The sequence below is a fragment of the Heloderma suspectum genome, chromosome 4 (genome assembly GCF_057233095.1).
Source record: "Heloderma suspectum isolate Gila_16-S chromosome 4, 16-S_ref, whole genome shotgun sequence".
Taxonomy (NCBI): domain Eukaryota; kingdom Metazoa; phylum Chordata; class Lepidosauria; order Squamata; family Helodermatidae; genus Heloderma; species Heloderma suspectum.
The window spans coordinates 276376993-276449081 of record NC_139461.1 but is presented as its reverse complement, the minus strand read 5'-3'; the positions used below and the strand labels follow the sequence as shown (position 1 = coordinate 276449081).

The 72089-nt window shown below is 44.0% G+C and overlaps 1 protein-coding gene across 1 annotated transcript; it reads left to right on the top strand.

Moving 5' to 3' along the window:
* The first annotated feature begins 29935 nt into the window (after positions 1-29935).
* SLC32A1 (solute carrier family 32 member 1) lies at positions 29936-33928 on the top strand. Its single transcript, XM_084848374.1, has 2 exons — positions 29936-30319; positions 32741-33928. The coding sequence occupies exons 1-2, from the start codon at positions 29936-29938 to the stop codon at positions 33926-33928; spliced, it is 1572 nt and encodes a 523-aa protein (XP_084704500.1).
* The last annotated feature ends 38161 nt before the right edge of the window (positions 33929-72089 follow it).

The window sequence follows — 72089 nt, the reverse complement described above, 5'->3', positions numbered from 1 at the left end:
GGGCAAATGAATGGATGTTCCAATAATCCTTATGAAAGCAAAATATCATTGATATTTTGCATATGTGCCTGCCCGGACCTTAAGATCATCGTCAGTGGCCCTTCTCCATGAGCCCCTGCCAAAGGAAGTGAGGCGGGTGGCTACTAGGAGGAGGGCTTTTTCTGCTGTGGCACCCCGGCTCTGGAATGAGCTCCCTAGTGAGGTTTGCCTGGCACCTACATTGTATTCCTTTCAGCGCCAGGTGAAGACCTTTTTATTTTCCCAGGCATTTTACCTTTCTAAATTTTTAGCTTTGCTCTTTTAAATCTGTATTTTAAACTCCTGCACTGCTGCTAGGTTTTATTGTGGTTGCATTGTTATATTGTGGTTTCAATGTTCTATATATTTTAAATTGTTTTATTGTGTGTTGTTTGGTTTTAATTTTTGTGAACTGCCCAGAAAGCTTCAGCTATTGGGCGGTATAGAAATGAAATAAATAAACAAACAAACAAATGTTTTTTCATAGTTAAATAAGAAAAGGTGGCATTGATTTTATGTTATCGCTTGCCCTTTCTGCCTCGATCTATCCAAGTTATCTCCCATTCTTTCTTACTCTGCAATAAGCTCTCTCCTGCTAATGATCAAGTTCCACCACCTCTCCTCAAAAATGTCTTATAAAAAGGATACAGTTTCACTAACCCTGTTGCCATCCCCAAGGATCTCCAAGGATCTCTCATCCTTTTGCAATCCCATCCTTCTTCAACCTCTGAAACAGCAATTCTTTTCCTCTTGTGTCATAGCTTGAACCCCCCCCCCCCATCTATGCAAGGCCAGCATCTAGGTAGCAGGGTTGGGCACCTCTCAAGGGCTCAGAACCCAGCCAGCACTGACAAGTCCCCCCTAGACTTGCTCCTCCTCTTCACCATTGCAACCAGTTTGTTCACTTGCCTTTTGCTCTGGCCCAGACAACGGATGTGGTGAGAAAGAACAGCAGTAGATTCTACTTACTCACAGGCTTTATGCCCGTCAAGCAAGCAAGGGGTAACAATGATGATACAGGTGCAGGAGCGATAGCAGCTGGCAATAATGGTAAGAAGGAAGACTCTCTGCGGGAGGGGGCCTACTGAGGGTACTTTGCCCAAGGGTCCTTAAAACCTGAAGCCTGTTTGTTCAGGTAGTTTTAAAAGGAAGGAAGAAATGTCAAGTGATTTGTCCCAAATCACATCAACTAACAAATGTTTTACACAAGCTGTTTGGCTCTAGACCTCAGCAGTGCAACCTGTCCTTGCACAAACATGCAAAAATATATCATGCAGATTGGGCAACTGCAGCTAAAACCTGCAACAATACCCTTGGTGGCAATGACATTTCCCTCAGCTGTCATGTGTTTCTGGTCATCTTGATTATATGTGATATCAACATGAGTGCATCCCATAGGATGCTTGGGACAGGTTGTGCATAGAGCTAAAAATGAGGGCCACAGAACAGTACCCAAACATCTGGGAAAAAAGAGAAGTAAATATGCAATATATATTTTATTGAGCTATTGAGGAAAACATGCATTTCCAAAATGACTAAAGTTGAATCTGATAATCCTGAATGTAATTGCACAAATTCAGTTCTTGCTCTGTTTCATTTCTGAATTCAAAGTCTTTAGGAATAAAATATTCAATTTCTGCTCTGTTGACAGGTTGTCAGTCTAGCTCCCATCACTTCCTATGCTGCATCCAGGAAGCTCCATGCAACAATGGGTAGGTCCTGTGCCAAGATGTTCATGAAGTGTAGGTGTGTGCATGTGTCTACTGCCTTGCCCCTGATTGCCTCATGTTCAAGATCCTATTTTCACATGAACCTATGCATATATACATCTCATGTGTGATCCATACTGTGAAAACATAGAGTTATGGATCATACATTGGCTATGGTGCAAATGGGAACTTGAGTGTGTAGAGGTCCAGGCCAGAACTAGTGGGCATGGTCCCAATTTCCTTGCTCCATGCATTCATTTACACTTCATGGTCATCTGTACATGACTCAGATCTCATCCACACAAGCTGAAACTGAAACAGATGATACTGTAATTGACAATGATTGTGTTCAGTTATCTTCCAGTGCAGCCTTCCTCAACCTGGGCCCTCCAGATGTTTTATACTACAACTCACAGCATCCCCAGCTGTAAGATGTAGTCCAACACATCTGGAGGGCACCAGGTTGGGGAAGGCTCTTCAAAGGAATGTTTAGGTGAATCTCAAGAGACAGAAAGACTGGATTCACAGAACACAAACCCACACTCAATGGTTGAGTGTGGGCTGTTTGTTGAACCATGGGTTAGTGCGCTGTCTGAAGCCAGGACATTTTACAAAGGGTGGCTTGTTAACTATGCAGTGTGGCTTATTTTTCTTGAACAAGCCACCTTGAGAATCCATGCTTTGTTGTTGGGCTGTTTAGGGTGGTTAACAAGCTACACTGCATGGTTAAAAGCCACCCTGCTGAAAATGTCCTGGTTTCAAACAGCATGCTAACCTATGGTTCAACAAACAACCCACCGTCAACCCCTGAGTGTGGGTAAATATTGCAGGGAAGCCGCTCCAGCAACTGCAACAAGCCATTTGCGAAGAATAGTTTTAGAAAACCATGTTAAGGAGCTCCTATGATCAGTTAGTCTCTACTGTGTTTGAGGTAGACGAAAATCCCCCAAACTCTTGGAGCATCTTCTCCTATAAGGACAACTGCCTTGCACATAGAGTTAAACATATTGTGTGAACTAACCATTACTTACTGGGAAAGCTGGGAATTGCTTCTAATTGTGTGTGTGTGTGAGAGAGAGAGAGAGGGGGGGGAGAGAGAGGGGGAGAGAGAGGGGGAGAGAGAGGGGGAGGGAGGGAGGGAGGGGCGGGGGGTAGGGGATCTATCTTCTTATCCCAGATAAAAGAATCATAAATAAAGCCAGCAATTGCTCCCATAAAACTTTCCAGCTGCAATCAGGCTCCCGCTCCTCGGAGAGGATGATCAAATGTGACTAAGCGAACGCCCACATCCAGCTCCAGCTTCACTGCAAGTTGTGCTATTTTCTTAACTAAGTCACAGCTACGAGTACTTCTAAATCTTCAAAGCACTTTTCATTGACTAATTAATCCAGACTACATCCCTCAGTTATAGAAACTAGTATTATTGTCTCCGCTGAGCAGATGCCTTAAGCAAAGACAAGATGAGGATTTAGCAAACGAATCGGGGAGTTGATTTTAGTATTCAGCGGTTAGTATTTTATACAGATGTCTCTCATGCTTTCTTAAAGTCAACTTTCAGAAGGTCCCAAACTATGGAGCTTTTAAAATCTAATTTCCAAACATGTGCATAATTAATTAATTAATTGATAATGTACAACCTCCCCCCTTTTCTATAGGGACCATATCCAAAGCAACTAACAAGGAATTCCAAAGCATACCATGAAACAAAACATAAAAAACATAAAAACAAAACCCACACATTAAACCCACACACACTTTAATCTCTCTCTCTCTCTCTCTCTCTCTCTCTCTCTCTCACACACACACACACACACACACACACACAATTAGATGCACATGGCCAGCCCTCGCAATTCCATTCTGCAAGCGGCCCCTACTGCTTGCAGAACAGTGATTTAACACTTCCAAGGGCAACCCAAAACAAACCCAAGTGCTCCTTTCTGGAAGGGGGCAGGTCAATGAGCTTGCATAAGGGAACACTGCCATTCTGCCCCTTCTAGAAATTAGCATTTCCACTCATTTCAGTGCTTGTCCCCAGAAGTGCTAAATCACCATTCTGCAAACGGTAGGGGCCACTTGCAGAATGGAATTGCCAGGGCTGGCTGCATGTGGGGCAGAATTGGCAGCCAGCTCTTCCAGCAAATGAGCAGCATTGGATTCTGCCCAGGGTTTCCTATCATGATGGGTTTCCTACCATATTCTTTGACTAGGGCTATTGGTGTAAATTGACTGAGGCAATATCTGGACTTGACCAAAGGAAGTTGATAGTCTGAAATATTCAGGTGATGGGTCTCCATGGGAGCTAAGATGGCCCAAGAAGGCTAGAGACTGCAATTTGAGACAGGGACTGAGAAAGACATAGAGGTCTAAATTTGGGCTCTGTAAATAACTAAATATCATTAGGTGCTGGCTGTCTCCCTGAAGATCTAATGTGGGAGCAGTAGACTTTGGCTATCTGTTGGAGTACCTTCCCCAATCTGGCACCACCAGATGTTTTGGATTACAACTCCCATCATCTCTGACCATTGGCCATGCTGGCTGGACTGATGTAATCCAAAACAGCTAGAAGAGACCAGGTTGGGGAAGGCTGTGTTAGGGAAGGTTGTGTTTAGCCTGTACTTAACCTATGCTCAACCTCTATACTTGTAAATGCACACAAATATTATAGAATGCCAAATATTACAGAATGCCAGTAAGCCTCCAGTGATTTCCTTCCAAAGGAAAGCAATCCTTGGTAAGTACCATGCCCCTGGTACATCTCAGCATTTGGACAAGTGAGGTGTGACTAACAACACCCATTACAAATTCATGGCAGCACAAGATCAAATAAAAACATAAAGCAGCCATCACCTACAAATAACAGGTGTGGTTTAATGCCTGTCTAAATGCAGGATGGGAGGTCCTCCTTACTCGTGGATGTAGGGAGAGCATTATATTATTTTGGCACTATGATAGAAGAGGCTCTGTCCCTTGTGCTTAGCCATCATATCTCTAACAGAAGCAGGACACTGAGCAGGGCCTCTGCAGCTAATCTTAATCAGGGTAACTATTTACACATCATCAAAAAAGAGAGGAAATATAAAGGGGAAAAAAGGACAAGAGAGGACGCTGATTTGCATAAAATGTGCATATGCTAATGTATAGGTATAGATGCAAATTTAAAAATAATTACTATAATTTCTACTGAAATACAATACATCTCACCTTGTGACCAGGTAACCTGTGTGCCTGCTAAGTCTGCTGTCCACAGGCTAACCCCTGATGGGCATCTTCAAAACCCTTTCTCTCCCTTCTGATGGTTCTTTGGGTTGTATCCAATGTTAGTCTAACTTATCTCAATTGGTCTACTGTAAGTAGGATTAACATTGGATAAAATCCAGTATCTTTAAACTACACTCAGACCGGACAGACCTTCAATCGGGAATGGTCCTCTGTAAAGTAGGACACCTGGCCTCCCTAAATTCTTAAACTATGGAACAGTTACAAAGGAACAGCTGGTTCTTAGGCAGTTTGGGGCTTTAAAGGTTTACACCAGTATTTCAAATTGACAACATATTGGCACCTTAAAGACTAATGAATACATACATAGTGGCATGAGCTTGAGTATGTGGATGACATTACTTGGAACACAAGAGGTTGCTTTATCGCTGGCCACATGAGATGTTGAAAAACAATTGGTAACTAGAAAGAATAAGATGGAGCCCATGTTTAATTTGATCTCAGTGTTCCTAGATTCTGTGAAAATTTTTGTGATGTAACATAGCGGGACAGTCCCTGTGGGCTGGTAATGTGTGGTTTGCAGCATGGTGAGCATTTGCCTTTTGACCTAGTCATTTCAGCTCCGTCATTTTTGTAGATTGCTTTTGCCCTGCACGAAAATGACTTGCCTGAGGGTACAGTACAGTAGCATGTTATTCCTGTCAGGGTTTTCTTCATACATTACACATATGATCATACTGCAGCTGTTTCTCAGCAAAGCTTAGCTCAGTTTTACAACAGCCATATCTAATGATGATATTATATTGAAACTGTGATCAGTTTACAAAGATTAAAATCAGTTTAACCCAGAGAGCTCCAGCTATGGGGCAGTACAGAAATGTAATTAACAACAACATTAATCCTAAGCACTCTTCCTAGGAAGTAAGTCTGGAGTAATTTAGTGGGATGTACTTTTGAGTAAACATGCCTATGATAGGGCTGAACTTGAACCACAAAATTTTATGAAAAGTTGAATTGGACAGATTATCAGCATGCATGTGGTGTTCTTTAGCCTTCCTCCAAAAGCAGAAAAAAATGGCTTCCTAGGAAATGCAGTGCACGCTACTCATAGCAGGCATACATTTATATTTCTGTTTATTTGAGTATTCGTTCCTCACCTTTCAAATATTTTTTCTAAGGCAGCTTACACCAACTGCCAATTACATCTTCAGTAATATAAAAGACAAGTACACATTATAACAGAAAAATCAAAAACAACAGAATATGAGCATAATAAAAATGATTTTTAAAATGTTTCCATTTAAGCTCCTCTTAGCATAAATCCATTCCAAGACACCAAAACATTTCTGCTATAAACTGTGACTCTTGTCTCACTGACACCAGTGACTATTGCTTTCATATTGGTCCATCAAGAAAGCATACATTACAATTACATTTAATGTCTACAAAACAAACCTTTTTCTGAAGTCGTCTCTTGGGTTTGGTTTTGTTTTAAAAACTTTGGTACTTTTGAAGATGTTAGCCTTTTTTTGAAGTTTTGCTCAATATTCTTTGCTTCTCTGTGTGTGTGTGCATGCATGTGTTTTACATGTCTTGCATCTCAGCGTTTTCATTTATGGAAACAAACAAGCATTGAAAATGTCTTTGAAGAAATACGAGATTACTTTGAAAAGTCCTTGTCAAGTTGTCCTGTGCTTATTCAGAGAAACTTCCTACCGGGGCAAACCTAAAACATGTGTTGATTTTTTTTTTCATTTATTGCTGTGACAATTGTAATGTGTTTAACAGGAATGGAATTCAGTTACAGAATAGTTATTCCATTCCTGTTAAACACATTAAAACTGTAAACTCTTTGTGCTTATGTTATTTTGTAAAATGCTATGTACAATTAAACACAGCACATATGCACTTGTGTAATATACTACTACTACTACTAATCATTTTAAATAATAATAATTCAGCTCTAATTATTGCTAAATTATTTGTTAATTATGGTGATGATTAGTAGACATTTTCAGAATAAAAGCACATCCACCTGGGCAGCCCTTGATGCTGTTGAATTATCTAGGACCATATGAAATATTGAGTGTGTCCACCTTCTTTCTTGAGCTAGGTTTCTTTATAATTCCCTGCAATCCAGAATATGGTGTCAGTTATCTCATCACATGGCACAAAGAAAGTGGTCTTGTTCCCAGATAGGGGAGCATTCAGAATATTGGGCACTCTGCACCGTGACCTGCTGTAGTGTTGTGGTTAACATATTGTGCTATGAATGAGTAAGTCCCTGATTTGAATCTCTGCTGTGAATTTACTAGGTGACCTGAGGTAAGCCACTCTGCCTCAGCAACCTCCATCTGCAATATTGGGATAATACTACTACTAATTTACCTGACAGAGCTGTTGTAAGCCAGGATTACAAGAAGATAATATATATGAAGTGCTTTAAACATTTGAAAATATAAATGCTAAGTGTTAATGCAGAAGGGATCAGACAAGGATAAGAAAGTGAGGGAAGCGTGTGTGTGTGTGTGTTGTTTTTGTCACTGTTGTTGTCATTGAGTGCATTTGCCTGTCCTTATCTTGGCATATCAATGCTAAGTGTTAATGCAGAAGGGATCAGACAAGGATAAGAAAGTGAGGGAAGCGTGTGTGTGTGTGTGTGTTGTTTTTGTCACTGTTGTTGTCATTGAGTGCATTTGCCTGTCCTTATCTTGGCATATCAATCCTTGAAGAACAGAAGGTGTAATCAAAGCAAATGAGGCATCAGAACAGGTCCAGTATACATCCCTAATCTGGATCTGTTTGGATTCATATAAATCACTAATAAATCATTTCCTCCAGAAATGGCCATTTAGGGTTCAGCAGGTACAGAATGTAACAAAAAAGAAAACTTTCATGTAACATAATAATGATTATGCTTTTACATCCATGGGATGCTGCAACTATGCCAATCATAAGGACATAAGGAGAGCCATGGTGGCTCAGACCAGGGACCCATCTAGTCTAGTATTCTGTTCACGTGATGGCCAACCAGCTGCCCATGGGAAACCCATCCACTTGTATTCCACAGCAACCTGTGTACAATGGCATACTGCCTCTGATACTGGAGGTAGCATATAGCCATCACGACTAGTGGCCATTGATGGCCTTATCCTCCATGAATTTGTCTAATCACCTTTTTAAGCTATCAAAATTGGTGGCCATCACTACATCTTTGGGTAGTGAATTCCATAGTTTAACTATGTGCTATGTGAAAAAGTACTTCCTTTTATCTGCCCTGAATCTCTCAACAATCAGCTTCCTGGGATGAACCCAGGTTCTATTATTATGAGAGAGGGAGAAAAACATATCCCTCTCCACTTTCTCCACAGCATGAATAATTTTGTACACCTCTATCATGTCTCCCCTCAGTTCCCTCTTCTCTAAGCCAAACAGTCCCAGATGTTGTAAAATTTCCTCATAGGGGAGTTGCCTGATCATTTTAGTTGCCCTTTTCTGCATTTTTTCCAATTCTGTGATATCCTTTTTAGGTGCAGTGAACAGAACTGTACACAGTATTCCAAGTGTGGTCACATCACATCACAGATTTGTATAAGGGCAGGATGATATTGCCGGGTTTTTTTTCAGTTCCTTTCCTAATTATGCCCCATATGGAATTTGCCTTTTTCACAGTAGCTGTATGTGAGACAGTTTGTAATGATTAACAAGCTGATGTAATGAAGACCCACCCAATTCCTTGAGTATGCACTGTGAGTAGTCCCAGGTCACTGTCCCTGTGTTGTGTAGGTCAACATTATACTGCCAGCAGCCACCATCACCAGAAATGGTGTTGCAGTCTGTTAAAAAGCAACTAAGGATGCAATCCTATTATATGTTTAGACAGAAACATGCACAGGGTTGCACCCTAAGGGAATAAAGATGAGGTGTGATGACAACATATTAAATGCTTTTCAGCCACCTTGGTACCAGCTGTGGCACTGCAGTGCAGGGAGCCTGGACACTATCAGAGCCAATGTATAAGATCCAGGTTCAGTTCTTGGCATTTCCTGCTGGCAGATCGTAGGTCAATTTTATATGAACAACAAATGCTATGGAAACCTCTGCCAACTATATCCATGTGGCAGCTGCTCCGCACACTGACCCATCTCACAAATTGATCATCTCACAAATTGGCTTCCAGCAAGCAGATGTCTAAATGGGTATAGAAAAGTGGCCAAAACATTGTGGCCACATGAAATCAAGTCCTCAGTTCAGATCCCACCACTGCTGTGAATGCCCTGGGTGGCCTTAGCCTTAGACAAAGCTATTGTCTTGCAGCCTTCTCCCAGCCGCCAACCCTGCTTCCATCTGAAATACTGGGATGATAATACTGACTTACCTAAGGGTCACGGTAAGAACTGCAACACGGTTATGTACGTGAAGCATTTTGAATGCTCTGATACTCTGTGTATTATACATGCTATATATTATTGTTGTTATTACTATTTTCATGCTGCCACACAATAATATTTTTTTCCAAATGGCCTCTGCTGCTTAGTGTTTATGCATGAAGTAGATCATGGGTCCAATCCCAACATTATCCAAGGCACATACCATACTGCTCTGACAGTGCATGATGTCTTGTTTGGGAGGGGCAGATCACAATGTAGGTTACACAAGGCTGTAGCTTGGAACCTTTGGTGCTGACATGGTAACTTCCCATTCCATGAGATCCACACCTCCCAAGGATGTTACCTTTTCATCTGTTCCCAGAGCAGCAGGGGATGTAGCCATATGGAAGCAGAAACGGTGGCAATGGGAAACCAGGTGAACTGGCCCTTTGTCTCCAGGGGAGAGAGAATACCATCATGGTGGAGAGCCATGGAGAAAGTCTCCTTACATATAGTTGAGACTGGTGGCTCCAAGTTCGGTGGGGCTGTAATTCTATTCTGGGTTTCAGTCAGAACCAGCCAGAACTCCAAAGAAGCTGTCCAAGGTTCTGAACCCTATCTTAAGAATGGTCTCAACACCTTGGATAGCATCTTTAGAGTTCTGGATAATTCTGACTGAAATCCAGAATGGAATGACAGCCCCACCAAAATTGGAGTGACTAACCTCCACTGCTTACATAATTCAAAGTTGGGAGTTAGTTGGTCATCCCTTTTTAACTGCCTATCTGTTGACCGATTCTCATGAAACACACTTGGAAAATTCTTGACATGCAGATTCCACGAATAACAACATTTTTCATTATAATTCAAAGTAGGGAGTTTATTTATGTCCATAAAGCTTTTTTTTTTTTTTTAAGAATTAGGCTATCTTCTTTAACAATATCAGTCAAGTATAATTAAACAAACATAATTAATTGCAAACTGGACCAAAATGAAGTAAGAACACAAAAATGTATCTGTACACTTTTATAAACAGAGGTGCAGGCCGAAGTACAATGATATGCCAGTAACATTTGTTCTGTAAAGAAATTACGTGGGAATAAGGGACACCTACAGTTAAAAGCAACCCAGTCAAAGTTTAGTTATTGCTCATAAAGGAAGTCTCTAGCTGTTAAATTTAACAAAATAACATTTAAAAGTCTCTGTACACCTTTATAAACACAAGTGCAGGCCAAAGTACAATGATATGCCAGTAACGTACAGCCTGTAAACGAATCATGAAGAGATCTACGTTGCCATGAATCATGTGCACTCATTGGTAAACCTCAATATTCAAGTTGTCAGTAGACCAGAACAAGGATGTTACAGTGGCTGCCCTGGATTTTACACCAAGAACATTGTATTTAAGGATGTTTTGTAAAGATAAAAGATGTAACACTTTGGATGTTTCAATAAATGCAGTTAGTTAAGTTAAACCTTCCATTAGATTTTATTTTTCTCCACAAACTGTGTTTGTGGGTAACCAACTGATTATACAGATGTGGCAGACTTTTGTATTGACAAAAGTATTTTTCTTGGTTGATCTTAGCTATGAGATTTAGATGCTAGAGAGTTATAACAATACACAAGGTTTCATACTCATGGCGAATGTTGCTAGCTTGGATTGAATGGCTTAAACACACACACACACACACACACACCTGTAAATTTGTTCTTTCTTTATTTAGTGCCATCTATGTACATCGTGTTTTACAAAGAACAAACAGGTCATTATCCCAAGGGGCTTACAATCTAAAGCAGACATAGGGGAAACAACAGAGAAAAACAGGGCAAACAAAGGTATGGGTAAGCAGGGGAAGAATAAGTGATTATTTCAAATACATGTTGTCATTGCAACAAGATATAGAGCAGGGAAGTTGAATGCCTGGTTCTTGGACCAAATCCAGCCCACCTGGGGTCCCAATCTGGCTCTCTGGGGTTCTCCAGATGCCCACACCCCCTTCCCCACATCACGTGCTAGCTTCTGCTTCCATCCTAACTGCTGATTGGTGGTTTTTGTGCGTTCCCTGCCCCCAATCTAAAAGGTGGAAATGCCTCTCCTAAGGCTTAGATATTGGGAGCCCTTAAGAGCTTCTTTGAGATTGAATGTGGCCCTTGGGCTGAAAGAAGTCTGACACCCCTGGTATAGGGACTAGGGAGATAATCCAAAGGTTTCCCAGAAAAGTGAGTTGACAGGAAACCAGTGAAAGGATTTAGAGGGGCATCGCATGACCAGAGTGAGTGGTTTTGGCAGCACAGTGCTGGATGGATATGAGTGGATGAAATATTTTTTTCAAGGCAATAAAAGTTTTGGCACAGTAAGGTAGCATGGCAAAGAATTTTGTGAAATATCATTCATTCATTCATTCATTCATTCATTCATTCATACATACATACATACATATATACATATAAATATCCTTCAATGTATATACATGATGCTACTTAGATTTTTCTGGCACTTTGTGAACCCAAGTTCCCAAACACACAAATCAGTCTTTTTCTATGTGCTCTTGAAATTCCCAGATCTCTTCAGAGTTATTAACCAGGTCACAAGCTTCTCCCAACCCAGCAGTTTACCTAATTGCCTTTTTATAGTGTTTCATGCAAGTCATCATTATTCTGTCAGAATTCTGCTTCAAGGCTCAGTCAAGGGGGAGGGAAGCGGGGACAAGCCAGAATGAATTTCCCACTAAGTATGCACACATGATAAAAAAAAGACATGATAGGAAATGTGCCCATTCTTCACTACCAACAGGAGAGGTTCTCCAGCTAATAAAGGAGAGTAATAATTGTTGTTGTTGTTGTTCAGTTGTTCAGTCGTATCCATCTCTTCATGACCCCATGGACCATAGCACGCCAGGCCTTCCATTCTGCGCTCTCTCCTGGAGTGTGCTCAAGTCCATATTCATTGCATCGGTGATGCTATCTAGCCATCTCATCCTCTGCCGTCCCCTTCTCCTTTTGCCTTCAATCTTTCCCAGCATTCAGTTTGAAAGCATCGATTCTTTGGCGCTCAGCCTTCCTTATAGTCCAGCTCTCACAGCCATACGTTGCTACTGGGAAAACTATCGCTTTGATTATACGAACCTTTGTCGGCAAGGTGATGTCCCTGCTTCTTACTATGCTGTCTAGGTTTGCCATAGCTTTCCTCCCAAGGAGCAAGCATCTTTTAATTTCATGGCTACAGTCACCGTCTGTGGTGATCTTGGAGCCCAAGAAAATAAAATCTGTCCCTGCTTCCATTTCTTCCCCTTCTATATGCCAGGAAGTGATGGGGCCACATGCCATGATTTTAGTTGTTTTAATGTTGAGTTTCAAACCAGCTTTTGCACTCTCCACTTTCACCCTCAACAAGAGGCTCTTGAGATCCTCTTTGCTTTCTGCCATTAGGGTGGTATCGTCTGCGTATCTGAGGTTGTTGATAATTCTCCCGGCAATCTTAATTCCGACCTGTGATTCATCCAACCCGGCGTTTCTCACGATGTGCTCTGCGTATAAGTTAAATAAGCAGGGCGACAATATGCAGCCTTGTCGTACTCCTTTCCCAATTTGGAATCAATCGGTTGTTCCATGTCTGGTTCTTACTGTTGCTTCTTGACCCTTGTACAGGTTTCTCAGGAGACAGGTAAGGTGGTCTGATACTCCCATCTCTTTAAGAATTAGCCACAGTTGGTTGTGATCCACACAATCAAAGGCTTTAGCGTAGTCAATGAAGCAGAAATAGACGTTTTTCTGGAATTCTCTTGCTTTCTCCATGATCCAGCAAATGTTGGTAATTTGATCTCTAGTTCCTCTGCCTCTTCGGAACCCAGCTTGTACTTCCGGTAGTTCTCAGTTCACATACTGCTGAAGCCTAGCTTGTAGGATTTTGAGCATCACCTTGCTGGCATGTGAAATGAGCGCAATTGTGCGGTAGTTTGAACACTCTTTGGCATTGCCCTTCTTTGGAATTGGAATGTAAACTGACCTTTTCCAGTCTTGTGGCCATTGTTGAGTGTTCCAAATTTGTTGGCATATTGAATGCAGCACCTTAACAGCATCATCTTTTAGGATTGTAAATAGCTCAGCTGGAATACTGTCATCTCCTCTAGCTTTGTTGTTAGAAATGCTTCCTAAAGCCCACTTGACTTCACTCTCAAGGATGTCCGGCTCAAGTTCAGTGACCACACTATCATGGCTATCAGGGACATTCAGATCTTTCCTGTATAGTTCTTCTGTGTATTCTTGCCACCTCTTCTTAATCTCATCTGCTTCTGTTACCTCCCTGCCTTCTTTGTCCTTTATCATGCCCGTCTTTGCACTAAACGTTCCTTTGAAACCTCCAATTTTCTTGAAGAGATCTCTAGTCTTTCCCATTCTACTGTTTTCTTCGATTTCTTTGCATTGTTCATTTAAGAAGGCCTTCTTGTCTCTCCTTGCTATTCTCTGGAACTCTGCATTCAGTTGGCTATATCTTCCCCTTTCTCCCTTGCTTTTCGCTTCCCTTCTTTCCTCAGCTACTTGTAAAGCCTCATCAGACAGCCACTTGGCTTTCTTGCATTTCTTTTTGTTTGGGATGGATTTCGTTGTTGCCTCCTGAACAATGTTGCGGACCTCCGTCCATAGTTCCTCAGGCACTCTGTCAATCAGGTCTAATCCCTGAAATCTATTCCTCACCTCCACTGTATATTCATCAGGGATATGATTGAGGTCATACCTGAATGCTTTAGTGGTTTTCCCTATGTTCTTCAATTTAAGCCGAAATTTTGCAACAAGAAGCTCATGATCTGAGCCACAGTCAGCTCCAGGTCTTGTTTTTACTGACTGTATGGAGCTTCTCCATCTTTGGCTGCAAAGGACATAATCAATCTGATTTCGATATTGACCATCTGGTGATGTCCAAGTGTAGAGTCGCCTCTTGTGCTGTTGGAAAAGGGTATTAGCTATGATCAACATGTTCTCTTGGCAAAACTGTATTAGCCTTTGTCCTTCTTCATTTTGTACACCAAGGCCATGCTTGCCTTTTATCCCGGTGATGTCTTGACTTCCTACTTTAGCATTCCAATCCCCTATGATGAAGAGGACATCTTTTTTGGGTGTTAGTTCTAGAAGGTGTTGTAGGTCTTCATAGAACTGATCAACCTCAGCTTCTCCGGCCTCAGTGGTTGGGGCATAGACTTGAATTAATGTGATGTTGAATGGTTTGCCTTGGATTCGTACTGAGATCATTCTATCGTTTTTGAGATTGTACCCCAGTACTGCTTTTCCCACCCTTTTATTGACTATGAGTGCTACTCCATTTCTTCTAAGGGATTCTTGCAAGCAGTAGTAGATATAATGGTCACCTGAATTAAATTCGCCCATGCTTGTCCACTTTAGTTTGCTGATTCCCAAGATGCCGATGTTCAGTCTTGCCATCTCATGTTTGACCACCTCCAGCTTACCTTGATTCATTGATCTGAAATTCCAGGTTCCTAAACAATATTGTTCTTTACAGTATCAGATTTTCTTTTCACCACCAGACACATCCACAGCTGAGTGTCCTTTTGGCTTTGGCCCAGCCGCTTCACTCTTTCTGGCTCTACTTGGAAATTCCCTCTGCTCTTCCCCAGTAGTATATTGGACACTTTCCGACCTGAGGGGCTCATCTTCCAGCATCATATTTTTTAGCCTTGTGGTACATTCCATGGGGTTTTCTTGGCAAGAATACTGGAGTGAGTTGCCATTTCCTTATCCAGTGGACCTTTGTCAGAACTCTCTGCCATGACCTGTCCATCTTGGGTGGCCCTGCATGGCATAGCTTATGGCTTCACTGAGTTACACAAGGCCCTTCACCACAACAAGGCAGTGATCCATGAAGGGGAGAGTAATAATTACCTACATTAAAATATGTATGTATAGTTTACAATTTGCAAAAAGTCAGAGTTTGTAAACTATTGTAAGAAATAAGAATTGTATCTCTTTTTGTTACTATGATGTACTCTACAGTTTGCTTTGTAGCAGTAGTAATAATAGCCAAATAAGTACTTTTACTTATTAAAAAATGTACTTTTCACTGCCCTACCCCATGCAGAACTATGCACTGATGCTCATTGGCTTTGTTGTTGTTGTTGTTGTTCAGTCGTTAAGTCGTGTCCGACTCTTCGTGACCCCATGGAGCATAGCACGCCAGGCCTTCCTGTCCTCCGCTCTCTCCCGGAGTGTGCTCAGGTTCATATTCATTGCATCGGTGATGCTATCGCTCATTGGCTTAGCCTTATCTAACTCTGCATAGGCCTGGGATGCCCTATTTTGTTAGAGATCAGTCTGGAACAGGGAAGGCAGCAATATGATCTTTTCCCCAAACTCTGCTAAGTGTTAAAGGTCACAGAGGCTCTCTTCACACCTGGCATTTTATCCCACAACAAACTGCTACTTTTGATTCCTGATCATTTCTGGGATTTAAACTGGCCCTGTATACAGGCATGTCTCATAGCGTTTACCTCCACTCTATGTCTTTTCATGGCTGGGTGGAGCTGCACCGAAAAATCAGGACAGAAGGGGGCTGCTGGCCCCATGACCCCTCCCCTCCCCTGATCATTGGTTACTGTAACATAATTGATGGCTGCACCCCATCCCTCCACTCCTCCACAGCCGGAGGGAAGTCAGAAGCCCTTCCAGTGACTGAGATAGTGGACTATGGGAGCTGGTCCCCTGCCCCCTCCTTCCTCCGACTTTGTGGTGAGGGAGAGAGAGTCTTCTTGGTGGCTTACCCTGAGGTTGCTGGTGCTGCTAGTCCTTCTCTGCTAAATATGTCACTCTGTCATGGAATTAAATGCAGTACATTGCTTGCACTACTGAGTTTGAAGGGTATACTGATTTCCAGGTACCCAACTACAGAAGTAAGAAATCCACACACGGACTTGTATACAGTTAATGCACCAGGCCATCCCAGGTGACTGCTTCATGGGGACACCTTCTTCATTAGACCCGGCTTGCTTCCCTCCTCCTTGCTGTTGTTGGTCTTCCCCCTTATTCTGGCTTCCCAACAACCCTGTAGGGTGGGATAGGGGAAGAGATAGTGGTGGGCTTGCTTCCCAATCATATGAATGTTTTCACAGGCATGAGTGCAATTCCATTCAACGGCTGTATGAAAAAAATCCTATCGAACTGGTGAGCAAAATGGAGAAGAAGCAGTCAGTGATGTCAATGGGAGACGGAAGTTCCAACTAGGGGATGGGAGGCCTTAAGACTGCTACTCTAAGTAGACTTACAATGCATTCCTATGCATGCCTACTCAGAAGCAAGCCACACAAATGTTAATGGCACTTACTCCCAGGAAAGGAAAGCCTTACAGCCAATGTGTTTACTCAGAAGTAAGCATTGCTGTGTTTAGGGGGATCTCAGAGAAGCATTTGGGATGGTTAACCACTTTACAGTTCAAGCACCCATAGTGGTATGGGAGAGAGGCAGGTTAAGTCACTGGAAGAGTGGTCAATGACCTGCCCCCTGCCTCCACTGATTTGTTGTCATGACGTTATTCAGCACTGCCCAGCAATACCCCCTAGCACACGCCCACACAAAGCAGGACAAAGTTCTAAAGGGGAAATACACAGGGTGGAAATGGCGATTTCAATTGCAAGCACAGAAAATGCCGGGTTTTCCCCATTCTCAGATAACCTGGGAAGAGGGAGAGGAAGTTGTGAGCATCATTTAAAGTCCCTACGAAAACCAGTGATTAAAGAAGAATGATCCTGCTAAAAAACCAATATGTGAAGGTAGCCAAAGTCCTAGGGTGGAAGGGGGTGGTACTGTCCTCTTTAAAGGGAGTGGTAATCAGGCCATTCCTGAAAAAGCATAACCTGGACCTGGATGGTGCTAATAACAACTCTAGACCAGTAGCCAACATCCCCTTCCTGGGCAAGGTATTTGAGCAGGTGGTTTCTGGTCAACTGCAGGCACTCTTGAATGAAACTGATTATCTAGACCCATTGCAGTCAGACTTCAGGCCTGGTTTTGGAATGGAAACTGTCTTGGTCACCCTGTGTGATGACCTTTGCTAAGAGAGGGAGAGGGCCTCTTGGCAGCTTTCGATACCATCAGCCATGGTGTCCTTCTGGATAGGTTGTCTAGGTTGGGAGTTGGAGGCACTGCATTGCTCCTACTTGGGTGGCTGATTCCAGAAGGTGCTACTGGGGGGACTAATGCTCTGTGCCTTGGCAGCTATGCTGTGGGGTTCCACAGGGCTCTATTCTATCCCCCATGCATTCAACATCTACATGAAACCGCTGCGGGAGTTTATCTGGAGGTGTGGGCTGAGATGTCATCAATATGCGGATGACACCCAGCTCTACCTCTCCTTTTCATCAAATCCAGGTGAGGCAGTGGCTGCTCTGAATCAGTGCTTGGGCATGGTAATAGACTGGATGAGGGCCAGTAAAATGAGACTCAATCCAGGCAGGATGGAGGTAGTATTAGTGGGTGGTTCATCTGCCTGGCTAAGTGATATTCAACATGTTCTGGAGGAGGCTGCACTCCCCTTAAAGGATCAGGATAGTTTGGAGGTGCTCTTGGATCCAGCATTGACACTGAAGGCGAACCTGGCAGCACAGAACCCTTTTATCAGCTTAGGCTGGTATACCAACTACATCCTTATCTGGACAGAGATACCCTTGATACAGGTATCCATGCTCTGGTAATCTCTCATCTGGATTACTGCAACGTGTTATATGTGGGGCTGCCTTTGAAAACAGTCCAGAAAGTTCAGCTGGTCCAAAATAGGGCAGAAATATTGTTGAAAGATTGGGGACTGGCCGACGTGATCATATTATGCCAGTCCATCTGCACTGGCTGCCAGTCCATTTCTGGTATTCAAGGTGTTAAATGGCTTGGGGCCATTTGGTATATCTGTTTGGTATTCAAGGCCTTAAATGGCTTGGGGCCATGTTACCTGAAGGATCATCTCCTCCCATATGTACCTGCCCAGACTCCAAGTTCATCTTCAGTGGTCCTTCTCTGGGAGCCCCCACCAAAAGAAGTGAGGTGGGTGGATGCTAAGAAGAGGGCTTTTTCTGTTGTGGCACCCCAGCTGTGGAATGAGCTTCCCATAGAGGCTCATCTGGTACCTACATTGTGCCCTTTTTTGGTACCAGGAGAAGACCTTATTTTCTCAGGCATTTTAGTCTTTCAGTTTCTGTTTTTCAGTCTTTCTGTTCTGTTCAGTTGTTTTAAATCTGTACTGTATTTTAAATCTTTGCACTGCTGCTAGGGTTTATTTTGGTTTTTATTTTTTTATATACTGTAGTTTTATACTGTACAGTATAACACATACAGTATGAAAGTAAGCTGCACTGAACTTTCTGATAGACAAGAATAAGAAAGATTGTATTGTTAGCATTCCCCTTCATGGATCACTGCCTTGTTGTGGCGAAGGGGCTTGCGTAACTCAGTGAAGCCATAAGCTATGCCGTGCAGGGCCACCCAAGATGGACAGGTCATGGCAGAGAGTTCTGACAAAATGTGGTCCACTGGAGAAGGAAATGGCAACCCACTCCAGTATTCTTGCCAAGAAAACCCCATGGAACGTATCACAAGGCTAAAAGATATGACGCCGGAAGATGAGCCCCTCAGGTCGGAAGGTGTCCAGTATGCTACTGGGGAAGAGCAGAGGGTATTTCCAAGTAGTGCCAGAAAGAGTGAAGCGGCTGGGCCAAAGCCGAAAGGACACTCAGCTGTGGATGTGTCTGGTGGTGAAAAGAAAATCCGATGGTGTAAAGAACAATATTGTTTAGGAACCTGGAATGTCAGATCAATGAATCAAGGTAAGCTGGAGGTGGTCAAACATGAGATGGCAAGATTGAACATCGACATCTTGGGAATCAGCGAACTAAAATGGACAGGCATGGGCGAATTTAATTCAGGTGACCATCATATCTACTATTGTGGGCAAGAATCCCTTAGAAGAAATGGAGTAGCACTCATAGTCAACAAAAGGGTGGGAAAAGCAGTACTGGGGTACAATCTTAAAAATGATAGAATGATCTCAGTACGAATCCAAGGCAAACCATTCAACATCACAGTAATTCAAGTCTATGCCCCAACCACTGAGGCCGGAGAAGCTGAGGTTGATCGGTTCTATGAAGACCTACAACACCTTCTAGAACTAACACCCAAAAAAGATGTCCTCTTCATCATAGGGGATTGGAATGCTAAAGTAGGAAGTCAAGACATCACCGGGATAAAAGGCAAGCATGGCCTTGATGTACAAAATGAAGCAGGACAAAGGCTAATACAGTTTTGCCAAGAGAACATGTTGATCATAGCTAATACCCTTTTCCAACAGCACAAGAGGCGACTCTACACTTGGACATCACCAAATGGTCAATATCGAAATCAGATTGATTATGTCCTTTGCAGCCAAAGATGGAGAAGCTCCATACAGTCAGTAAAAACAAGACCTGGAGCTGACTGTGGCTCAGATCATGAGCTGCTTCTTGCAAAATTTCGTCTTAAATTGAAGAACGTCGGGAAAACCACTAAACCGTTCAGGTATGACCTAAATCATATCCCTGATGAATATACAGTGGAGGTGAGGAATAGATTTCAGGGATTAGACCTGATAGACAGAGTGCCTGAGGAACTATGGACGGAGGTCCGTAACATTGTTCAGGAGGCAGCAACGAAATCCATCCCAAAGAAAAAGAAATGCAAGAAAGCCAAGTGGCTGTCTGATGAGGCTTTACAAGTAGCTCACGAAAGAAGGGAAGCAAAAAGCAAGGGAGAAAGGGGAAGATATACCCAACTGAATGCAGAGTTCCAGAGAACAGCAAGGAGAGACAAGAAGGCCTTCTTAAATGAACAATGCAAAGAAATCGAGGAAAACAACAGAATGGGAAAGACTAGAGATCTCTTCAAGAAAATTGGAGATCTCAAGGGAATGTTTTGTGCAAAGACGGGCATGATAAAGGACAAAGAAGGCAGGGAGGTAACAGAAGCAGATGAGATTAAGAAGAGGTGGCAAGAATACACAGAAGAACTATACAGGAAAGATCTGAATGTCCCTGATAGCCATGATAGTGCGGTCACTGAACTTGAGCCGGACATCCTAGAGAGTGAAGTCAAGTGGGCCTTAGGAAGCATTAGTAACAACAAAGCTAGCGGAGATGACAGTATTCCAGCCGAGCTATTTAAAATCCTAAAAGATGATGCTGTTAAGGTGCTGCATTCAATATGCCAACAAATCTGGAACACTCAACAGTGGCCACAAGACTGGAAAAGGTCAGTTTACATTCCAATTCCAAAGAAGGGCAACGCCAAAGAGTGTTCAAACTACCGCACAATTGCGCTCATTTCACATGCCAGCAAGGTGATGCTCAAAATCCTACAAGCTAGGCTTCAGCAGTATGCGAACCGAGAACTACCGGAAGTACAAGCTGGGTTTAGAAGAGGCAGAGGAACTAGAGATCAAATCGCCAACATTCACTGCATCATGGAGAAAACAAGAGAATTCCAGAAAAACGTCTATTTCTGCTTCATTGACTATGCTAAAGCCTTTGATTGTGTGGATCACAACAAACTGTGGCAAATTCTTAAAGTGATGGGAGTACCAGACCACCTTACCTGTCTCCTGAGAAACCTGTACGAGGGTCAAGAAGCAACAGTAAGAACCAGACATGGAACAACCGATTGGTTCAAAATTGGGAAAGGAGTACGACAAGGCTGCATATTGTCACCCTGCCTATTTAACTTATATGCAGAGTACATCATGAGAAATGCCGGGTTGGATGAATCACAGGTCGGAATTAAGATTGCTGGGAGAATTATCAACAACCTCCGATATGCAGACGATACCACCCTAATGGCAGAAAGCGAAGAGGATCTAAAGAGCCTCTTGTTGAGGGTGAAAGAGGAGAGTGCAAAAGCTGGTTTGAAACTCAACATTAAAAAAACTAAGATCATGGCATCTGGCCCCATCACTTCCTGGCATATAGAAGGGGAAGAAATGGAAGCAGTGACAGATTTTACTTTCTTGGGCTCCAAGATCACCGCAGACGGTGACTGTAGCCATGAAATTAAAAGACGCTTGCTCCTTGGGAGGAAAGCTATGGCCAACCTAGACAGTATAGTAAGAAGCAGAGACATCACCTTGCCGACAAAGGTCCGTCTAATCAAAGCTATGGTTTTCCCAGTAGTAATGTATGGCTGTGAGAGCTGGACTATAAGGAAGGCTGAGCGCCGAAGAATTGATGCTTTCGAACTGTGGTGCTGGAGAAGACTCTTACGAGTGCCCTGGACTGCAAGGAGGTCAAATCAGTCCATCCTAAAGGAAATCAACCCTGAGTGCTCATTGGAAGGACAGATGCTGAAGCTGAAGCTCCAATATTTTGGCCACCTAATGCGAAGAGAAAACTCCCTGGAAAAGACCCTGATGCTGGGAAAGACTGAAGGCAAAAGGAGAAGGGGACGGCAGAGGATGAGATGGCTAGATAGCATCACGGATGCAATGAATATGAACTTGAGCACGCTCCGGGAGAGAGCGCAGGACAGGAAGGCCTGGCATGCTATGGTCCATGGGGTCACGAAGAGTCGGACACGACTGAACGACTGAACAACAACAACAATTGTTAGCGTTAAGGTGCTGAGGTCATTTGCTCCACCCTCCTAGGATAGCACTCACATAACATTTATTGGCAACCATGAGAACTTGAAACTTAACTCTTAAAAGGGAAATCTGATACTTCCTGTCCTTTGCAAGCAAGTGCTCTTTGTATGAAAGCATATAAGGCAGGGGTAGGCAACATGGTGCCCATGGGCACCAATGCACCCCCAGACAACTTTCTTGGCACCCACCAAGGTATCCTACCCATCCCACTTATCTTTAATACACATTTTCATACCGGCAGCTGGAATTGCTGTGAAATAGCTTTATGTTGGTTCTGAAAACTGTGGTAGCAAGGGAGTTTAGTGTGTTGGGGCTCAGATCCCCCTTTTGTCTTCTTTGCCACACCATCCATTGTAGCCATTTTGTAGTGGTGCCCAGGACAATTTCTCAAATGGCCAGATGGGCCCATGGCCCCAAACAGTTGCCTACCCCTGGTTTAAAGGAAAACAGTGGGGAGTTGGGGGTGGCCCACAGGGGAAATTAACAAATCCCTCTGAGTTGATTAGAAGTTCCAGTAATTTTGGTTACACATTCTTCCTTGTTCCCATCTGCCAGTCCCATCCCCTTCGCAGTGAGATGGAAGCCCTTGGTGGCTTTATTTTGCAGGGTTATTCATTCAGGGTCTGCAGAATGCTGCCTGTTTGGAGAAGATAAGGGCAAAGCCGTTTAACCCTTTGGATGTCTTTGTAAGGCAGTTTTATCACCATGCCCTTTTGAAGAAGATGGCTGGCTGGCAGGGCTCGGGTGGGATTTACCGTTTAAAACAGAAACCTCTGGGTTAGTGGGTTTGTTTTCCTCCAGGAATACCGACGCGTTCTTGATTTGTGAAACGGGATTTACCGTTCAATGTGCAGGGGGGAGGGAAGGGAGAAGGCACATCTTCCTTCTTGACCTGGTTTAGGCTCCCCACCCCCCAAAAAAGCCCCCAGCTACTTTGTGTCTAGCTACTCAAGCTCTCTCTCTCTCTCTCTCTCTCTCACACACACACACACACACGCACACAGAGTGAGGGGGAGATGCCTTCGCTGCTTCGGAAGGCACACGGCTTTGCGAACGGATCTTTGTTCGCCTCTCTCTCTCTCGCTCGCTCCATTCTGAAATTATTTGCCGATTAGAAGCAACCTCGAGAGACCGGCTAACCTTTTGAACAATATTGGCATGTAACATCCTGTCTGGGAATAATTATTAGTTAGTGGGGAGACTGAGTAACGTGATCCAGTTCATTCATTCATTCACTCAGTCACTCACTCCTCTGTCTCTCCGTGCAGTTTCAAAACCTCATGCGTTCTCCACTTGCTAATGGATTAATGTACTGCAGGCAAAGACAACGCCTAGGTAAACAGAACGCTCTCTCTCCCTTCTCTCCCCCCCCCCGCTTCTCTCTGTCTCCCCGCACCCCAATACCCTCTCCTTCTCCCTCGTTTCTTTTTTAGAGCTTTCTCCGCACAATTTCAGTCTCTGAGCGCTCTCCAGGAGATCAGCGTAAAACGTGTGTGTGTGTGTGTGTGTGTGTGTGTGTGAATGATGGTGATAATGTGTTCTTGAAGACAGACGCACCTTATACCGGCAGCAGAAAACCGGGAAGTTTCGTACTGTCACACCGGCGGCCAGGTATAGTATGAAAGGCTGAGGGGGCGGGGGATTGAGAGAGATGAAGGCACTGCCTCACTTCACTCTGAGATGAAAACCCTTTCCTCCTCCCCGCGGAGGCGACCGGTCCTGTTTGCCCAGGTGTTCCTTAGGCGCACCTCTGTACTCCGTGGGTAGCCGTTTCTCTCGCTCCCTCCCTCCCTCCTTCCTCTATTTCGGCTCTCTAGAGTTTGAAAGGGCTACGAGTACGACTCTATGCTGCCAGCTTACCTGAGAGTTAAACTTGGAGTGGGACTTACTCCATCGCTTGGAGTCGGACGTACTTCGGAATAAGCACATGCTGACGCATAGGACCAGATCAGGGTGTAAACCGGATCGGGCTTAAGTATGCAACCAGCGGGGTGATGGGATCATGTAAGAAAGAATGGCCCGAGAAAGGACTGCGGCGTGCGGCGCTCCTTGTCTTTTGCAGCGTGGCTGGTAGTACTGCACCTCGCGAAATCCGACTGAAACGGTACAAACTTAGTACGTGGTAGGAATGGTGCGTTGTCTCGTATGTGTGGGCAGTGGGATGGGGTGGGGGACAGCGGGAACGTACTACTCGTGACGTTCTCACTCCCAAGAAGTTCTGGTTCTTCCCCTCGCCATGGGCCGAGGGCACACGCCGCCGCCGCCGCCGCCGCCGGCGCCGATCCTGGAGTACGTGGCGCGGCGTTGATGAACTCTGGTTTCTTTTCTCTGGTTATAGGCCCGGCAACGCACAGCCGAGTATGTAGGGTTGTTTCCAATGTTAGTCCGACCTAGAGTAGACCCACTGAAATGAATGGGACTTCTTACTCATGGCTAAGCCTCATTCATTTCAATAGGTCTACTCTGGGTAAGACTAACATTGGATACAAGCCATAAGGTTGCTTTCTTTTGCGGAAGACCTTGCTGGACTCCGCATCGAGTGTTTTCTAGCTGAATGGAAGACCTGGGCAGAGAGCGCTGCCTTTGCTAAAATGGAATCGGATTAACAAAAGCGTTTCCGACGTTACCACGTTCTTTACTCTGCACGGGGCGGGGAGAATACAACCCCAGGAATGTCTACTCGGAAGTAAGTTCCACTGAATTCAATGGGTGGGGCTTACTCCAAGTTAAAAACAACAAAGAGTTTTATGGCACCTTAAAGACTAACAGATTTATTATGGCATAAACTTTCGTGGACTATACTCCACTTCATCAGACGTAAGTGTACGTATCCCAGGTAAGTATATTTACGGACTTTGGAAGGGAAGGGGGTTTGGAGCGCAGAAAGTCTGCGCTCCAAATCACCCTCCCCTTCCAAACACATTTGCTTAGAAATAAAATGTCAGAAGTGTACCTGCCTCTCCTCACTCGATTATTTAGCAGCTCAGCGTGTGAACTGCTTCCACTGAACACCATTGCGCTTGACAATGGAAATGAAAGAAACCTCTTGCCTCTGGCATCTGATCCGTCATTTCACACACATGCAACTCGCGGCTAATATTTGTTTATTTGTATACCGCCATCAGATTGCATGGCACTTTACAAAGTAAACAAAAGAGCAGTCCCCTGCCCCAAACAGCTTACAGTCTAAAAAAGCCAACAGTTTGTAGGATAAAGAGGCTGCATGTGTGAATTCGCCTTTACTTTACTCCTAGGTAGCGTTTAGGAGTGGGATGGGGCATCGTAATCTTGACATTGAAAGCCACCCCCGAAGTTATAATCAGTGGAGGCTGGTGGCTCCGATTTCGGTGGGGCTATGAATCCTTTCTGAGTTTCAGTCAGAACTACCCAGAACTCCAAAGGAGCTCTCCAAGGTGCTGAACCTAGTTTGGGGATGGGGTTCAGAACCCTGGGTAGCTCCTTTATAGTTCTGACTAGTTCTGACTGAAACCCAGAGTGGATTTCTGGCCCCACCAAAAACGTGGCCACCAGCCTCCACTTGATAACAATCGGAAGATTGTCTGATGCGAACTCTAACCGTCTATGGGTACTTCCAAACAGGGCTGTTAAGTCTGAATTGACTTGTTTCTAACTTTAAACACATGCCTTTGGGAGAAGTGGGGTTCCGAACTCACAGTACTTGAGAAGAGTATCGGCGGAAGTAGTGCTTCTTAATCTGGGGTAAACTATTGATTGGGTGGATAAGTGGCATTTACAGACGGTTGCACTTTCCATCACAGTCGATTATTTGAATTTAGACTGAAACTGGCACTTCGCTCTACTCCCTGTCTCACGGGTACATTCTATTGAAAGTACGTCCTTCCCCTCAACATCGGTTGTTTAGGATTCTTAGGGCGCAACCCTATGCATGTTTAGACAGAAAAGGTCCTACAACTTATTGTACGATTTTTTTCTGTCTAAATATGGATAGGAGTGTGCCCTTGGCCATTTAGATCTCCTGACTCCAGGGACAGAATCAGTTTAAAGAAGGACAAAGGTGCATCGAATCGATCCAGGGGTGCCTGAATAAATGCACTTAATAAAGGCTGGTTTCAGTGTTTGTTTCCTTATTTCCAGCAAAGAGGACGAAAGCAGGTTTAGGGGTCCTGAAAGGACTCGGAGAAGAGCAGAGAGGCCTGTCTGAATAACTTGTAGGATAAGATTTAACAGACAGCATCTAAGTGGCACTCCTGGAACCGGCAAGCAACTCATGCTCATCCCGTCCCAAACCATGTTTTGAATGCCCAAACACTGATTGGTGTATCCGTTTGAGACACAACTATATAGGTCTCTATTGAGTCAGTAATGGTAGGTCTAGAAAATCCCGGAGTCAAATGAAGAGCTACTGAAATTCAGTGGGAAGAGAACGGAAATGGAAGGGGAGGGAAAAGGAACCGGCTTGTTGGTGCTGTCTGGGGTGAGAGGCTTTGCGCGGAGGAAAGTGGAAGGTGGGATGGTTGTAAACGCCAGCGGGGGCTCTTGGGGAGGAGGGAGGAGGCTTGGGAAGATCGACGTCATCCAAAAAGAGTGCTTAATGAAGAAAATGGGGCCTCCCCCGTTTAGGATCCACAAATAGTGATTTCGGAGGGAACTGGCCGTGACCTTTTCCAGACAAAACAAACAGGAGGGAAAAAGAAAAGGCGGCGCGCGGTTTAGTCTGACTCTTTCCCTTTTCGCCTCATTTAGCAGATCTCTGTTCCTTTCTGGAGAGGAAAGATTCTGGAGAGGTTCCTTTAAGAGGAGAGATGGTTGGAATATACCAAAATACCTTCTGTTCTCTCTCTCTCTCTCTGTCTCACACTACACTTTAATTGTAATCATAATGGTATGTAGATCTTGCCTTTCACATCCTATAGGTGTATTTTTGTTAGTTGTAGGGGACACAAATAATGCTGCCTTTGGTGTTACTTCCTTTGTTGTGATGCGCAAAGCGAGAGGGTAGGATATTAAAAGCAAGCTTAAAATACCATTCTTTTTGGTCAGAGTTGTTTTAATGCCCTAAGGACAGGAGATGTTCAGCTGTCTAGTTCGGTATTCATCAGAGATTACTGTCATAGTTTTGCCCGCAGCGAATTAAAAAAGAAAATACTGTAGTTCAAATTCATCTGGAAAATTCAGTGTTCTTTTGGACAACAATTCGTTGTGTGTGGGCGTGTGTTTAAACACACCAAAAACAACCCAGGGACTTCACTTAAAAGCTCTGTGCAGCCAAAGGTACCATCGCTGGGAACCAAACAACCCAATCAAATAACTCTTTGGAACAAGATAATATCGAAGATGCCAGCCCATTAATATCTGAGACCACTTCATGCTTAACATTTCACAAATGCCTCCGCAAATTTAAGAATTTTCCAAAATCATCTTTCTCTAAATACAAAAGAACTGGGGTCCCAGACAGGTGTGTGTGTGCTCAGGTGTGTGAGTGAGAGAGAGTTTGGGACACTGAACGGTGGCTTTGCAATAAAAATTAAAATCTGGATGTAATTTCATCATTCCTTTGTAGCAGATGCTTGCTGGATGTTTCTAAATATGGAAAGGGCTTGCCTTTCTCGACCTAATTGAGCAATGATACATGATCATTCCTTTTCCAAAGCCAGAATGGAGACCTGCTTTTTGCTAAATTGCAGCGATGACTCCTTCCCCTTTCCTGCTTCAGATGTGCGTGCGTGTGTGTGTGCGTGTGTGTGTGTGTGTGTGCGCGTGTGTGCATATGTATGAATGAAGGGGTTCTTTTTGATCTTAATCACTCAGAACATTAGCAGCGGAGGCAGCGACTTTCAGCGCAATGCAAACGTACCTATTTAAAGCTGTAATGGTTATAAGCTAACTACCGCTTTAAAAGGGTACGTTTGTATCGCCCTGAAAATCCCTTGGATTCTCGTTGCAGCCCTAGGGACTTCTGTTTCTGAGTCAGTACGGTTTTGATCGTTCTATGAATACCGACTCCTTTGAGCCTTACTTCTTTTACCATTCAGACATGCTACATCATGCTACAGTTTCCTGCGATTATAAACATCTTTGGAGAAAGGTTTCAGCCATATAGTTCTTTCTTTACTTTGACTTTAATTTCCTATAATTTTAAATTTATAATATAATTTTATCAGCTCTATTCTAAGTTTGATTCTGATCCTCCAATCTTAACATGACTTGCTTATTTTATTTCCTGAGCGATTCGGATCACGCAGACACACACACAGAGACATACGCGCATCGAACAGCAAATAAAATTAGGCAGTAAGTACACACACAGGTATTTCAGGCAGGATCCTATTTTAGGAACATTTAATTGTTATATTAATAGAAGTGTAAATGATTGGGGGGGGGGGGAGGAAGCGACCAATCAAATCAGAAACAGAGTTCGCTGAAGGACCCTGTTTTAGTGGTGTGTTAAGGAGGGTTCGATTTCCCAACATCTGCCCGCCCTCTCACATTTCTCTTCATGCCCATACAGGGCAAAGCAGAATTGGTTGTCGCAGTATTTCAGTGGCAGGAGCTGCCTAAAACATTGGCTAAAACTAAGTGGCCACTAAATTTTTAATAGTATGGTATTAAATACAACGTAATAAGAATAAGATACATTTACTATCCCAAAGATGAGAACAGGGATACTGAATACATATATGAAAATAGAAGATGAAGCAACGTCATATGTATATATTCTGTAATATCGATGGACATTTGGGAAACATTTATTTTATGCTGGCGTTCCTCTTTATTCGTCATAAAACCAAACAGATGAAATCTGTTACATTCGCCCTCTGCCAAGCGATATCTATATCGATATCTTAAGTGGATTTCGTAGCGATACATAGCCAATCCGCCATTTTCTAGGCCTGCTTTTCTGTCATTATTCACCGTATACTGGTTTACTAGTATTGTTTTCCTGTCCAAGACAGTAGCGCACGAAAAAGAGGCACAAATCGAACGAAAAAAAGACATAAATCTAATGGGAGGGAAAGGTGCGGAGGAACAGATTTACTTCCTAGTATGTTCATGGAGATGTTTCCTTTGGGTTTCTGGGTTGCTGATTTTGGGGCGGTGGGGGCGGAGGAGGAAGGTTCCTATGCAAAGGCTGGGTTAGGGAGCATTCTTCAAAGCAAGCTTGGGAAGGAATAGAAATCCTGTATAGATTTCAAATGCCTCCATCTGCAGTATTTCTGAGGCGTGGGTGTTGCTGTTAGGCGGGGGGGAGGGGAAGAGGAGAGGTAGAGTTTGGAGGGGACTTGCAGTACCTCCCCCAGAAATGCAGCAAACCTTCCCTCGCCCCCACCCCCTTCGTCGCCGCTTGCCCTCCCCTTCCTTTTGATAGATGGACGCGTGGGGATGGAGACGTGTTGTGCACGGCGAAAGGCTTGCGTTGGCAGTCTGGTGATCATCGCACATCCCTCTGCCCCCCCTCTGCCCCCTCCCCTCTCCCTAGGCTCGTCTGCATTGCACTGGCACCGCTGAAGCTGGAGAGACAACCCACCCGCGTCTCTGCCGCTTCGGAAGAAGAAGAGGAGGAAGGACGTCGGGGAAGAGAAAGGCAAGAAGCCTTGGGAACCCAAGCTGGGCATCCAAGCACCGCCATTTCCTGACACTTGCTGTGCGCCCTCTCCGGACCCTATGCGCCAGGAAGAAGGCGAAGGCTTCACATGGAGGTGCCAAGGGGGACCCTCTGAGCGGTGTCATGGTCCAAGGGACACTGCAGAGGAGAAGGTCCAGTTCCAACAGAGAGTGGAGATAGCGCCCTTGTAGGTTCGCTGCCAACCACCGTCGGCAGGAGAGGAGCGCAAATCGCCCCCGGGACAGCAGAATTCCACCCAACGCCTTGTTGCTTTTAAATATATAGTTGTTGTTCCTTTAATTTTTGGAGCGCGCGGTCTTTCTTGGCCACCCCCCGCTCCCTGCCCGCATCCAGACACAAGCCAGGGAGCATCATGGCGACGCTCATCCGCAGCAAGATCTCCAATGTGGCCACCTCGGTGTCCAACAAGTCCCAGGCGAAAGTCAGCGGCATGTTTGCCCGCATGGGCTTCCAGGCGGCCACGGACGAAGAGGCGGTGGGGTTCGTCCACTGCGATGACCTGGACTACGAACACCGGCAGGGGCTGCAGATGGACATCTTGAAATCCGAGGGCGGCGAGGAAGGAGGGGAGGCGCCCTTGGAAGGGGACATCCACTACCAGAGGGACGGCACTGGGCCGGGTCCCCTGGCCCCGTCCTCCTCCAAGGACGAAGGCGTGTGCTCCGAGTTGTCCGGCCAAGGAAAGCCCAGGATCACGGCCTGGGAAGCCGGCTGGAATGTCACCAACGCCATCCAGGTAACCGTCCAGGCTCCGTGTTGCTCGGTTCGGCGGGGCGGAATCCTGGCTCCCTTGGAAGCGATGTCAGAGCGTTGCCATTGGCTTTCCATGGAGCCAGCATGCCCTCTCCCCCTCCCCCCGCAGAGCACGACAGGGATGGCTGCCTTTACCCGGCAGAGGATTTCGTAGCGGATTCTGCTCCCCTTCACCTCGAGTGTGCCCTGTGGAGCCCCAGAGGCGGCAGGGACCGCCGCCCTCAACGTGTGCCTGAAGAACGGGCCACGCGCGGGCGGCTGTCCGCTGCTGGGCGGGTCCACGCCGCGCTTCACTTTCCGCAAATCAGCGCTCCACAGCCGGTCTTCTTTTACTTCCAGTCAGTGGGATTGAAAGGATGGCCAAAGGTTGGCTGGTTGGCTGGTTGGTGTAGAGGTTATTTATTTAGAGGGAAGAGGTTGTCTCCTTCCCCGCCCCTTCCCCCAATTCTGTCCAAGCTCATGGCGATGGTCAGAAATCCAAACCCAGACATGCTTTCGGATCATAAAAGACTGCGATCTTAGATACACATCCTAGAACCGAATTACCTAACCCCCTACACTTCATCTGTCTTTCCTCGTGAATTCGCTTTTATGGTGCATCGAACCGCTTCTGTCACCGTTCTGGACGTCAATATGACCAAGGCAACATAAGGTCCAAATACCACAGCCTGGTCTCTCCCCTAGGCATTTCACAGTCCTTTTTCGTTATTCAGTTAAATGTATGTGGAATGTGACTTGTATTGCAGATAAAATGGCACTTACTGGTTTTAATCTTCAAAACCTTAATGAACCATCATGTTGCATTAAAAATACTATATTATTATTATTATTATTATTATTATTAGCAAAAGTGCAGGTGCATAAAGATAAGAACTCCTTTTACAAACAATCAAAATGCAACATAACGAAATTATATTTATGAATGGCTTGGTGCTTTTCTATTTCAATTGGATATGCTTCATATCTGAGAAGAAAAGGTAATATTGATCAGGAGATGCATTCCTATGAAGATAAGTTGTATTTCCGTATTTGTGATCGATTTTTCATTTGTTGTTGAAGGGGCTGGATGCAAACTTGCCCAACAACCTCTCCTTATATTTTTAAATATTTTAATCTCCAAATTATTGCCAGCTCAGATAAAATCCAAGCTGATTTTTTTAAAAAAAACGCTTCCTTATTTTCACCAAGAAGGGTTTTTTCCCCCCACCAATAAGGAGGGACCTATAAGAGTCTTAGATTAATCCTATACTTATCTAAGCCTGGGTAAAAATGTCCTCTGTAGGGGTTTACTAGGGTTGAAATCCTATACATACTTACCTGGGAATAAGCCCCACTGAACTCAATTGGACTTATTTCAGAGTAAACATCTTCTATAGGATTGCACTGTACATGATCTATAAAACGATCCAGCCCAATTTAAGTTCTTACTGAACTGGTTTGTCCCTCAGATAAGGAACCTAACAGGAATGTCCTATACACCCCAAACCTCAGTGTTTACATTTAGAATGTCTTATACCCCAAACCCAAACATATACATTTAGTAGAATAATGAATTAACCTATGTTTCTTTGCAGAACTGGAGATACTTTGGGGCAGAGGGGAAAGGAAGAGACTATCTCTCTGGTGATAATTTATAGCAATTTGAAAGATCCAGACTTTATTATTGTTCCTGATATTGCACCAGGTGCTGTATTACTTCTTTTTAAAGTAGGTCCTATCAATGACTTACTATCTTAACAAAATAAGATACAAAAGGGATATGGAATGAGAAAGGGTGGTAATAAGGATATTTGTCTTTCTTGGTGATTCTAACATATCCCTCCCTTTTTTTCAAATCCAGAATTAATTTTGAGCTGATTGGTTCACTGTTTTTGTTTTTTTAAAAAACAAACAAACAGGAAAGGGTCACATTGCAGTTAAAAGAGATGCAGTGCAATCCTAGGCGTGTTTACCTGGATGTTAGTCCCACTGTGTTCAATGGGACTTACTGTCTTATAAGTGTCTTTAGGATTGTAGCCTTGATGATGATGGTGACTGACATTTATAACAAGACATTATGGATTACTTAACAGTTTTCTAGCTTTGAAGTGAGATATTTACAAACAGCATTCAGCCTTTTCTTTTTCTTTTGAGCAACTTCATTCTTTAAATGGCAGGGCTCTAGCTAAAAATAAATTTTTGTGGTTGCATAAGGATTTCATGGATGCATATGACTGCCTGTTCTTTAAGAGTTATTCTATGCTGGAAAATGAAGTATGACATTTCTTCCTGAGGCCTGCTTCTAAAAGGCTTGTTTTTGTTTGATTCCATGGCACAGAAAAAACAGGTTTCTGCTGTCTGCTTTTGTGCATGTCAACTGCAAAATAAAAACGGGCAATACAGTCTCCATTTTGTTTCTTTCTAGGGGATGTTTGTCCTTGGCCTGCCCTATGCTATTCTTCATGGTGGATACCTAGGACTCTTTTTAATTATTTTTGCAGCTGTGGTTTGCTGCTATACTGGGAAAATCCTTATTGCCTGTCTCTATGAAGAGAATGAAGATGGGGAGATAGTCAGGGTGAGAGACTCCTATGTGGACATTGCTAATGCCTGCTGCACTCCCAGGTTTCCTACGCTTGGGGGAAGGATTGTGAATGTGGCTCAGATCATAGAGCTGGTCATGACCTGCATCCTCTATGTGGTGGTCAGTGGCAACCTGATGTATAACAGCTTCCCAAGCTTGCCGGTCTCCCAGAAATCATGGTCCATCATTGCCACAGCTGTGCTCCTTCCTTGTGCTTTCTTGAAGAACCTCAAGGCAGTCTCCAAGTTCAGCTTGCTCTGCACCTTGGCCCATTTTGTGATCAACATTTTGGTGATTGCCTACTGCCTCTCCAGAGCCCGTGACTGGGCATGGGACAAAGTCAAGTTTTACATTGACGTGAAGAAGTTCCCCATCTCCATTGGCATCATCGTCTTCAGCTACACCTCCCAGATCTTTCTGCCTTCCTTAGAAGGGAACATGCAGAACCCCAAGGAGTTCCACTGCATGATGAACTGGACTCACATAGCTGCTTGCATCCTGAAAGGACTCTTTGCCTTGGTAGCCTATCTGACTTGGGCTGATGACACAAAAGAAGTAATCACAGACAACTTGCCATCCACCATTAGGGCCGTTGTTAACCTTTTCTTGGTGGCCAAGGCCTTGCTCTCCTATCCGTTGCCCTTCTTTGCAGCCGTGGAAGTCCTGGAGAGATCCCTCTTCCAAGATGGAAACAGGGCCTTCTTCCCTAATTGCTATGGGGGTGATGGGAGGCTGAAAGCCTGGGGGCTTACCCTCAGGTGTGCTCTTGTTGTGTTCACCTTGTTGATGGCCATTTATGTCCCACATTTTGCCCTCCTGATGGGCCTCACAGGGAGCCTCACAGGCGCAGGCCTCTGTTTCCTCCTTCCCAGCCTCTTCCACCTCAAGCTCTTGTGGAGGAAGCTCTTGTGGCACCATGTCTTCTTTGATGTGGCCATTTTTGTAATAGGTGGCATATGTAGTGTGTCTGGGTTCATCCACTCTTTAGAAGGTCTAATTGAAGCTTTTAGAACCAATTCAGAAGACTAAAGGAGGGGTTGAGCTGGTTGCATTAAAAGGTGAGTACGAGAAAGAAAGGATCACACAGAGCATCCACATAGCCAAATGATGCATTCCCATGAAGAGAAATGTTGTTCTTTTCATTAAGTACACCCAACAGATTCTATCACAGAACCTTAAGCAAAGTTTCCAGATCAAATACTTATCCTGCAGACTTTTTAAATAAACTAAGCCTGAGAAATAAATATATTTTGTATTATTTAGATATTAGCAGAGAGAAAATATTTGAAATATTTCCCTGTCCTGTTCATTCAATTATCTCAATCTTTATATGGGAAGTAAAATGCTCTATTTGGAAATAGTGAGAAGTTTCATGGTAATATTTTTGCAAGTTTTATGCAATTCAGTCTTGTTTAAAAAATACATAGATGTCAGCACAATTGCTTGGGATCATTGCACTGGGACACTGGAGAACATACACAACCTGATAAAGCCTCATGTAAGATCTAGATTGTATGAGCAACAAGTTAACATAGCTGTGATGATGACCAACAATGAGTCTAGCAAGCTGCAGGGTATACATTGTATATTTAAAACAACAAGTAAGGACTGCTTAATACTTCCATACCAACTCATTCCAATACCAGTGCTTCCCATGTTGATTAAGAATCATCTAGCCTCCAGCTGAGATTGGAAACTTGAAGTTCAGTTCTAGATTGGGTCATTTTTATTTCTAAATTACCTAAATAAATAATAAATTTGTTGGATTTGAAAAAATATTCTGGATATGAAGCAAAACACACACAAGAAAACCATTCTGTGCAACTACCAGATCTGTGGAGCTGTTTCAAATGTATGTGTGGTGTAATTGTGGTAAATAAGATGACAAATGTATATCAGAAAATTTATCTTTATCATATAATGTGGTACATAAATATATCAAACAATAAAGAGAAATCATAATAACGATGGCTGGCATAGTTTGTTCTAGAGAACACAGTAATAGCACTTATCTAACACTCTAGAGTGTTCAAAGTCATGCCCTACTTGGGTGTTTCCCACAGGCAGCTGGTTGGCCACTGTGTGAACCCAGTCTTGGACTAGATGGAGCCTTGGTCTGATCCAGCATGGCTCTTCTTATGTTCTAAAGAATTTCACATACATTATCTCATTGCAACAACCTATTATGGCTACAATCCTAAATGTCAGCCTTCTTCAACCTGATACCTTCCAGATGTGTTTGACTGCAAGTCCCATCATCCCCAGGCCACGTTCGCTGGGAATAATGGGACTTTTGGTTGGGACTGGAAACAAAGCCCTATGAAGAGAGACTGAAAGAACTGGGCATGTTTAGCCTTGAGAAGAGAAGACTGAGGGGAGATATGATAGCGCTCTTCAAGTACTTGAAAGGTTGTCCCAGAGAAGAAGGCCAGGATCTCTTCTTGATCATCCCAGAGTGCAGGACACGGAATAATGGGCTCAAGTGACAGGAAGCCAGATTCTGGCTGAACACCAGGAAAAACTTCCTGACTGTTAGAGCAATACGACAATGGAACCAATGACCTAGGGAGGTAGTGGGCCCTCCCACACTGGAGGCATTCAAGATGAGGTTGGACAGCCATCTGTCGGGGATGCTCTGACTTGGATTCCTGCACTGAGCAGGGGGTTGGACTCGATGGCCTTGTAGGCCCCTTCCAACCCTACTGTTCTATGATTCTATGATTCTACACATCTGTAGGGCATCAGGTTGAGGAATCCTGCTATACAGCCTGGTAGTGTGAGGCTCTCTTCTACATAGACATGTATATGATCATACTTTAAGGTAGGTCAGTATTGTTGTGGTGCAGGGCAGATGCTGAGAGACTGGGGCTTGTCTAAGGCAAGTAGCAAATTCATAGCAGGTGCAAGATTTGAGCTGGTGACTTCTCAGCTCACATGCAGTATAGCGCTATGTATGTTTACTCAGAAGTAAGCCCCACTGGTTTCTGTGGGAGATACCATAGTACAAGGATTATGGCCTCAGTCTCTGAGCTACCAACTTATACTAGCTCTCATCTAAGCAAAATGAAGTGTTGTATATAGAGCTAAATATGATAAGGATATCTTTAAGGAGAAGTGGAGACACGTGTTCTTGCTTTGCCTCCTTCATTCCAGTTTATGTGGGTATCTTTTCTTGTTTTTATAAAGTATTTAAGAAATACAAGGTAACAATTATATAACAAGAAAAACATCAACACACGCAGGCTGTTTGACATTATTCATCACATATTTTAGAATTGTTGTACCTGAACATATCTTGTTGTATACATTTTAAGCTCTGTTGCAGACAGAAATATTTATTTTTCAATTATTACCCTTACTGGTTGTTACATCCTTCCAAAAATATCTTGACTGGAACAGGGAGGCAAAACAATACATGCTTTTTGTCTGTATTCCCCCAGTTGTATAGTTGATGGTGTGTCTTGTTTTCAATTCCCCAATTTATTATGAATTCTTACTGTTATTTAATTTATATTGTCGTTTTAATGTGCAAACCATTTTACCACCTTTTACATAGTATATCTTGCAACAGCAGCATGAAACAGGTGAGTAGTATTCTCATTTTACAGATGGGAAGCTGAGACCAAGAAGGAGTTGCTCAACTACTGCTGAGATGGGAATTGAACCCAAGGGTCTGCCAGGTCTAAGAATCAAATTGCACATTCAGAACCATCTTATGGTGCAGCTCTTTCTGAACTATACCACTTCAGCTTGCAGGTAGGGGATTCACAGGACTGAATTTCCCTCTATATAAGAGCACCCACCCTGTATGTGGTAAGCTAGCATGCTAGGGAAAAAAGAGTGAAGACCTTAGTCTTCTTTCTGATGTGGGCAGCCTTACGTAACCTGGTCTTGGACTACAACCCCCACTATCCCTATGCTGGCTAGGGATGATGGGAGTTGCAGTGTAACAACTCTGGGAGGACACCAGATTGGGGAAGGCTGTTTCTTTTTTTTAATGTGCAATGAAGGAGTGTTGGTTAAAATGTGTGTGTGTGTGTATGTGTGTGTGTAGGATTCAAGGCTTGCTTTCTGAGACAATCTTACAAGGGTCATGTACCACATAACAGTTCTGCATGTGTACTTCTTAGTTTAGTGCTTTGTCCACTGGACTTGTATGGTGGAAAAATGAAATGAACCGTGAAGTGCAATTGTCACTTAAATGTTTTCATTTTGTATTTTCCTGTGAAAGTTCTTGTTCAGATCCTAAAATATCAAATTTGCATATGGGTATATGAACTATCTGAAGACCTGAATTTTTCAGCTTGGGTTATTTGTGGATTTTCAGTTTAATTACAACTTTTGGTGACAAAAGTTGATGTTCAGCAAAGAAAAGAGGCTGCCCTTTCTAAATTTAGATATGAAATTTCTTGGCTCTGTATTAAGTATTCCTAAGACTTAGATTTATGTACTATTTTAAACTGTTCTATCTGATGAGAAAAGCCAGTGATTTTCCACCCCCCAAATATGATGTAGAAAGTACTCCAATATTTGAACTAGTGCTAAAACTTAGAGGCATGCTAAAATTGTTCACACTTCAAATTTAAGCAAGATTGTCCCTCAGATCTAGTATTAATTACATACATCCCTTGTCCTGGATATTGCAAATACACCATCCTGAGCTCCCTGGAGGAAGGTGGGATAAAAACAGTGCAACAAAAGCACAAGTTGTACTAGATGCTCATTTACTGCAATGGGAAAGACAGAATTGTATTTAAGACTACAGAGGCAACAATCTGGTCAGAATCTCTCTCTCTCTCTCTCTCTCTCTCTCATATCTATCTTCTTAATTTGTCTATCTTCCATTAAGATAGAGAATCAAATAAGTTCAAACTTCCATTATCTATTTCTAAATTAGGAAAATTTCAAATAGTGTCTCCTAGTGGTCAGCTAAAATTTCTTTCTCCAATACTCCATGATAACTACTTTTTTTACACTTCCACAATGTTTCTCCAAACTTGGTTAATTGAGTATTACTCTATTCACAAAGCGTTCTACATAGAAATACCTTAGGTATATATGCAATGGGAATGGGAAAGGTTTTTTCCCCTGCATTTTCTTTTCTTTAATTTTTTTACTCTCATACTTTAGTAGTCTCATCTCATATACTAAAACTAACTCCTGCAATTTTCTGGAAGATCAGAATGTCCAGTAGTTTGCAGAACGAAAGCAGAATTAACTTTCTGGAAAGGAAAAGGGCAGGGGTACTATCCATCCATCTATTCATCCATCCATCCATGGAAAATAGATAGTTCTGTACCTGGGAGTAAGCCCAACTGAAACCAGTGGCACCTGCTTCTGAGTAGACATGTATAAAATTGTGCTGTTAGTGAATGACCAAGCAGAAATAGGGTTAAGCATGCAATCCTATGCTGGTATGGACGTGCTGGGAGTTGTAGGACTTTTTTCTGTCTAAACGAGCAGAGGATTGCACCCAAGCTGATTTCATATGTACAGTATGTGTATGCATGTGTATGTTATCCTGAAAACTGAGGATAACTGTGTGTGTGATGATGATCCTAGAAACAGGAGACAATACTTTATGCATCCAGTGCAATGGACTTGACTCCATTAAAATTTATACCACAATAACACTGTAATCCTATGCACACTTTCAATGGGATAAGCTCACTGAATAAAGAGGGTCTTACTTCTGACTAAACATCCATAGGATACTCCTCTAAATCTATTAGTACCACATGACTCTTCTTTGTATGAAAGTCCATTGAAGGTTCATGTTTTTTTTTAAAAAAAATTGTCTTAAACCACATATTGGGTAGTACCCAGTGTTAGTCTTACTTAGAACAGACCCGTTGAAATGAATGGGACTTAAGTTAATCATGACTAACTTCAGTCCCATTAATTTCAATGGGTATACTCTAAGTAGGACTAACATTGGATTGTTGTTGTTCAGTCGTGTCGGACTCTTCGTGACCCCATGGACCATAGCATGCCAGGCCTTGAATTCATTCACCTTACTTTTCTATAGAGAGTGACAAACTATCATTCAACCCTGCGTAATGTCCTACTACGTGTAACCAATAATTGCATCATTTATCTCTCCAACGCGTTCACCTAACAATCGCATCGTGGGATTCTTTGCAGAAGGCGACATCTCTAATCTTCCAGAGCACTGTAATAATAAATAATTCGGGTAACCATAACCGGAGCAGGTTATTACAGTGTGGTATTTCTTAAAACAGGGGGGTGGGGGGGTAGGACAATTCTCTGTTGAAAGGTAGACATTTTGCAAAATAATAATGGTGATAGCAAATGTTTTGAGGGCGAGGATGCTGGCAGGTACCTCTTTAGACAGGTAAGTCCAACATTACGACAAAAAAGCATTCCAAATTACCCTTTTGAAATGGGTTTGCATTTGAACATGTCTGGTCTGCAATGCTTGCGATTCAAGTGTCAGGCTTTTATTTGTGTTAAAACACAGGGGTAAAAAGGGTTAAAAATAAACCACAAACAAACCACAACCTGATGGATTTCCAACTGAATAGAGGAACTAAATCTGTTCATTAAAAAAGGATACTCTTCCTATCGATCTTCCTCGTAGATTTAATTCTGGAACTCTATTTAAGTTAATGGCAATGTCGTTGCCATACGATCTTCTTCAATGTAAGGAAAGTCGGGGTGGGGAATGTGCTATTTTACACACACACACACACACACACACATGCACGCCAAATCTTGCCATTTCGTGATAGCCGAACAGCAGCAAATTATAAGCTTTTACGTAACACGATTCCTCCTCCCTTTGTCGGTTTTACACAGAGACGAAGAAACCGTGATAAGAGGAGTGGTGTTTGTTTGAAGCAAGGACTAATTAAAATAATATAAAATTAAACCAGTCAATTAAGGTATTCATGAAATGGAAATAAAATTAAAATTTCGATGAGATCGATCCCCCTCCCCCTTTCTTGTGCATTTATTTGTGCGTGTGTTTTTAAATCGGGTTAGCAAACAGTGGGAGGTTGTGCTTATTACAGGTTATTCGTTGGCAGATAACTCTGCAATGCAGAAGGAGAGAAGTGGCGCGGGGGTGGGGAGGAGAGAGGGAGAAGCCATTGGGTTAGCCAACGGAAAACGGTAGTTGTCGGTGCGGGGAAAAGGGAGAGAAGGGGTTCCAAAACAGCAATATATCAAGGCAACAACAGTGAGAAAGATGTAACCAAAGTGAAAATTTCTCAACACGGACTCGAAAGTTAGGGGGCAACCCAATGCATGTTTAGACGAAAAAAAAGCCCTACAACTCCATGCGTTGCCCAGCCAGCATCCCCCCTCCCGTCTAACATGAATAGGATTGCGCCTCTAAGGGACTAAAAGGGGCATCAATATCCCACCCCCAAGGTCATCAATCGGATTCACCCTCCCTGTCTAAACTAGAGAATATCTCAGGCAGAGAAATGTAGCAGATCCGGTTGCCTGCATAGGAGAATCTATTTGTAAAACGTACCGTTTCGTTTAGGAAATATGAGCCTTACTAGAAAAGTTAACTGAGCCTCTGCACCTATCTAAGCCCCGACCGATGAATACATTAAGGGCACAATCCTCTGCGTGTTTAGACAGAAAGAAGTCCTAGAGCTCTCGGTATGCCCCAGCTGGCAGGGGTGTGCTGGGAGCTGTAGGACTTTTTCTGTCTAAACATCCATAGGATTGCGCCCTAAATCTATTTCGAGTTTGGAAAGAGTTCTTTTAAACAACAGCCAGCCCCAGTATTACTATTTGCTCATTATTTATCTTGTGCGTCTGTCTGTAGCTGTCGGGCTTCCTTTGTGTGTTTGGGGAAATGTTTGTACTGCAGATCCCCCCCCCCCTTTTCCTAGGACGAGGATGGGCAGAAAGTAGATCTCCAGATGTTTTGGACTTCAACTCCCAGCATTCCTGACTATTGGCCATGCTGTCAGGGGCTTCTGGGAGTTGAAGTCCAGAACATCTGGAGATCTACCTTCTGCCCATCCCTGTCCTAAGACATATGTCAACTTCTCTCCCTCCCCTGTGCCACTCCAGATGTTGTTGGCCTCCAACTCCCATCAGTTCTAGCCACAATCGTCAGGGTAGTCCAACAATATCTGGAGCTCCACAGGTTCACCACTCCTGCAACATGTGAACACCTCTGTGTAGTACAGTTTTCCCCAACCTGGTGTCCTCCAGATTTGTTGGACTTTAACTCCCATAATTCCCAGCCAGCATGGCCAATAGCCATTGGCCATACTGGCTAGGAATTATGGGAATTGTGGTTCAATGCATCTGGAGGGCACCATATTGGTCAAGCGTGGAGTGGTGTCTCGTCTCTAGCTTCTGGAGCTGTGTACGATCCAGTGGAGGTTGGTGGCTCTGATTTCGGTGGGGCTGTAAATCCATTCTGGGTTTCAGCCAGAACCAGGCAGAATGCTAAAGGAGCTATCCAAGGTCCTGAACCCTACCCCCCAGATAGGCTCAGCACCTTGGATAGTCCCTTTAGGTCTATTATGAAAGCTTTCTGGAACCAGCCGTACTGGTGGGAATACAAACTTTCTAGAGCTGACTGGTGATTGGGAGGAGTGTGCGTGTATGTGTGTGCATGTGTATCTGGGACAGCAACAACTTTGGATACATATAGTAGATCCAGTGAAATCAATGGGAATTAAGATACTCATGACTAACTGGTTCCATTGATTTCACTGGGTCTACTGTAAGCATGACTCAGTCTGGAATCCCAATGTATCCGAACTTGTCACACATTCCTCCCAAACATTCTTGGAGGAGCCAATCAGTATCAGATAATAGTGTACATCCCAACATAATAATTCTGGCTGCTCCACACAGTACATATGATTCTGTTGGTCTTTCAGTGGGATTGCTTGCTGAGTGGAATCTCTCAGATATCCAGTATGCTACTGCCCCCCCATCCTTGAATGGTCTCTCCAGGCGATGCCTTTTCTTCTTTCTTCTGTTGTGTGTTGCTGAATGAAACATAACCAAAGGAAGGTCACCCTTCGCCTTCGTCCTGTAGCCATTTCCCCACTCTATAGGGGCTCAAAGGATACAGATGGTTGTTCATTGAACCTCAAGACACACAATTGCAATACCACTGGGCTACACCAGTTTCTTCATGCTGAAGACGCTTGTGTCACCATGTCACATTTCTCATTCTCACCCCCAGCCTGGGTTCCTTGCAATGGTCTCAGCATCCAAGGCTCAGCTCAATAAGGTAATGGGTTTGAAGTGTGGATTACAAACAAAACTAGTTTGCTGTCCTGGTCCTAAACAAACATGATCTTGTTGTTATAATTCTTATACCAGCACTGCATAGTAGGTCACTCTGTTTTTATCCCTCTTTTGCAAGTGAGGGATTGAGAGTGAGAGTGGGTTGCCTATGGCCACCTAATCAATTCATGGCAAAGGCAAAATTAGTACCAGGGTAGGCAGCAGCCTTTTGAACTGCACAGGGATTCTCTTTGGGCCTGACCAGCAGAACTCTTTATAACTTGGAAGCTTGCTGACCTACCAATACAGGATCTTCAGAGACATTTGAGGCTTTGGAAGACCAATATCAGTTTGCTACAACCGTAAGCATAGTAATAGGGATGTAAATCCTATTGAAATCAATGAGTTTCTTACTTCTACATTAGCGATGCACCAATGGTCCCAACTTTCCTATTCCTAATTCAGCTTTCACTTCAGGGTAGGGTGGGTGGGGAAGCTCTTCTGGGTACAAATTAGGTCTGCAACTCTTGAACTGTATTTCCCTGGGCTTCATCTGACATAAACAAGTCAAAAACTCAATTTCCTTCTCATGCTGCCAAGATCAGGGAAGAGAACTGGGCCAAGGAAAAGGTGGAAGCTCCATTAGGTATGCTTATTAGAATCCTTCCTGTTTAATCTTCTCCCAACATTTTCTGCATCTTTCGCATTCTCACCGCTGGCAGACACATGCTCAGGATGCTGCTCATGCACCGTGCAAGGAAGGTGCAGACTGACTGTGTCCCATCTGCAGGAGCATCTTGCAATTGCCTTGATTGAAAATCACCAACTGTGCCTCTGTGAGAACAACTGAGCACTGCTGGAACTTATGTAATGCATTCTTGCCCTCCGGAGGAGCTGTTGCATCACTCAAGCGCCTCAGAGTCCAAGAGCTCTCACTCAGGCCTTTCATTGCTAGATTTATGCATGGTTCCCCCCCACCCCTGCACCTTTCTTCTTTCTTGCCCTTCCCCCACTGCCCCCGCTTCCTCCTCCTCCTTCCTAGAATGCTGAGTTCGTTGCCCATGGAGGAGAACCACACAGAACACTCTATTTCACATGCTCTTCAAGGAAATAAGGGCAGGAAGGAAGCATTCTAAAGCTTGCCATTGGGAAGATGGGAAGGAGAGATAAGGGCTGGAAGGATTAGATAAAATGGACTCATGAGGTGACAAAACAATGCAAAGCCAGGCATCAGAGGAGCAGCACAGAACCAGGCCTGAGGGAGGTTTCTTCCAAACTGAGGAAGAGCTGGTGCAAACCAGATAGAGATATTCTTAGGGACAGCTCTTCAGTCCATGGCATTAAGGCCTGATCAGTTGCTAACAGGTACATAGACTGCAAACTAGAGCAACTACCAATGCAAAGTCGAGGGGGCAACATAACAAATAACATAAGGCCCAATTGGGGCAGAACAACAGTTGTATTACTATTGTTCCCATGCCCCATGGTCATATCGTTTTCTCTAATCATGCTGGGTTCCAGTTCTTGGGGAATCCTGCATACACAGAGATCTACGCACAAGCATAGACCTAAAGGGTGTGGAACCTTAGGCCTGGGGGTAAAATCTGACCTATGTAGGGTCACAATCCAGCCCTCTGGGGTTCCCAAATGGCCATGCCCCCTTCCCTGGGTTCCACCCCTTTCCCCCTACCACCAATCATTTGCTGGTTTACCAGCTTTTGTTGCGACAGATTTATCCTTGCCAAGGGATTTTTTTTTTTTATGACATAGGATTTCTGTATATTGCTGGATATACAGGATCAGCGGGTAGTATATCCCATGTTATATTCCAAGAACAAAGTGTCACCAAGGAAACTGTAAATTTTTAAACAGAGGATTCTGATTTCAGGCATGTCTTTTCATATTTTACTTTAAAACCTTAAGCAGGTTCTACATGTTTCACATTTTATATAAGAGCATTGTACATTAAAAAAAAAGTAGTTGCAAGCAAAACACATTTTAGTTTAGATCTAAGAGCATTGCCTTTAAAGATTAAAGTTTCTTACCCCATGACATTTATGAGCTGGGAGCAAAATGGAGTAGAAGTCAATTTAAAACAGGTGTTTTGGTCTTTCATGAGGACAGATGGCATGTCCTGGACTCCCTGTGCTTTGGTTCTCACATTTAAATGATTTCTTATCAACCTGGTGATGTATGTTTTCCACAAAACAATTTTTTTAAAAAACCAGTTAGTTGTTATCCCCCTGCCCCCAGTTCTCAGCTATGGTTTTGGGAAGTAATACATTTTCTTCATAGTTTGTCAGCAAGGCTGAGTTGCACTTCTTTTAAGTTTCCAAACAGGATACCACCTAGTTCTCTTCCATAGGTCCTGTTTACTTCTCACAATATTTTATGTTCACTTATTTGTGTCATAACCTGAACAATAGTGTTTACTGGAGTTAACAATACTTGCCCCAACTTTCCTATCTGAAACACTTGCTTGTCTTTCCTGGGTTCAGCTGGGAAAATTTCATCTTTCCCATTGCAGGCTTAGAGGTCAGTGAGAAATTACAGCATGTCAGCATGAATACTTCTGTTAGAATCAAACTGATTCAAACGTAATAAGGAATATATCTTAATATTCCATTTGCTTCTCTATGAAAATAAAAGCTTAGGAGAGTTACTGCTTATGAGAAAAATGTGGAAGACCATTTACTCTACATTTTGGGTATTTGCAAAGTAGCCTATTACGAAGGTTGGTGCATGAATCTTGAAAGATGCAAAGGCTTCTGGGGCAAATATTTGTCACAATGTGCAAGTCCCCCCCCCCCATTCTAAAATGTTGAAATGCTCAGTTGCTGGCAGTAAGTGCTTTAAATTAAATATGCTGGGATTTTTGGCCTTAGAAGGGGAAGAAATGGAAGCAGTGACAGATTTTACTTTCTTGGGCTCCAAGATCACCGCAGATGGTGACTGTAGCCATGAAATTAAAAGACGCTTGCTCCTTGGGAGGAAAGCTATGGCAAACCTAGGCAGCATAGTAAGAAGCAGAGACATCACCTTGCCGACAAAGGTCCGTCTAATCAAAGCTATGGTTTTCCCAGTAGTAATGTATGGCTGTGAGAGCTGGACTATAAGGAAGGCTGAGCGCCGAAGAATTGATGCTTTCGAACTGTGGTGCTGGAGAAGACTCTTACGAGTGCCCTGGACTGCAAGGAGGTCAAATCAGTCCATCCTAGAGGAAATCAACCCTGAGTGCTCATTGGAAGGACTGATACTGAAGCTGAAGCTCCAATATTTTGGCCACCTAATGCAAAGAGAAAACTCTCTGGAAAAGACCCTGATGCTGGGAAAGACTGAAGGCAAAAGGAGAAGGGGACGGCAGAGGATGAGATGGCTAGATAGCATCACCGATGCAATGAATATGAACTTGAGCACACTCCGGGAGAGAGCGCAGGACAGGAAGGCCTGGCGTGCTATGGTCCATGGGGTCACGAAAAGTCAGACACGACTGAACGACTGAACAACAACCTTGGCCTTCAGTCCCACCCATAACTGGAATGCAGCCCCTGGAGCTTCTCTGAAATGAAATTCAGCCTTTCTGCTGAAAGAGGCTCAACATTTGGATGTTGGGACTGGGGAAAGCCACACAACCACTGTTTCTTGATCACCTGAACAGCCCTTCATTCGCAAGTCAGCTTTAGAAATACTTGAATCACAGTGAATGTGTCAAATCTGGTGAATATCAGCATTCCTTTGTGTATACTGGCAGTCCCTGATTAATTCTGTAAATGTCTGAAAATAGGTTCACATCTCTCCACTTTTGGAGTGTATAACCACATGAATGCTAATGATCACATTTAGGTGAATCTGTATCTCTGAGTTTTTGGACATAACACAATTACATGTAATTCTGAACATTCACAGTAATATAGAAAAAGAAGTCTGGGATGGACTAGCTGACTGGCTCATTTACTCATTAAAATGGTTAGAGTACTTTCACATGAAATATGTACACTCATATAAAATGATGGTTAGAAACATATGAAAACTTGGACATTTGTTCATATATCACCCAGGATTATGTTGCAGTAGATTATGTTTTACCTCATAATAGGTAATATTATACTGGCATTCTCCAGAAAGCAGTTTTTAGGAATACCTGTATAACAGGAGGAAGCATGATGTGGGGCCCTTCCTCACCTATAGAAAAGGTAATGTGGGAATTGTGGGTGTTCATGGACTGTACCTTGCTCCCCACTAGCAGTACTCAGAAGATAAAAGGAAGAATAGCTGAACTATGGAATTCACTTCCAAAAGATGTAGTGATGGCCACCAGTTTGGCTAGCTTTAAATAGCGGAGGCTGGTGGCTCTGAGTTCAGTGGGGCTGTAAATCCATTCTGGGTTTAGGTCAGAGCCAGCAAGAACAATAAAGGAGCTATCCAAGGTGCCGATCCCTATCCCCAAAATAAATTCAGTACCTTGGATAGCTTCTTTAGAGTTCTGGCTGGTTCTGACTGGATTCACAGCCCCACCGAAATTGGAGCCACCAGTGTCCACTGGCTTTAAAATGGGATTGGACAAATTCCTGGAGGAGAAGGCTATCAATGGTTCTACTCCTGATGGCTATATGCTAGCTCCACTATCAGAGGTAGTATGCCTACGTACACCAGTTGCTGGGGAAGATGGTGCTATTGCGCTCATGTCTTGCTTGTGGGTTTCCCATGGGCAGCTTGTTGGCCACTGTATGAACAGAATGCTGGATGAGATGGACCCTTAGTATGATGCAGCATGGCTCTTCTTATGTTCTTAAGTATATATTACTGGTCAGAACTGATAAGAAATAATCACATACTTAAATCTCTTTGAAAAGCAAATAGTCATGTGATTGTTAAAGGAATTTATTTATATTTATTATCAACATTTATATACTGCCTTATCTGCTAAAAAGCTACCAAGGCGGTGTACAACAATTTAAAACAATAACACTTTAAACAATAAAAATAAGAATATTAAAAAACAGTTAAAAAACCCATTAGAACTACATATTTTAAAAGGCTAGATTGAAAAGATGCATCTTTAGACCCTTACTAAAGCCCAAGAGAGTGGGGCCAATTGTAGTTCTTGTGGGAGCACATTCCATAGTTTGGAGCCAGCCAACACAGGAGAAATGACTGCATCTTATTTTGCTAGAAAAGAGTTTAAGCGCTGCTTTCTAGAGTCACAGCTGTCACAAGTGTCAAAATGTGTAAGGCAGGATTACAGCACATGATTTGAGGGGGTCACTCATGGATTGGCATTATGAATCAGGAAGAATGGTTTTTTCAGGAGGGAGTCTTTCTCCCTTTTTCCTTAGGAATTCAGCAGGGAAAAGCCATGCTGACAGCAGACTCTGGAATAACTGGATTTTGAGGGGTTGTAGGGTAGGTTTTGGGAGTCCACCTCCTGCAGATTAATTTCAGACCAGACCTCAGACCATTTGGAACCATGTCTGATCTGAGATCAAGCTACATAGAGCTTCTGGGCAGCACTGGTCAATGCTGGTTTGCAATGCAATTATGTATTTCAGCCTTCCCCCACCTGGTGCCCTTCAGAGATGCTGGACTGCAACTCCCATAATTCTCAGGCAGCATGATGGGACTTGAAGTCCAACACATCTGGAGGGCACCACGTTGGGGAAGGCTGATCTATTTCTTTAACTGAAGATTAAACTGAAGATCCAGAGACAAAGCTGCACAGTCCAAGCAGCGGCTGAGGAAGGGAAATTGCTCTCCAGTGTATCTCTGTGACTTCCAGCAGGGTGATGACATCATGTTGTCCAATTCCACATAATCACTAGTTTGCTGATGCAGCGCCACTGTATGCAAGATAGCCATTCTGATCATATGAAACATAACCAGCCCAATTTGAAACTCTTACACAAATCTTTTTCTGCAGTGCCATCTTATGGCCATATAAAACAGTGCAGATTTCAAATAAAGCTTCAAAGCTAAGTAATATTATCCAGCTAATGGGTTCAAAGAGTATTGCATCTTTTGGTGGGCTAATTTTATTTGTTTAAATTGTTTTAGAAGATGCAAAGAAAGAGGGAGAATGAGAGAAAGACAGAAAAAGAAAGAGGTAAAGCTCAAGACTTGGACTAATTCAAGATACCATCTTTTTACTTGTTTTCCTTTTGTTTTATCTTTATATAGTGCAGACTTTCCAACCTGGTGTTATCCAGATGTTTTGGACTTCAACTCCCATCAGCCCCATCCAACATGTCCAGAATATATGGAGGGCACCAGGCTGGGAGAAACTAAGTGTGCAATCCTATGCAGATTTAGACAGAAAAAAGTCCTACAACTCCCAGCATTCCCCAGCCAGCTATGATTTTTTCTGTCTTTTATACTTTTTTCTGTCTAAATCTGCATAGGATTGCACACTAATAAGTTTTACAATCAGGGTTATTGCATGCATGCCCTCTAGGGGAAAAGTGTGTGTGGGGGAGTCTCATTAATCTTACTAACACTCATATTTTTATCTGTAGATAGGTATGGAACAATGGACATTACATCCCCCCCCCCCCCCCCGGTCAAATTCTTTCCTGCATTTAAATGTTCCCTTGCTAAAGAAAACCTTGAGGGAAGTAAGGGGAGAACAAGATATTTTTGGAACTTTGGATTCATAGGAATATATTCAATGATAAAAAAAATCCTGCTGGTTTAAAAGATCAGAGTTAAGGCTATCTCCTGTTGATCCAAACTCCAAAAAGCCAGGAAACTGGAAGCTAAGCTTGATGCCTTAACTGACATGGCCCATGATCAGTGATGATGATGTGCAAATTATACTTGCTTACGATTTACCCTCCATACACCCACACGTTTCCTTGGTTTTTCAGGGACCAGCAAAGATGCCCCATGTTGTCCTGGTCTTGTATTGCCTTATGAAGCATCTGAGCCTTACTGTATTGCTAGAGAAATCCTCCAGTGGAGGCTGGTGGCTCTGATATCAGTGGGGCTGTGAATTCATTCTGGGCTCCAGTCAGAACCAGCCAGACCTCAAAACTCAATTTTGGGGATAGGCTTCAGCATCTTGGATAGCTCCTTTAGAGTTTTGGCTGGTTCTAGCTGAAACCCAGAATGGATTTACAGCCTCACCAAAATCAGAGCCACCAGCCTCCACTGGAAACCTCATGTTGGCTCACATGTTTATTCTGAGAGCTGACCCATGCTTTTACTGGGGGAGTAGACAGTGAGAGCTGGGGGTGTCATCTCAGCAGGGTTGAGAGTGGTACTGCTGCTAATGACTCTGCTCTTTTACACCAACAGGTTTTTTGATCATTCAATTTCCATGGTTTCTGAACAGGAAATATGTCCTTAATGTATTTGTATTTAGATTTGCCACTCTGGGTTCTCTATGAACCACTCTACCTTACTGCTGTACCATATTGGCATCTGGTATCTTCCTGAGATATTATGGTTCAGCTAATGTACACATTTTTATAAGCATTTTTTTGTTGTTGTTCCAAGAATTGCGTCAGAAAATTATGAGAAGTGCAAATACCAAAGGATAATTGTGTTCTGGTTCATATATTGATTTGGAAAGTGCAAACTTGGTAAGTTCTTACTGAAATGCAAGATGGGTGAAAAGTCCCCAATCATCCCCTTTTAAAGAGAGGAACTCTGGGCTGCTTTGTCCTGGCATTCTATTTTGAAGTTAAAGCAAGTAAAAATGGCTCCTCTCATGATTGAAGAATTTAGCAGGAATTTCTTATGATTGTCAAAAAATATGGCCCCTTCTACACTATATGATTCAACTTTTGTATGGGGACTGTGATGTGGTTACTACACTCTTGCACATGATCCAGATCACATTCCCTGCCCCAGGAAACGCAGCTGTGTGCGTGCATGTGGGGGGGGGGAGGGGTTGTCAGCTTTCCAGCACTCACAGTACTAAGCTAAATTGCTGGGAAAATGTTTTTTTTCCTTTCTCTAACAAGCTGCCCCACTGTGGTTATAGAACTATGCTGCATGGAATTCTTCAGTAAAAATGAAGAACAGAATCACAGGCAAGGATTGGCTAATATCTGTGACAGTGCTAGCAGCCAATGAAAACGTCATCTTCCTAAGCTTAGTACAAGTTTGTGTTTTAATAGGTACCTTTAATTACTTCTGTAAAATCTTCAAAGCCTGAATGGTCCCCAGTCAACTGGTGCTGTATATGAAGAAATAAAATATAAATGATTTAGCCCATTAAATCCCCTGCCAACAATGGCAAACAGCAAGGTCCTACACAGAGATGCCATGTATTCCTGGTAGACCAAGTTTGTTGAATTGAAGAAATATCAGTTTCTTCTATTTGCTTACCTAGAGTTGTCATATGTTTAATAATACTATAACAAAATAATGCTGAACAACATTTACAGTGTATCCTGTTATATTAGGGCCAAGAAGACTGGTTGATTAATGGAAGCGGTTGACTAATTAATGGCTTGATCGCCGAGTAAAAACAATGCTGTCATTTATCAGAGCTGGCCATCCATATTACGTATATCACTGGCACTACTGGGAGAAGTCTGATAATTGCTTTCATTGCCTGTTTCTTTCTCTTTCTCTTTTCCCTTGGAAAAGTCTTCTAAAGGGTAAAACTGTGGTGTGCTATGTGATATTTGTTGATCTTGCTACAACCCATCTCCCGAATGCCTTGTCCATTCCTCAACCCCAACTGGCCATTAAAAAGTGGAAGGGGGCTACAGGGAATTCAGTGGATCTCCTCCTACCTGCTGTAGTCTAGGAAATTTCCTAGACTACCTGCTGTAGTCTAGGAAATCCTTCTCTAGGAGAAGGATCTTGTAATTGTTGTCAATCACAAGCTGAATATGAGCCAACAATGTGATGTGGCTGCAAAAAAGGCAAATGCTATTTTGGGCTGCATTCATAGAAGAATCGCTTCCAAATCCCAGGAAGTACTAGTTCCCCTCTACTCAGCACTGGTTAGGCCTCATCTGGAGTACTGTGTCCAGTTCTGGGCACCACACTTTAAGAAGGATGCAGACAAACTGGAGAGGGTTCAGAGGAGGGCAACAAAGATGATCAGGGGACTGGAAACAAAGCCCTATGAAGAGAGACTGAAAGAACTGGGCATGTTTAGCCTTGAGAAGAGAAGACTGAGGGGAGATATGATAGCACTCTTCAAGTACTTGAAAGGTTGTCACAGAGAAGAAGGCCAGGATCTCTTCTTGATCATCCCAGAGTGCAGGACACGGAATAATGGGCTCAAGTTACAGGAAGCCAGATTCTGGCTGAACATCAGGAAAAACTTCCTGACTGTAAGAGCAATATGACAGTGGAACCAATTACCTGGGGAGGTGGTGGGCTCTCCCACACTGGAGGCCTTCAAGACGAGGCTGGACAGCCATCTGTCAGGGATGCTCTGACTTGGATTCCTGCCTTGAGCAGGGGGTTGGACTCGATGGCCTTGTAGGCCCCTTCCAACCCTACTATTCTATGATTCTATGATTCTATGAAATGAATGCTGGGAATAAAGAGGAACTAGGCTGCAGTGTGTAGTGCTCCAGTTCAGCGTGCCAGCCCTCTTCCAGGGCTCCCGGTAAGGGCACAGGCAGGTGAGACAGATTGTATTCAGTGGCAGTTTCCTTCCTCCTCCCCCAATGCTCTAGTCAGCTGTAAGGCAACATGAGGCAGAGATACCACCTGTCAGTGTGTGTTGATATGAGAGGCCCATGGACTCTCAACTTTCTAAAACGTGGTGTTTTTTAAAAAAGAAATTTAATTTTGAAAAAAGAAATAGCATTCCACCATCTATAATACAACGAACAAAGTTTTAAGCGAATCACCTATCCCCTTTTTCCAGAAATGATGTGCAAAGAAAGTCCCCAATCAGTTTTGCAGAGTCAGTTTTGGCTGAGCCAGATTTTTTGTCTTTAAACTCTTCTTTCTCCCTCAGCCTTCCACCAAACTTCCTGAAGTGTTCAGGGTGTAAAAAACCAACACTTCTTTCTGGCATATGTAAATTTCAGAAGGAGTGGTGAAGCCAGTCCAATTTTATGAAGGTTAGAACAACCCAATTCCTACGATTGCCATTCTGCATTGCAGAATGCTTCCCCTCGCCAATCCCTGGGCCTTAACTATAGCTGCCACAACTGCGGCAGCTATAATGATGCTGCCATGTGCGGATAGACCATTGGTCCTTTTAGTTCAGGAGTGGACAACAGTGGGCCACATACCCCCTACCATATCTGTGGCCCACTGCTATGCCACTGAAATTTGGTGGTACAGTAGTGTTGACATGAAAAAAAAAGAAGCCTTGTTTTAAAAGGAAAAATCAGTAGCATGGCAGCAGTGGCAAAGGAAAACAGCCCCCTTTCCTTGATGTTTGCCATCAAAATTTGGTGGTGAAGCCACCGTTGTTTTTCCTGCCGCTGACACCACCACACTGCCAAATCTTATGGCAGGGTTGCAGCCCCCAGTGAGGTCTAAGGGGAGTTGCCCACCCCTGATTTAGCCAAATACTGTCTGCTTCTCACTGGCAGTGGAACTCCTCAATGGGACTTATTTCAGAGTAGACATGTTTAGGACTGCACAGTTAACTGCTTTATCTTGAAAGAGAATGAACGTGTTTGGAATAATGGCTTCACATTTCCCACGTTTAGGGCACATTTGCAACTCCTTCCCTACCTGATGTAACATTTCTAAGTTTCATTATATATACAAGATTCCTGTATAGCAATAAAGTGTCATTACTGTTTTCCAGTATTTATTTATTTATGAATTATTTGTTTGCCAGTAAAAGGACACTGGCCACAATCCAAGACAGCTAAATCCAGTTGATTTGAACATGATTAAGTCTGCCCACCTCTGTGCTAATTTGTGGACATTCCTTACAAGTAATAAATAGAATTATCCATTATGGACATTTAAATGTGTACTGGGTTTATGTGTAACATACTTTTTTGGATAGGTGGGGGGGAGTCCACACTAGAGAGAGGCTGTATTTTAATCTTCTCTGAATCCTTTTTTGAACAGCTCAATAGTGTTAGTTGAACTTAATTCTCATAGAAATCAATGGGATTTAACTCACTAGTAAGTTGTCCCATTGATTTCATTGGGACCCAAGTTCAACGAACCTGGACTGGATACAACCCAACATCTATTTGTTAGTGTTATACACCACCAGTTTCCCTGAAAATGAGGGACACAAGGGACAGTATTACTTGGGCTTTGATTTCTTTTGGAGGAGACATGTCATGGAAAGTAGATCCAGGATCCAACCTATGGTGCTTTATGTAATTTTGGATTTATTTACAAATACGCAAGCAAAGAAGGGGTGGACAACTGTTGGAGATCTGGGAGAGCCATTTTCACCCCTGGACCTACCTCTGTTGGCCACACTGCATGAAGCACTGCACCCACCTCTGAAATCATCAGTTTTAGCAGCTACAGATTACTAAAATGGTCAATGTTAGCTTTAGGACAAGCTAAATTTAATCCTTTCAGCACTATGGAGTACCAATCTGGGGTTTGTGTGGAAAAAATAGGAGTGAGCTAGTGTAGTGTTGGATAGGGACATGGGAGTTCCAGTTTCTAGTCCCACTTGGCCTTGAAACTCACTGGGTGACTTTGGGCTGACTGACCACTGACTCCCAGCCTAACCTACCTTGACGGGCTGTGGTGAGGATAAAACAGAGAGGAAAAGAACCATGTGAGCTGCCTTGGGCTCCTTGCACAAGGAAAAATGCAGGATATAAACATAGTAACAAATGCAGTATTTTCATTTTTTGGCCATCACTGAATTTGGCAGCCTGGTGGGGGTCTGCAGGAGCCGCAGCAGGGGGCACACATTGTCCATTCCTGAAATAAGCATAGGTGTAGGCAAACAGCATACTTACTTCTAAGAGACAGCAGACTGTCCTGCTACTGGTGAATCAGACTCTGCCTCAGAGCAAATTATGGGGTAATCCGAAAGGCAAGGCAACAAAACAGGCAAACTATCAAGCACAAACATTTCAGTCCAGCATGGGTTAAGGCAGGAGTGGTCAAGATACAAGCAAAAGTCAAAACACAGTTAAGCAGTCAGATACAACACACAGTGCAGAAGCAGAGTCCAAGGGTCAGTAGCACAGATAATCAATCACAAGGCAGGGTCCAGAAAACAAAGTGCTAGAGCCGAAAGAACAATGCTGTTCCAGCACTAACCAGGCTAAAACTGAAGGCTTATATAGACAGAGCTTCCTGAGCCCCAGTCAGGGCTCAGCTGCAGTGCATTCAGGTCCTCTTGCAGAAGTCCTACTTGGGAGGAGGGTCTTGCTTCTGAGGAATCCTTTCTTCCTGTGGAGTCCTTTGTAATTAAGCACTTCTTCTCAAAGGAGCCTTTCTGAGGTGATGACACTCTTGGGGGCCAGCTAGTCATCTAGCCTCTGCCTCAGAGGAGGAACTTCCCTCCTCCTGCGGGGATGGACTACTGGTGATCTCCCCTGAAGGCCCAGGCTCTCCCAGATCTCCTGACATGGGTGGCTCCTTGGCATAGTCTGTTTCTGAGAGCTCTAGCTCCTCCTCAGAAGAGGATTCCTCCAGCAGGGGCATGACACAGATTCACTACATCACATCAGATCCCTGAGAGCGGCACTAGGTGTCTTCAGCTTTTCTTTCCCTCTCTCCTTCTCTGACCCAAAACTGTTCCTTTTCAGTGCGCACACACAAAGATCTTTACTTTCCCCATGGATGGCTTTCACACTGTAAACACTCCAGGGAGATGCCTGTATCAAGAAACCAACATGCAACTATTAAAGGTAAAGGTAAAGGTGTCCCCAACCAGTCATGTCCGACTCTAGGGTGCAGTGCTTATCTCCATTTCTAAGCCGAAGAGCCAGCGCTGTCCGAAGACGCTTCTGTGGTCATGTGGCCGGCATGACTGAACACCGAGGTGCACGGAACACTGTTACCTTTCCCGCTGAAGCGGTACCTATTTATCTACTTGCAATTTCTTGCTTTCAAACTGCTAGGTTGGCAGGAGCTGGGACTGAAGACGGGAGCTCACTCTGTCACGCAGCACTCGGGTCTCGAACTGCTGTCCTGCTGACCTTCCAGTCTGCAGTTCAGCATCTTAACCACTAAGCCACCACAGCCCCCAGAAAAAGAAATCTCCTGAGACATCCTGGCCTGGATCATGAAGAAATATTGTTTTGTCAGATTCCAGACTGGGAGCCTAGTCTTTACTTTAAGGCAAACCCATAATAACCGTTACACCCACAGTAACTCAGACAACCCCATAACATTATATTTGTATCTCACCCTTCCTCCAAAGAGTTCAGAGGTGGCATTGTAGCCTAGCCTTACAGTAACACTGGCTGGGTTCGCACAATTGGGGATGGAAAATAAGCCATCATAGCTTATTATCCCACCCTGTGCATGCTGGTTGTGCACCGTGTTATTATCTTAATTACCCTCACTGGGCGTGGTTTGTCATGTTGTCTGAACCCTGCCTGTGAGGGTGTGAGGTGGGGCTGAGTTATAAACCACCCCCTAGAACAAGCTATGGTTCTGGGGTGGTTTATGAACCCTCAACAGGTTTGGATGACATGACAAACCGTGGCCAGTGAGGGTAATTATGGTAATGTTGCGGCATCCATGGGGTGGGAAAATAAGCTATGATGGCTTATTTTCCTTCCCTGATCATGTGAACCCAGTCGCTGTGAATAAAGTCACTATTTTCAAAAGTAAGACATAACACAGGGGTGTTGAACTACCTAGGTTCCAAATCCAGCCCTCCGACATTCCCCAGATGGCCACACCCCATTCCCCATGTCATCAGGTGGTTCCTGCTCCCCCTGATCATTTGGTGGTTTCTCAGCTTTTGTGTGGGTTTTCCCCCATTCTGAAAGGCCCAAACACCTTTCCTAAGGCTTAATTACTGACAGGAAGAGCTTTAAGCTAAAATATACTGGTGGACTGGCCTCACCCCTTTTGCCTTCTGCACCACCCCCTTTTGCCTTCAGCCTCATGCACCACTGGAATGCTGCCCTCCAGACCTTCTCCAAAATTGAATTTGGCCCTTGGGCTGGGAGAAATTCTGCACCCTGACATAAAGAGTAGATTGTGACAGGCTTATTTCCAGTGTATACGGAGTGGACGGAGTTGGCTGAGTTGCTCTTTGGGAAGCCTAGACAAGCCTCCCATGCCAAATAATGATTGGCATGCTGCAGTGTGTATGTGCCCCACTGACTATTGATGGGGGAAGAGAATTAAAGGACTCAATTGAACCCCAGTGGATTCCTGCCCACACACCCAGCTGGCCATGCAGTAAGGGAAAGATTGTGCCTCTTGATTTCAGATGAGTTCTTCAAACAAATTATCCCCCCCCCCTCTTGCTTTAGTGGAAGCTCTGTTCCTGAAACTTGCAAGAGAAATGGTGTCATTTCTCTGTTTTCATAATGTAGGAACTCTTTAAAAAGGCCACAAGATCTGAAAGCATAAGAAAGAGAAACTCTGTTTCTCCTTGTTCAAAAGCAGCCTATATATGAGCAAAGGCCTGGATTTCAAAAGAGCAGCATGGCCTGCGCGAATGGCAACGAGGGGGAACAAAGCCTCAACCTTCCAATTTAAAATGAGCTAATAACTGGAGAAAAGAGTTTTTAATCAAGTCCCAGTGGGGAAGTTTTTCACCCTACTGGCCAGGGTGCTGGAGATTTACAATTCCATGCTTTGCCTTTATTTCTTCTCCAGCTCTGTGTTGTTGAAAGGGATTTCTAATTAGGAGAAAGAAAAGAGGCTCATAACCCAGTCTTGTTACCAATGTGCTGATGCCAAACAAGGTCTGGCATCAGCACTAGGGGAAAATATGGACCCCCCCACAAGTGCTGGCATGGCAACCATAAGTTGTGCTCAGCATATTTTGTGCCTATGCACGCAAGGAGATGGATGTGGTATGTGACATATACATCTATCTATTTTGATATATAGACACATACAGAGAGAGAGAGAGAGAGAGAGAGAGAGAGAGAGAGAAGACCATTGGTGTAGAGGTAAATCTTGACGTTCAGGGACTCATCACGCCAGTCCCCATAACCACACCCCCAGGATAGTTCAAAAATTCAAGGCACTGTGTTATGTAGGGTTGCCTCTCAAGGGGATCCACAAACTAGAACCAGTTCAGTGTGCTGAATTGACTGTTGATTGGTGAATGTAGGTTGGTGTCATCATATTATTCCTGTTTTCAAACAACTTCACTGTTTATAACTTTGGTTTGGGGCTCAATTTGAAGCCCTGTTTTTGACTAAAAAGTCCTAAATGGACTTGTGGGGCGGGTATGTGGTTTTCTCAGTCAGTATCTTCTCCTGCATGATTCCTCCTGAATACTGAGATTAGCCAATGAGGCCTTGCTAAAATGTTCATCTCTCCTAGATCGTTATTATCCCAAAGCACAGGACCTTTTTTCTGAGATATCTCTGGAATTTTGGAACACTCAAGACCACAAAATCTGGATAGTAAAAGTGTGCACCGACTCCCAGATTCAACTTGGACCCTGAGCTTCAGAAAATGGCCCAGTTCTGCTTGGACTGCTTCAGAGGCCTGCTGCTGCTGTAAAGGGAACATACAGCACCGTGTTGCAGTCCGATTTTTGTACAACCAGTTTATTACACAATAAATGCAGTAAATATTTGTTTATCCCATCCCCACATCTCTCCCTACCCACCTTAGCTTTCAGCTTCTGATGTGGTAATGCTGCATTTCCTGAGCCTTCCAATTACAGTTTTGCACCTGAGAAAATGCCCTTCTTGCTCATATTGACCCTTTATTAGTTTTATCAGTCATTGTTGTATGGAACGTGATTGCATGAGCATCATGAACCTCTCTTCTCTATTGTTCTGTGCAATGATGAGTGATGAATGATGCAGCTCTACACATTCCAATGCTTACATGATTTTTGTGAACTTTTTGTTAGTTTAAGTGCCTAATTACCATTCATCTGGAGAAGCCTCAGAATTGTAACACTTGATATCACTCTTGCCATCTGCAGTACTAACACCCAGCAGGATTCTGGAGATTTATTCCTACATTTATTAGGAGCTTTGCATGTAAAGCAGAAGCCAAGAAATTGATTTCCTTACCAAATAATTTTTTTTTAAAAAAAACTGTATTGATGGCTGTGAGGGTCACATCACAACAGGACTGGGTCTGCTTTGTTTTCATTTCTTCATCTTTTGATTATAATTACATGCCTGAAATGCTGGATTGCCAGCTCTGTTGTCAAGTGCTAAATTCCTGTAAAGACATCAGCTCTATTCAGGTGTTCAAAGAAGGCATGTGGGGATATAGTGTGGAGGGGCATCGGGGTTCACGTGCTAGCCCTGCCCCAACATCACCATCCCCACTTGCTCCACCCTGACTTCCCCATGTTGACCAGGAAGGTCTGAAGGTGGATTCTGTGTGCATTTGGCTAAATGCATGTACAGCCCCCATTCCTGATTGTGTTGTATCCCACCATCTTCCTGGCAGGACATCTATGGAACTTTGGGGGACCTCAGAGGAGGAGGCTGTTGCTGGTCCTAGTGGTTCCGAGGGTCAGGAGATATCGGAGGATTCCGATAGCCCTCCCAAGACCACTGCCAGGAGTGATGCCCTGCTCGAGGAGGTCATGGCATTGGCAGCTGAGGTACCTAGACTGGTCCCATCTCCCTGCTCCAGGCCCACTGGGATCAATGGGGGCAGTGTGTCTGAACAGAAGTTCAGAGCCAGAGGCAAAGTGCCCATCTAGCAGCACGTCAACTATCCTTGAGTCCTACTTGTGAGGAGGAAGCATGCTCTGGATCAGGGCCCTGATGACAAGTCAGGAAGGGGTGGGGCTTCATAATCTCCTGTAAAGCTGTTCAGTTGGAGCCCAGCCCTTGCTGAAGCCACATCTTTCTTACGGTATGCTCTGTTGGACAGCTCCCCTGGATGCCTGACTTTCCTGGAACTACATGGCAGCTCCTGATAAGACAGAAATTGATCTTCCTGGCAGCGATGGGACAGATTGTGTGAGAAATCCCACTTAGCATGGGAAGGTCAGGATGGAGCCAGTGGAAACAGGGACATTAGGGATGGGGTTGGCATGAGTGCCTGAACACTTTGTTGCCATGTGCATTCTCTGAATGCCTGGATATTGAGTATTCTTTGAACACTGAGATCTGTCTCAGTATTCCAATACATGGAATGAGGAGCAGAATCATGCCCTGCTCCTCAGGGTATTACTTCAATGTATTCATCAGAAGTCCGTTGGCACAGGATTCCAAATCATGTGGAGAGACCCTTCATGAATACATGCTGTTTGCAGGTAGGTTCTGTTCTAGTCTTTTGATAAACATGTGGGGGTTAGTGGGAGGGGCGGTGTCAGGACCAGCAGATGCAGTGTTGCTCCCTTCTCCTTCATAAATATGGTCATGTGATTAGGATATGGTTGGATGTACTGGGCTTCAGGGACTGAGGCTTAGGCCAGATCTATACCTCATGTTATACTGATTCATTCCCATCATGGTGATGCTATATCCCTCTAGAACATATGCTGTAACACACACAGTGACAACTATAGCAATATTTTGGATAACACTAGGGATATTGTGGGCATCTGGCTGGGGTTTGAGGCCTGGTGAGAAATTGCTGGCTCAGCTCCTTGGATGCCAGTCCATGGATCACCCCGCATGCCTCACTCAGCATGCACCAAGCTGGGCAAGTGTGGCAATCCCCGACCCCTCACCGAGCCACAAAATGGCAGCTTGGCCTTTTTCATAAATCTTCATTTACACAAATGGCGGCTGTAAAGTGGCCATTTTATGCAAGATTACAGGCGTAAATTGTCCAATTGGTTCCTTATGCAATCAGGTAATCCAGGCACACCCTTTAATTGGCAATCTAGAACCTTGAGGAGAGAAAGAACCAGGCATGAAATGCTGAAAAACCCAGTACATACCCACTCATTAACAACCATTAAAGTTATGAACCCACGCCCCAAATATGCACACAATTCTCTCTTGCACTTTGCACTAAATGCCCAGGGTAGGAAAACTAAACCCTCAGGGTCATCTATATTCCCTCTGCCAATATTTTGATCTTAGGGGGAAAACACTTACCTAAACCAAGATTTAAATATGGAACTTAATTCCCTATCCCTTTTTGAACTCATGCTACTCAGATGTGACTGATGTGAAGAGGCATATCTGGATATCCAGTTTGTCTTTCCTTACTTTTATACTTTACAATTAGGGAGCAATCCTACCGCCCATAGAGAAAACCTGGTGGGAGGCATAGGATATTTCAGATTCCTGGATCCGAGGTCTGAGAGAGCGCTCTGACCTTGGACCTAGGAATCCAAGTTCCCCTCCTGCTTGCAGCCAGTGCAGAGAGTACTGCACTGGCTACCTCTCTGAGCTCGCAAAAGCAACCTCGGAGAGGAGGAAAGGGAGCGTTTCTGTGGACAGGGAGGGGAGGGGACTGGCGAGGCTGGCTCACAATCTATCCTCAGGCCTCCCCAGCTTCCCTCCCACTCCGATGCGCCCCAGCTAGACAGGTGGAAAAGCCCGTCTAGCCAAAATGCAGAGTGGGAGGAGTTGGGAGACAAAGATTGACTCCGCTGCTCCTCCCACTCTGCGTAGGATGCTGATAAGCCGCCAAGTTCGGAGGCTTATAGCCATCCTGATAGGACTGCACCCTTAATCTAGTAGAACCAATCCTCCTTCCATTTCTAACCTTACCATGACACCCAGTCCTTCTTCTCCCTCCCTGTCCCCCACATACCTCTATTGTTGAGTTAGCAATCAGTTATCTTGTTAGTTATTGTTTGTAAACCCCCCCCCCACTGAGTTAAAAACAATAAATTAAAAAAATACTTTTTAGTAGAAGCAGTTGACAGATTCAGGTACAAGCAAACAAAACAAAACAAAACAACAACAACATAGTGTTGGGCACATATTCAAAATCAAGGAACAAAGGAAGCTGCCTTATACTGAATCAAATCATTGGTCCTTCTAGCTAATACTGTCAGCACCGACTGGCAGCGGCTCTCCAGGGTTTCAGACAGCATTTTTCCCCCAGCCCTAGCTGGAGATGCCCGGGATTGAACCTAGGACCTTAAGCATGCAAAGCAGGTGCTCTCTCCCTGAGTTATAGTCTTTTCCCAAGCCAACTACAGTAGGACAATGTCTTTATTAGGACCACTCAAGTCATTGTGGGTTGATTTATCCAGGGATGATAATGCGTTTCAGTATCAGAGGCAGTATGCCTATGTACACCAGTTGCTGGGGAACATGGGTGGGAGATTGCTGTTGCACTCATATCCTGCTTGTGGGTTTTCCATGGTCAGCTTTTTGGCCACTGTGTGAACAGAATGCTGGACTAGATGGACCCTTGGTTTGATCCAGCATGGCTCTTTTTATGTTTTTACTGAGTGATCCACAGACATGTGTGAAGCTCTGACATTTGTGATGCTGAAGGCTAAAACTACAGTGGTGAGAAAAAGTTTGTGAATCCTAATGATAATTAGGGAAATTCCATTGTTTTACCATGATAGGCTTCGTGAATCAAAACCAGTCCTTTTCTAAATATCCAAAAGGTTTTATATTAACCAATTCCATGGCTTGTGAAATGAAATGAAGTATAAATTAGGCAAAGAATGAGTACTTAAGAGTCAGGGTATATGAAAAATTAAGTGAACCCCTGGTTGCATCAGCTCAATTAAAGGGAAGAATTAGAATCAGGTGTATAAGTAATTAGGTAGATCTTCAGGGGTAAGTTCGGGAGGCCCCATCCTATGAAAGGATCAGAAACTTTGTGAGTTTGGTCTTCACCATACAGTTGTGAGGAACCATGACATGCCATGATCAAAAGACATCTCTGTGGACCTCAGAAAAACAGTTATTCTGCTCATCAGTCTAGAAAGGGTTACAAAAGCATTTCTAAGGATTTAGGGCTCCACCAATCCACTGCCAGAGAGATAGGCTACAAATGAAGAAGGTTCAAGACCTCAGTCACTCTACCCATGAGTGGTTGTCCTACCAAAATCTCTGCAAGAACAAACTGGTGCATCATCAAGAAAATAAAGAACCCCAGAGGAACATCCAAAGATCTGCAGGCTGCTCTCACCTTAGCTAATGTGAGTGTTCATGACTCAACGGTCAGAAAAGGACTGAACAAGAATGATGTTCATGGGAGGATAGCTGGGAGGAAACCACTGCTCTCTAAAAAGAAGATTAGATTAGAGCTGTGGACTGATGAGAGGGAGGCAGCTGGAACATCTTGTAGCCTCAGGTGAGGCCAACTTACCATCTTTCTGGCCCTGCCTGGCACTGTCTTGCTGCCTGAGAGAGACATTACCTCTGAGGCTGGAGCTGGAGAGAAAAAACACTCCCCCAGGCAGATTACTGTTGATTTAGGCCAGCTGGGCTCAAGGTTCCTGGGGCAACACTTGTTATCTGCCCATCCTGATGTGGGGCAGTAGCACCACCAAAATGGTGGGGTTTCCCCTTTGGGGGGAGCTGCTTTGGGCAGGACACAAGGGCAAGGGCCACCCCCTAACATCCACCAGATAGACTTTGCAGCTCTATATGTGGGGTTAGCTGTTTCTCCAACAAAAACTTTGTTATGTGCCTGGGAGAGAGGGTATGGGGCCAGGTAAAGGGACTTGAAGGGGCCCCAGTTAGTGTGGCTATGGGTCAAAGACGATATGGCATTGGGAGGAGCTAGCCAGCTTAGGTGTACATGACCGAGACAGTTAACAGCTATGCCATGTTCTGGCTAGGGATGTATGAAAGCCTTACCTGGCTCCATGCTGGGCAATCCGCAGTGTGGGGGAGGCACTCCATCCCTCACCCCAGAATCCTCCCTGGCTGGCTCTGCTCTGTGGTGGCTCCACGGAGCCGCCAGCGGGGCTGGCTGCAGCCAGAGTTCCGGCTGCGGCCGGGCTGCTGCAGCCGCAAATGGCGGCCGTCGTAGTGGCCGCCATTTGCATCCTTGCAGTAAGCCATGAAAGGCTATGTAAATATTTACATAGCCTATCATGGCAAAAGGCAGGGACACAAATGGCGGCCGCTACACCATTTGCATGGTTGCCTTTTGCTGTGATAGGCTACGTAAATACTTATGTAGCCTATTATGACAAAGAGCAGGGGCACAAATGGCGTAGCAGCCACCATTTGTGCCCCTGCTCTTTGCCATGATAGGCTACATAAGTATTTACATAGCCTATCACGAACAAAGCCAGCCACGCAAATGGCGGCTGCTACGACGGATGCCATTTGCGGCCGCAGCAGCCCGGCAGTGGCTGGGAGACTAGCCGCTTCCGCCGCCAGGTAAGCTCTGTCCCGGGGGGATTCCACAGGGTGGCAGCACGGGGGAGGCACTCCTCATTGGAGTCTGTGGCAGAATTCTCTGACATCCCTAGTTCTGGCCCTCCCCACACCTGCAGACCCTTTCAGCCTGCCCTCAGGAGTCCGGATGCTGCTGTTAAATGCCAGATCAGTTCAGAATAAGACCTCCCTTTGCCATGACTTAATAGTGGATGAGATGGCCATGCATAACTGAGACCTGGGTGGGTGAGCAGGGAGGAGCTAGTCTCTCCCAGCTCTGCCCACCGGTGTACTTGGTTCAGCATCAGGGAAGACCTGAGGGCCGGGGAGGGTGTGTGTGTTTGCTGTGGTCTATAGGAGTTACATCTCCCCCCTCAGGCTCCCTGTCCATTTGACTACAAAGTCTGGAGTGTTTGCACCTTGTGTTGGGCCAGTGGGACAGATTGGGGATTCTTTTGGTGTACTGCCCACCCTGTTGCTCAACAGGCTCCCTATCTGAGCTGATGAAGGTGGTCTTAGGTGATGATCCCACACTGTTGTTTCTGGGGGATGTCAACATTCATGCTGAGGGCATCTTGTCTGGGGTGGCTCAGGATTTCATGGTCTCCATGACAACCATGGGACTGTCCCAACATATCATTGGCTCAACACTTGTAGCAGGGCATACTCTAGACTTGGTTTTCTCAACTCCCTATGCAGTTCCGGCCCAGCCTATCTCAAGGAGCGCCTCCAGCAACACCAGACAGGCCGCTTAACAAGATTAGCCTTGGATGGCCTTCTCTCTGTCCCATCAGCCAGGACAGCTAGGCTCATGAGGACGAGGGAGAGGGCCTTCTCTGTGGTAGCCCCCACTCTGTGGAATTCCATCCCTAGGGAACTCTGCCATGCCCCCTCTTTAATGAGCTTCTGCCACGCGCTAAAAACATGGTTATTCAGGCAGGCATTTGGGGTGGGTTAGGGTATTTTAAAATAATGTTTTAATGTATAATTTTACTGTTTTAAATTGTACTGTTGTACATTGCCCAGAGTGGCCGGGTGACCAGCCAGATGGGTGATTAAGAAATTTAATTACTAACTAACTAACTAACTAACTAACTGGACATGGAGATGGTGATCTGAAGGTGGCAGACTTTGCTTCTGTCCCTCTGTCAGATCATTGCTTGCTGAGGTTTAGACTTACAGAAGCTTTCCCCCTCTGCAAGGGTGGTGGACCTATTAAGATGGTCTGCCCCCATAGGCTAATGGATCCAGATGGTTTCCAAAGGCCTCTGGGGAGGTTTCCAGCTGATATTGTGGGCTCTCATGTCAAAACCCTGGTTGATCTGTAGAATGCAGAAATGACTTGGGTGGTTGACATGATTGCTGCTGAACACCCTCTCCTGAGTGGAGCTCATACTGCTCCGTGGTGTACTCCAGAGCTGAGAGCAATGAAACAAAATAGGAGAAGGCTTCAGTACAGATGGAGAAGAACTCCTAGTGGATGCAATTGAACCCTGGTGTGTGCCTATGAGAAACAACATTTTGTGGCCTCCATTCAATCTTCCATATGCCGCCCAGCAGAGCTTTTCAGGGTCGTCCATGGCCTATTACATGCTGGCCCTAGGGACACTGTAGTCTCATCTGAGGACCACTGTCATTCATTTGCTAGGCACTTCCAAGATAAAATCTCTTGCATCCATCGGGACTTAAACTCCAGTGTTACAGCAGGTGAATCTGGTGAGGTGTCCAGAGCACAGCCTTGTCCAGTTTTCTTGGATGAGTTTCAGCTGATACAGCTCAAGGATGCTTGGACTGGTTTGTGCAACCATTTCTGTATTGGATCCTGTCGCTTCTTGGCTTATAAAAACTGGGAGGGAAGGCACAGCTGGCTGGACCAAGGAGGTGATAAATGCCTCCTTGCAAGAGGGAGTGGTCCTGGGCCACCTCAAAGAGGTGGTGGTGAGACCACTCCTCAAGAAACCCTCCCTGGATCTGGAAAATCTTAATAATTTTAGGCCAGTGGCAAATGTTCCTTTCCTGGGCAAGGTTCTTCAGGGGTGGTTGCCAACCAGCTCCAGACACTCTTGGATGGGACTGACGATCTAGATCCATTTCAGTTGGGGTTCAGGCTGGGTTTTGGCATGGAAACAGCCTTGGTTGCCTTGTATGATGACCTACGTCAGGAGAAAGACAGGGGGAGAGTGACTTTGTTGATTCTCTTTGATCGCTCTGTGGCTTTTGATATCATTGACCATGGTATCCTTCTGGGGCAATTGTCTGAGCTGGGAGTGGGAGGCACTGCATTGCAGTGGTTTTGCTCCTACTTGGAGGATTGGGTCCTGAAGGTAGTGCTTGGGCTATTGCTCGGCCCTGTGGATTCTCCTGTATGGGGTTCCACAGGGGTCGGTTTTGTCCGCCATGCTATTTAACACCTACATGAAACCATTGACGGCAGTGATCTGCAGTTTGGTCATCAGTATGCTGGTAATATGCAGCTCTATTTCTTCTTTTCATCTTCTTCAGGCGAGGCTGTACACGTGCTGAATTGCTGCCTGACTGTGACAATGCACTGGATGAGGGCTAATACACTGAAACTCAATCCATGCAAGACCGAGATGCTGTTAGTGGGTGCTTCTCCTGACTGGATGGAGGGTGCTCAACCTGTTCTGGATGGGGTTGCCCTACCCCTGAAGGAACAGGTCTGTAGCTTGGGGGTTCTCCTGAACCATCTTTGTCACTTGAGGCTCTAGTAGCCTCAGTGGCATGGAGTGCCTTCTTCTTCTACCAACTTTGGTTGGTGGCCCAGCTATGCCCTATCTGGACAGGTATAACCTGGCTTCAGTTGTCTATGCTGTGGTAACCTCCAGGTTAGATTACTGCAATGTTCTCTATGTGGGGCTGCCTTTGAAGATGGTTCAGAAGCTGCAGCTTGTGCAAAATGTGGCAGCCAGACTTATAATGGGGACTAGAAGGTCCGAACATATAACACCGATTCTGGCCCGCTTGCACTGGCTGCCTATATGCTTCTGAGCCTGATTCCAAGTGCTGGTTTTGACCTATAAAGCCTTATATGACTTGGGACCACACTACCTGACAGGATGCCTCTCCTGGCATGAACCAACCTGTACACTATACTCTGCATCTAAGGCCCTCCTCCAGGACCCTCCTCTGAAGGAGGCTCAGAGGGTGGCAACAAGGGAGAGGGCCTTCTTGGTGGCAGCCCCCCATTTATGGAATAATCTCCATGACAATGCCCACTTGTCACCAAGATTATCATCTTTTCGGTGCCAGGTTTATTAATAATTTATTTAAAACATTTGTATCCCACCCTATATCATTAGGCTCTCAGGGCGGTGTACAGATAAAATCAGTTTAAACAGTGTAAAACAATAAATAATTTAAATAGCTAAAACATATTACATCATTTAGCTAGCTAATACCAATTTAAAATCTAAAACAATAAAACAGTTAAAACAGTGTACAAACTCAGGGAATCTAATTAGCCTGCAAAGGCTTTGGTAAAAAGCCATGCTTTTACTTGGTGCCAAAATGAAACCAGTGTCTGCGTCAATCAGGCCTCCAAGGGGAGGGCATTCCACAACTGGGGTGCCACAGCAGAGAAGGCCCTCTCCCACATCCCATCATAGTGTATGTCTTGCACTGGAGGGATGCAGAGGAGGGCTCCTCCAGTAGATCTCAATCCTTGGGCAGGCATATATAGGGGGAGGCGCTCCCTCAAATAATTGTTCATGCAAGGAAGCCCTCAACTATCACTGAATAGTTGAAACAGTTCAGTATCACTATTCAGTATCACTGAATAGTTGAAACACTGAGTTGAAACAGTTGGTAAGGAATGGGCCAAAATTCCTCAAAACCAATGTGAGAGACAGACTAACGGGTGCATGCGTGCGTGCTCCAGGTACTGAATCTGAATCTAAAGGTTCACATACCTTTTCCACTCATGGATATTGAATGTTGAATCAGCTGTGGATAAATAAATGTTGAAGAAGCATCATGTCTGTGTGTCATTTGTTTAATCAGGTTATCTATTGTTCTTTATCTAGGATTATTGGGTTAGAGTAAGATCTAATAACATTTTAGATTGGAAATATGTGACAATCCTAAGGGGTTCACAAACTTTTTCTCGCCACTGTACAGCATTCCCCCGCCCCCCCATTGCAGTCATTTTTGTCTTATTTCACAAGGTGGCGATGTTGCACCAGATTATCACAGTCTCATTGTCATTGCCACAGAAAAAAAAACCCTGAGAACAAATAGTCTGTTCAGCTAACACCAGCAAAGTTGATGTAGTCTGCCAAAGACTTAACCCTGGAGTTTGTTTGCCATGTGAGGGACTGATGAAGTATTGATAAAACAGCTGAGCATGCAGAGTGCCTATTCTTCAGCAGTAATCACAGCCAGTACTGTCACATTCAATGTGCAATCCTATGCATGCTTAGATAGAAAAAAGTCCTACAACTCCCAGCTGGCTGGGGCATGCTCGGAGTTTTAGGGCTTTTTTCAATCCTTTTCATGCAAAGGATTGTACCCTTAGACCATAATTCTAAACTCTCTTAGTAGGGGGTAAGCTCAATTGAATACAGTAGGGACTGATTTCTGAACGTAGGATTCCACTTTAGAAGGGCTGTCAGTACAGGATCTCATTTCTTCTAAGCAGGTTTCAGTCAATGGTGGCTGGTGGCTCCTATTTCAGTGGGGCAGTGAATCCACTCTGGGTTTCAGTCAGAACTCTAAAGGAGCTATCCAAAGTGCTGAATCCTATCCCCAAAACGAGTTCAACATCTTTGATAGCTCCTTTAGAATTCTGACTGGTTCTGACTGAAACCCAGAGTGGATTCACCACCCCACTGAATCCAGTTAGCCTTCACTAGTTTCAGTCCGACTATCTCTCATTTTAGAAATTGGAAAATGTGCAAAAGTGCAAAGATATGATGACAAACTTTCCTGGTGACCTTTTGGAAAAATTAGGGACAATGTTGTCTCAGTTTAAGGAAGCTTCTTTCTCCACTACACCTTGTTTATAGTAGGAAAATATATCTTTAATGATGTGTAGGATTATTTCTTCTTTTCTTTAAAGCTGTAATGGAAGTTCTGGTAATCAAAGCTGTTTTTCACTGTCATGTGAAAATGCATATTTTGTATCAAGTCCAACTCATCAATGTGGGAATGGTTTGGCAGTTCTGCTCCCTTAAATTCATTTGTATTTATTTAAAAATATTTAGCCCAGCACCAGGCCAGTCAATTCAGGCTTTGCAACGGCTTTCTAGACCCGGAAAGATTCAAAGGTTTACTGAGGCTGCAAATGGTACTTTCCTGCATGCTAAATTTCTGAGATAAATATTTTTACTTTCTTATTTTCTTATTTCTTTTTTTTTTGATCCCCCCCCCCCTCCGGATTCTACTTTTAGGTATTCATTATTTGATGTTCTTGCTTTGGGCTTATGTTATATACAGCTGTATTGTAACTTGCATTTGTAAAAGCCTTTGTGCTATGGACAAATAAAAAACCATACAATGCTTGTGGTAAATGTGTAAGCAGTAATAGGACATCCCAAGAGAGTAGCAAGCACAGTTGGTGTATTCAGATGGTGGTCTCTAGTTCATTTCTCTGTTTGGGCATCATCAGCATCTTCATCAGTGCGGACACTGGGGATTAACAGAACTCTGGAAGGGCTTTCTTTTCTTGGTTAACTCAAATAGAATTCATTCACTAGGATTATATAAATTCAGTTTGGGAACAGCTTTATTTTCCTACTGATCAGAGCCAAAATAAACCTCTTCTGTTTTATGTATTTATTTTAAACATCTTAGTTGCTGAAAAGCCACCTAGGTGATGGCATTACCAAGGCATATGTAGACTTTATTTTCACAGTAGTGTTTTGGGGATGATACCTCTGGAGGCAAGGAAAAAAAAAGTGTCAGGTTTTCTGGAATGGCATTTTCTGGAATTATCCCATGGACAGCTCCTTCAAGAATTCCAGTGAATCTGGATGTTTTAGGAGTGTTGTCAACTTTTGATTCCCAAAAAATCTGGTACTTAGGTGGGGTCATCCACATATTGGTGACACTGCACCCCAAACCTCCTGATGATAGCCCCCCGCACCTTCACATAGATGTTAAATAACGTCAGGGAGAGAATAGAACCCTGTGGCATCCCGCAAGTGAGCAGCCAAGGGTCTGACCCAGAGCTACCCTCTGGTACCTGCCAGAGAGGAAGGAACAGAACCACCATAATACGGTGTCCCCGATGTCCAATCCCTCCAGGCGGTCCAGGAGGATACCGTGGTCGACGGTATCAAAAGCCGCTGAGAGATCGAGGAGAACAAGGAAAGAGAATTCACCCCTACCCTGAGTCCTCATATCATCCACCAAGGTAACCGAGGCTGTTTCTGTCCCATGCCCAGGCCTGAAGCCCGATTGAAATAGATCCAGATAACTGGCTTCTTCCAAGTGTGCCTGCAACTGCGATGCCACAACCTGCTCAATCACCACCCGTTTTGGAAGAGGAAGGTTTAAGCTTCCTCAGCCATTCCCCCTCTGGCCCCAGTTACACACACACAAACACACACACACTGCTTTGGGGTGTGGAATTTAGGGGAAAAGTGTGGGTAAGTAAATGGTGTCAAATGGGTGGTTACTAGTTGTAGGGCCTTTTCAGTGTTGGCATCCCTCCCGACCTATGCTATGGTCTTTTGGGCACTTACACTATGGTCTTTTTAAAATTTCTCCTGGCTTCTCAATCTTAAATATTTTGGTACTTTTTAGATCTCTTGAACTGATGCAATTCTCTCTTGTTGGCTGTTGTTCTATTTATATTCTGTTGTGTTTTTCATTATGTTATAGATTTCATTTTCTTGTTGTATTTTGGTATTTTATGGTATATGGATAGATAGATATACATATACATATATTTACTTGTAAACTGCCCAAGCAATTTTTGTTACTGGGTGCTTTAGACATATTGAAAATATACAAATAACTTTTCCTCTCCCTGAGTCAGCCCCAACAAAAATCATGTTTTAGAAACTGCTGTTTGCATTTCAAGGGAAGCCTCCATTTTTGTTTGACTAGGTAGCAAATGTCTAGTCCTTCTGTTTCATATCTTATCATTAATTGGGGCGACAGTGCCTTGCATTCAAGCTACCCCTCTAATGAAAGTCTTGGGCTTGAGGATGGTTCTGTTGTATTGTAGATTCTCACACTGGGTAAGACAATAACATCTCTGCTAACCCTTTTATCTGCAGGAAAGATTACTATTACATTTTGCAGAATGATTTATGTCTGGCACATAATTAATTTCCCCCAAAAGGTGAACATATTGAAAAGGTCTTAAACTGTCATTTGGCTTCACTCAGTGCAGGGTAGGATTATTATTATTTTTTCAAAACCTGCAGCTAAAGTTTAAAAAAAAATAATTAAAAAGCACAAGAGCAGAAAAATGTAACTGCTTAATTTTGCAGCCTTTAGCTTCTGGCAGCATAACATGAAATTTGGTTTGTGTAATATGTGCCAACGAAGGACCAGTCACGTTATTTGTTTTTTGCTAGTTGCTCATTGCTGTTTGTGAGCTTTGTATCCAGAACTCCAATATCAGAGATCTGATACTTAGGCCATGAAGATAATCATGTAAGAAGAATCCTACTGGAGGGGGCTGAAAGACCATCTAGTTCAGCATTCTGTATCAATAACAGCCTCTGGGAGTCTCACAAGAAAGCCATAAAGGTGACCGTTTCCTCATGTTGTTTGTACTCTGCATCTGGTACTCACAGGCATAATCCCTCTGGACATGGTGGTTCTATTTATCTATCATGAGTTCATGACCAAGAGCCATTGAGGGCACATTCCTACGCATGTTTACCAGTGGCTCCAATGGTGGCTCCAATGTCAGTGGGGTGGTGAATCCACTCTGGGTTTCAGTCAGAGCTCCTTTAGAGTTCTGACTGGTTCTGACTGAAACCCAGAGCAGATTCACTGGCCCATTGACATCAGAGCCACCAGCCTCCACTAATGTTTACACAGAAAAAAGTCCGACAACTCCCAGCATTCTTGCTGGGGAGTGCTGGGAATTGTAGGACTTGCATATGATCGCACCCTGACAAACTTACCTCTGTGAATTTGTCTAATCCTTAAAAAAAGTGTTACGTTCACCCCAATTCTCTGAGTGGTGAGAGTTTTCATGGGTTTCAGCACTTAGCCAGGTTCAGTTTTCTTTGGAAGGAGGTCACAGGAGGCTTATGGCATTTTGTAATATGAGGTTTTATTTTGAGTACAGGGGAAGATTCACAGTTTAAATGCCCCAGCAGACCCCCTCGTATCTTCCAGAGTTCCATCATCACTCTCTGATCTGTTCCCCATCAGTGCCTCAGAAACTACAGGTTGCTTGCATTTACACAGACAGAGCTGGGGTGCTTCCATATGAGGCTTTTATGGTGCCATCGCCTTGTCTCATCCACAGAATGTTATGGGGGATCCAGATGAAATCATCTTCCAGTCATGAAAGAGGAAACCCATGAAAGAGGAAAAGAGTTGCACAATGCCTTCTAATTTGTAGTACTATCTGTCTGGAAGCACTCCTGAATAACATCATGCCCAGAGAAGGGAGCAGGGAGAAGGTGGAGAAAGAAAAGGCATGGCCTCTTCTAGAAGGAGTCTCTGACCTG

What these genes read in the sequence shown, in the direction of transcription:
- SLC32A1 (XM_084848374.1), top strand. Translation starts at nt 29,936, where the DNA reads ATGGCGACGCTCATCCGCAGCAAGATCTCCAATGTGGCCACCTCGGTG. An exon ending in ATGTCACCAACGCCATCCAG is followed by an intron (nt 30,320 to 32,740) that starts GTAACCGTCCAG and finishes GTTTCTTTCTAG; the next exon opens with GGGATGTTTGTCCTTGGCCT.